This window comes from Haliotis rufescens, unplaced genomic scaffold (genome assembly GCF_023055435.1).
Source record: "Haliotis rufescens isolate VD_foot unplaced genomic scaffold, xgHalRufe1.0.p SCAF_5, whole genome shotgun sequence".
Taxonomy (NCBI): Eukaryota; Metazoa; Mollusca; class Gastropoda; order Lepetellida; family Haliotidae; genus Haliotis; species Haliotis rufescens.
Genome location: NW_025964223.1, coordinates 16,072,805 through 16,132,900, shown reverse-complemented (window position 1 = coordinate 16,132,900; position 60,096 = coordinate 16,072,805). Strand labels below are relative to the sequence as shown.

Here is a 60,096-nt window from a genome sequence, read left to right as displayed (position 1 = left end):
CAATGTATCTTACCAAATAAAATAATATGCACTGTATGTTGTTTAAAAAATATCTGACACGAATATCAATATTGGCCTTCATGCCTTATACTGTATTACACAAGACTAAGATTTGTAACTAATATTGACTGCATTGCCCTGAACACATATTGTTTGTTTGTTTGTTGTTCAACGCTGCACTCAGCAATATTCCAGCTATATGACGGCGGTCTGTAAATAATCGAGTCTGGGCCAGACAATCCAATGATTGACATCATGAGCATCGATCCACGCCATTGGGATCGATGACATACATCAACCAAGTCAGCGAGCCTGACCACCCGATCCCGTTAGTCGCCTTTTACGACAAGCATAGTCGCCATGGGTTGCTGAAGACCTAGTCTAGCCCGAAATCTACACGGGTCGAAAACACATATTAAATACATTCGTGACTTTGCAGTAAATTACAATGTCTGGCAAATGATCATGATTGTCATATAACAGTTCTCATGACTGAACAAACAATTATGGAATTATCCGTCTTTCCATGTACTGACGGAGGCACTTTATCAGATTATTAAATCTGTCCATGATTATTTTACCCAAACTAATCGATTTTGTGAAATATGTTATACAATGCCGATTACGCTGTGCAAAAGATATTATTTATTACCTTATTCGAGATTAATAAATTGTTTAAAATTGTTTATAGTTTGTTGTTCTCACTCAAATGTGTTATCGAGATATTTTTAAGTAGGTATTATGCATGTTGACCAATCCAGGTTTTCATTTATGGACAAAAAGTATTGTTGAAACTTGAATCTATGATGTACAGTATATCAGTTACAATAAACATGACTGGGTTGGGCTTATTCCCGCATGGCGTGTCATGTTTGACATGTCCCCCTGCATTGGAAAACAGGATTACGCTTAATCCTCTTATAAGGTGGTAGCAAATCGAAAATACGCTGCAAAGGAGTGTCCCCTCACTGCGCCAACTTTTTTTATACAGTCAGTGTTGAAACAAAAAGGGGATTAGGCTAGAGTACGGCATAGAGTTACGATGATATATACCCGTGAAGATCCGGGTTTGAACAGATATTCAACAACCCGTGCTTGCCGTAATAGGCGACTATGTTTGTCGTAAGAGGCGACTAACATGATCGGGTGGCCAGGCCCGCTGACTTGGTTGATACATGTCATCGTTTCCCAATTGTGTACATCGATGCTCATGGTGTCAATCACTGGATTGTCTGGTCTAGACTCGATTATTTACATATATAGCTGGAATTGTGCTGAGTACGGCGTTAACAACACACTAAGTTACAATGATACCGAAAATTCACAAAATTTGACTACAGATATTAATATTCAAACGTGTACCTGCTAATTCCTCCTGTTATATGGCCCAAACAGGTTTGGTCTCCTCGCTGAGTTTAGTTTTCAAGGATCTGAGAAACTTGTCAACAGCTATGTGGGTTAGCAGCTCGTGGATTCTGGTACACTTGGTGATAAGTCCACGGTTGGTGTTTTAGTTAAGTTGCTGGACAGTCTTTGATGATGCATATCAAGTAAACTCATTCTGCTTTTCTCGCCTTAACTCCAAACTTACAACGTCGTAAACCACATTTTCGCAGCTCTGAGGATTGGGTGTATACTGAACATTGACTTGAACGTTTGCCATTCTGGAATGTGGTAGCTTGACATAGTTGTACCCTTATAAGTATGCAGCGTTGGAAATTGTGAATGATATTTACCTATTATGCATTGACCAATTATACAGGATTAATTTCCGCTCACTGATCATAAGAAATCGCTGAGTATTTAAACATAGGCAATCCATATCTGATGTAGGTAAATGTTGACAGTTGGCAGATGAACAGTTCAAACGGGAAAACAGACTGTCGCTAAATATAATGCCCCTGTTGTTCTCCGCTTGACTGACCAGTGTTGTGTTTAAGAAAGTTGGCACTCTGGGGGTGAATCCCGCGAAGGTAGTCAAGTTGCCACCTGCTTCAATGCTTCTGTCTTTTTGTGTTGGGACATCCTGAAGGTGTACAGCTACATGTACTCGTAGCTACATGTACCCAAACTACGATTTGACGCATTCACATTCACGCATTGAACATTTCCGTTGGAGTTCAAACAACTGAGCCAAATTAGTTGAACGTTTATGATATCACCTTCATACACTTACTTTACATTTGATGTGTACTCATGTAACCCAGTATCATAAGCAGCATATATATGTCATATTATGATTATCTTAACAGACAACAAGCAGTTATAATAAGGTACGGTGATACGAAAGTCACATCTCCCCCGATCTGTCTTGTCCCTGTGAAGATCCTTTTGGAGATGTCAAACATTATACGAGGGACGTTCAATAAGTTTTGCAGACCCTTGAAGATCCGGGGTAGAATAGGTCTTCATCAACCCCTGCTTTCCGTAAAAGGCGACTATGCTTCTCGTAAAAGGCGACTAACGGGATCGGGTGGTCGGGCTCGCTGACTTGGTTGATACATGTCATCGGTCTCAATTGGATCGATGCTCATGATATTAATCACTGGATTGTCTGGACGAGACTCGATTATTTACAGACCGCCGTCACATATCTGGAATATTGCTGAGTGAGGTGTTAAACAACTAACAAACAAAACAAACAAACTCAATAAGTTTTGCAACTTTGGCATTTGTGTTTACACAAACAATGTAAACTTGTGGCAGGTGTGACACTAGTCATAACATCAGGTTGACACGTGTCATAAAAAGTTCCAGACACAACAATAAGTTAGATGTGAAGGCTTCATTCACTTTAGGGTGATCACAATCATGGATTCTCTCAAACATGAACAACGTGCTGTAATGAAGCTGCTTACATGCTCCGGTTCACATGTCGAGAATTGCACAGGCCGCCATATGTGAATGTGGATTCGAACAGTTAAATCACCCACCCTGCAGCCAAAACTTAGCCTCCAGCACTTGACTATTTCCTGTTCCGACAAATGAAATCTGCCCTACCCGGAAGACGCTTCCAGGATGACGAGGACATAAAGGCTGCCACAGAGGCGTGATAGAGGCCAAATTGTGGATTTCTATAAAAGTGGTATTAAAAGCTAGAAGGACAAATGGAATAAGTGTATCGAGGTGAATGGAGATTATATTGAAAAATAAAAGTGCAAAAGATATTCTGCGACTTGGTCTTATATTTATATGTATGTAGACATTTTCATAACTGATGCTAACTTTAATCAAGAGTTTTCAAATGATGACATTTTTTTAGGTATAAATGGCAAATCCCTTTTAAACGGAAGGAGTGTTTATATACATAAATAATAATAAGCTCGTAAATCCATTTCATTTGATTCCATTTTCCTAAATTATTTCTTTTTAAATTGAAAGATATAATGTATATTTTACCTAAGTAAAGTCAAAAGTAAATTATGTGAAACTGAGCATTATGTACTGGGGCGACTACAACAGAAGTCATGTTTGGCTTATTCATCGATCGAGCCCTTTCAATGAACAAACATATTTTAAACAAAATTATATATCATCTTTACTTGGTAATAGAAATGACATAAACTATGTACCTTTTACAGAAAAATGACATAAATTAACAATTAAAATTGTGTCATTGATCCATGTCTGACTCCATAGCAAGTAGTATTGGTATATAGGATTCTTTCATTACACAAATCGAATTTCATTCCACCATGGCTGTGAGGCTATGAACACGGAGCACATTTTTTTTCAAAACAGCGGTCATGGTTCGAGGCAACAGAGGCTGTAACCTATCCTATTCAGCGGATGGGTCTTGTCATAACACATTCTCATTCCAAGTAATGACCAATAACCCTTTGTAGACATTGGAAAAGAGACAATTAATCACCTTTACAATATTTACACAGTGGAGACTAATCATATTTGAATGGAGAAAAGGAGAAAACCATTTTCATTTGTTCTTAGTTAGTTAATAAATTGTAGGTGTGAATTGTACTGCGTGCGTCATGTCCTTTCTACGAATGCTATGCCTGTCTGTTTTGTATTAATATAAACGAAATCAAACTTTAGCTAAATAACTATATGTACAAGTCTACAATGTGATTGTGGTCGTGTATGTGAACTTGGGTCCACCAACATGTGCAAACTAACTTGATGGGGGTGTCGTAAAAAATACATGTATTTCTTGTGTTATGTATCCGTCTCCCTTATAATCACCAACGCACGTGCAGCATGTGTACATATATTAAATTTTCAATCTTATAGCGTTACAAGAAATGGTTTTGCTCTTAAACTCTTCAACGCCACACAAATCGGACGAAATTTGGCAACGTTGGTCGCAAACAACAGCCAGACGGGGGACCTGATGACTTAACTCCTAAGAAATTGTAGGGCTTCAGTCCTGACCCAATCTGACACGATGTCTGTGCACCATCTCTTTTATAGATTAGCAACACAAAGTCATTTGTCGAGCACAATAAAACAGATATTTGCCATGACCTTATAGTTTCAATATTAAATATATATACGTAACTAGTCTGCATTATACATCGTTCTAAGTAAATATCGTCTAGTTCAAAGTATTGATGGCAATGTATGTGCATTGTCAAAGAGAGATATTAGGTTGTGGTTTCCCAATACAAGATCACACTTTCTTTTCATATGAGCCAATTATATTAACATACATGTAAATATAGCATTATAATGACGGGAATCCACAACTAATACCCTGGTGAAATTTCCTGCAAAGGTTTTATAAGTTCTGAGATGTACTCACTTTGTTTGAAAGTGGATCCGTGTCGGTAGTCCGATGAGCACACGCGAGCACCTGTACTGCTGCCACAGTCTTCACCCGTCATTTTATTGGGGCAATTATCACCAGGTGCTGCGTCTACCGCCTTCTGTAAATACTGCAAAACAAAACAAACATTGTTTGACTTCAAAACTCTTTCAGACTTAAGATGCACTGTCGTTGTCAGATCTAACTACGTTTGATGATTAATACTTTACAACAAATCAAAAAGCACAAGTTGATTCTTGACATACCTCTATAAACACAATTCATTTCTGATTTTCGTAACAGTGCATACATGTATATTGCACTAAAAGCTAAGATCAATACTTGGTGTTATCGGACGCTTGAGCTGACAGGATCAGAATTTGGTGTATTGTTTATATTGGGCCTGTTCTTATTTGCTTGAATTTGTTTGTTTTGAATTGTGACGTCAACCGGACATTTTACTGACTGATATTTTGTTTTGAGGGGTGCGACAAACTTCGTTCCTTGATTGTTTGGGCATCTGCCACTAAACGTGGGAATACTAGATATACATATATATCTCTATTTGTCAAAAAAGTGAAACCAAATGTCAGTTTACTGAGAAAATACTATGTGAAATGCTGGACTCAATCACATCCATGTTAAATTTGGGGATAGGGCATTTCGTGACACAAACTATCCACACGACTGTATGACACGAGGAATGACTTCAACTTTCAAATGAACAACTTTCCCTTTTATTCAACATTATTCAAGCAGCTCTAGCATTTGAAGGTGTACGTTTCACAACTTTTGAAGATAAATCGAGCATGATCTTTCCACGAAGATTCCAAATAGCGTCATACGATGCTTGCACAAAAAATTATCGGTCAATATTACAACATTCAAGGCTATAGAAAAGTTATCAAAATGCTGAGTATATAGTCAATGTACGATATTGTACAATGGACTGGTTGTAGCAAAATTTCCTATGATTATGGAAAGTGTGTGTCACTTATTTACATATCCTGATAGGGAAATAAATGCTAGTCGTATTCAGATAGTATTAGCTTTGGCTTGTAAATGTATCGACAATCAAATTTTGATCATACTCAGTATAGCCAAGACAGGTTAAGCAGCCATGTTTGCTACACGAGCGGTTACCGAAATCCATAGCTTGTGTTATGTTCTCAGGGAGGAACGCGGGGGTAGGGAGACGAGCCTGCCACTTGACCAGCCGTTTATTCAAGTCTGTCACATGTTATATAACGGCACGTGATTGTGCTTACCTGCAACTTATCACATTACAAAAACGGACGTCTGTTGGCCTATCATAATAAATCCACACAAGCAAGTTTACAACTACTGTATTTCAATTACAGATGTAACAGCTTGCATGTACAGTTAAACGATCCTGTGAGGTAAATCAGAAACAAAAAGAAATTGCTTTGCCAGTTGCAGGAAGGTGGCAAGAGTTCAATTTACAGCGTACATTACATTACGTCTCATTTGTCAACATTAATAAGTGCAGCAGCAATAACTGAATTGCATAAGTATCTATGTGCCAACATAGGGATTGTTTAACACCTGCATGTTTTTGTAGTGACATATTGGACAGCTCACTCAGAAATCACATCTATGGTCGAAAACGATGCTGTACTCATTTTGATCTTTAACCTCAGAAACAAACTAACAATCGGGATTATGAAACAATCTTGTGCTTTGATTCTGTAAATGTGAATAAGATTAACCAGTGTAACAGCGGTACAAGTACGAAGCAATAATCGTTGATGTACGCATATGCCATTGGCTAAAAGACAAATATTGTTTGGCATCGCATAGTCGTCCCAATGAGTTTATACGGTGATATGAACCTTTAGGGGAGAGGGTGTTCTAAAATAGCTATTTTGTCTCAAATTGATAATACCAGACCTGGTCACAGTAAACTTTAATTGACATGTGTCATATTTTCTCTACATTTTATATTCCTTTTTGGCATAAAATTATTGTGTTAATTCTGATAAAAAGGTACTGATATATAAGAAAGTGTTTTTCATTCAATGACATACGGAGGGACCGCGGACGAAGGCCAATAGCACGAGCTTAATATTGCGATGTCAAGGTAAGCTAAAATGAGACAGCGTTCCGCTTTTACGTCGGACGATACGCGTTGAGATACATTAATTAATACAATCCGTTCAATACCATTCATGACGTTTTTATTTTCACATGACAGTTTTCTGTACGGTTAGACTTTGGTTAAGGTTAAGTTATCAAAATTGGCCTAGTGATTTTTGCAATTTGTTGTGCCAAATGAAGACAGCATGCTTGGAGGTGAATTACACGAGTCAGCCAGCACAGATAGGACATCAACAGAAATATTTCCAATTGTAAAAAAGTGAAATTCATTCCATCCTTTGAACGAAAAGTGGGATATTAGATAAATCATATAATACAATCTAATATCCTTAAATGAAGTCGACCTAATAGGATGTCCAGAGTTAATAGTTGGATTCTACTGTCGTGTACAGTAATGCGATATTGGTGTAATGACACCATGCCATATGTCGACAGTCTTTCTAACCAATGAACTTCCGACGTTATTGTTTTGAGGAAAGTACTGCATGGTGTTATATTTCGACGAGTAAGTGACAGTTTGCACGAGGTACGCACCTCTCAACACAAAATATCAGTCAGTAAAAGGTCCGGTTGACGTCACAATTCAAAACAATCAAACTAAAGAGCCAGTTCATCCTGATCGGCTAAAGCTGAGTGACCCTTTATCAAAACCAAGCTAATGTCCCGTTATAAATAATATACCGTAGACAATGTTTAGGATGAAACACGATGGGCAGGGGAAAACCTACGAATGTATTTCCCGATCCAGAGTGTTACATTCTCGGACAAAAAGGCGTGGAATTGGGTCGAATAGGTCTTCATGATCAGCAACCCATGCTTGCCGTAAAAGGTCACTACGCTTGTCGTAAAAGGCGACTAACGGGATCGGGTGGTCAGGCTCGCTGACTTGGTTGATGCATGTCATTGATCCAAATTGCGTGGATCGATGCTCATGATATTAAGCACTGGATTGTCTGGTCCAGACTCGATTATAGGTTTATCTCCTAAATGAGTGAGTGAGTGAGTTTGGTTTAACACCGCTTTTAACAGTATTCCAGTTATATCACGACGTGTCAACTTGATGTAGGAGGAAAGCCCGAAGTGATGCAGGTCTCTGACGTTTACCACTTCGGTGAAACCCACGACAACGGGTATGGTGCTGAAACCCTAGAAACATAATAGGGGCGAACAGGGATTCAAACCACAATCATAGGTTTCTGGCGTGCCAAAGGGAGGTAACTCTGTACAGCGAATCGCGGCGCCTTAGACAACTGGGCCACCCATGTCCCCCATATGTTGATGAGCATAGATACAATAAGGAAGTATAAATAAGACAAGGAAGTATGGATACGACACGTGGTGAGTGCATTATCACGTTAATTTTCGTCCCTAATGTGGGGGCACGGTTTGCCTGTCGTCTAAGGCGTTAAACAACAATCAAATGAACGTGTGAACAGTTCATGCCATTTGCTCCCCTGGAAGTGTTATCTTTTGACGGAACTTTGTTAAGGTCTGAAGCAGTTTCTTGAAACTTGAAATAATTTTTCAATTTGATACCATAAGTTTCATTCACGCCTATTACTGCTAATTGCCGTGTCAACATTTGTATAAAGTACTTTTCACAGATACACTCGTATTCAGATTTCGTGTCTCTCATAGTATTGTTTCTTGGTGAAGTTGACGCAATGTCAGTCAAGTATTGAATTTGCAAATTTACTACACAATACATGCTTACTTATATGTTAGATTTTTATTGCTAATGATCAAATCAATTCTCGTTTCTATGTTCGATTGCATAGTTATATACTTATAGTGTCGTGCCTTATAACTGCAAATATAAGCGACAAAACCCTTTCAATATTCATAAGAAATATCTGCCAAAAGTAGTCGATTGTACGATTCCGACTTTATCATGGCAATGTGTTTATGAATCAATATCAAATAGTGACGGTACCAGGTGTTCGCGAAAAGGTGAGCGTGTCCTTCCCCGCCGGTGCATTGTGTGTTGTTATCACCCGTGAAGATCCGGGGTAGAATAGATCTTCAGCAACCCGTGCTTATCGTAATAGGCGACTAACATGATCGGGTGGCCAGGCTCGCTGACTTGGTTGATGCATGTCATCGTATCTCAATTGCGTAGATCGATGCTCATGATGTCAATCACTGGATTGTCCAGATTCGATTATTTACAGACCGCCGTCATATAGCTGGAATATTGCTGGGTGCGGCGCTAAACAACAAACAAACAAACAAAACAAAAACTGGCTGGTCATTTTCCTCAGTCTGACTGAATACTAAATATTATATGTTTCGATAACATTGATTGTTGGCTTCCTCGTGTGTTTTCCGTCCATCATATTGTTACCGTATTATCTATTATCCATACTGAAACGTCGCCATTACAGTAAAATGAAGAAGTTGTTCCATATATTGTGTTTACTTTGAAAAATTGTTCTCTTTTTATACAGATATGGTGGTTAATGATTTGGACGGTAAGATTAGGGCGTTACCTGAATGTTTCAAATCCATACATGTATTAATGATCTATCGACTTAAAATTTCTACCACCAACACGTTTGTCGCGGTTTGATACCCTTTTCCAAGTGTTGTAGATTTATAGTCACACATGATTTATGTTCGGGAGTATCAAGTGCTTCTCTCGCTGTAGGCTGGCCCCACCAAATCGATCGCCTCGCCGATATCACGCTGTTGTTCACGTGCGCTGACATACGAGATCGGCGCTTAACATGGCCCACTTGGCCTATGGGTTATCTCGCATTCAACACACCGCAGAGCTATCACATGTACGTCTCCAGGCAATCCCCACGATGAACACGCTCAGGGAGTGCGGGACTTTTCAACTCCTACTCCACAGTACCATCCAAATGCATTTCTGTGTGATTCAGCATTGCAGACTAATCAGACGCTAACGTTTCACGTTTCTGCCCTTCACACAAGAGGCAGCGATGTGTGCAGACAGGCACAGGCAGTTCCACCACTATTCATGACATTTGAAATTTTGTGAATGGTGGTGCCATATATTAGCCCTGTGCAATAACACTTGACATTTAATTGCCAGTATTATTCATTATTGAATTATGTACTGTATATTTCAAATATATTATCAAGCGTATGCGTGTGGTGTCACAATAACAACAGTTAATAAAAGTGACTAAAGCACTTCTATAGTCATAATAATCATAAAAGCGACAAAACCCTTTACATACACGTGTGTGTGTGTGTGTGTGTGTGTGTGTGTGTGTGTGTGTGTCTGTGTGTCTGCTTGTACTAGTCCGGACTGATGCCGATTTATAGTGCCAGCTCACTGAGATACCATGCCGCACCGAGCCGACCAGTCCTTGTTTTATCCCCTTAATGTCGAGTGCCAGACAGGGTAACAACACGTACCATCTTTTAACGTCTTTTGGTATGACGCGGCCGGGGATCGAACCCCGGACCTTCCGCTTTCCGGGCGGATGCTCTACCACTAGACCACGGAGGCGGTCACGACACCAAAGGATGGAGCTGCTGGAATATTTCTCAACATTACTGGAAGGAAGACTTTTGGAAAGTTGAACTCATCTCTCTTGTCAAACAGTAACGTGGAGAGTTTTTGTCACGCTGAATGTTTATAAATGCATATATCTTAATATCAATAGTAACAGATAAAGTAGTTTCACGAGTCCCTTATATTTTAAGGTCAGGTACATGTATGTAAATCAGTGGAAGGGAATTGGCTTTTCACCATCATGGAATGGTATCAGATCAGATCATACCTGTGGCTGAAAATAGGTTAAACCTCCTAACCACATTCCCTTGTGTTAGATTTTGCCAAGTCCAAATCATTTGCAAAAAGAAAAAGATCGGCAAGAATGGGAGTACAATTGGTACCCATGGCTTAACGCTTGTCATATCATTTCTGTGCATTTATTCAGATCTAGCAATATCTAACAATTGCCCGGACTTCTGTACATAAATATTTTGACAATCGACACGTGGCATTTGACGTCCTCTGTTTACTGTATTACATGACAGTTTTCATCTGACATGCCTACAGATTGTACATGGTCATCCTAGTCCGGAAACATTTCATATTCTTATTCATTTTGTACTGACTGTCCTACTTGTCTGTTGAGGAGCTGCTCGATAAGAAGTGGTCCTCCATCAACCCATGTTTGTCGTAACAGGCGATTTACAGGATACGTTGGTGAGGCTGGATGACTTGGTTGATGGCAAGAACCGAACACCAATTTCTTGTTTCCAATTATGTATGATTATGTCAACATTAAGCACACGTTATCTGCGACCGATAATATATCCGATTGTAATCAAAGATTGCTACCGATGCAAAACCATTTCCGGTCTGTAGGAACAGCTTTTATCTCAAATTTGGCAGTTACATGTGCTTGTGTTTATGTAGTTTGGCTAGCAATGATACTGATAATAGTACCTGCTTGGATTCTTTTATAATTAATGTATTTTAATTTCAGATTTTGAAGATGTAATTTGTCCCACGCATATTGATTCATTGTGTTAATTTGGTGATATTTCGTATGGTTTTGCAGACATTCAAGACCATACAGACGATCTACCGAGGCTTGTGCCACTATTTATAAAACACATTCCTATTTACTCTCATCAAAGTCTGTGTTTCCGTACATTGATCACGTGTTCACTTTATAATGCTTTTCTTGTTTATTTGTCTCATTGTTGAACATACAGGGAAATACAGCTCAGGTTAATCCAGTTTCTACACGCAAAGCAACTGTCAATTCTTTCCGTTATTGACTATTCAAGTTAGCTGCGCGAGTTTACGCATAACAAATATTCAGTCCCTCAATCCCCAAAACCCTCTTCACATCCCGTTCCATCCCATCCCATCCGATCCCCCAACAAGTGAGAAACGTCTGTTCAACTTGGTATTAATGAAAAGAGTATTTTGTTTGTTAGTTTTGTTTTTTGTAACGCTGCACTCAGCAATATTCCAGCTATATGACGGCGATATGTGAATGATCGGATTTTGACCAGACAATCCAATGATTGACATCATGAGCATCAATCTATGCAGTTGGGATACGATGGCGTGCATCAACGAAGTCAGCCATCCTGACCACCCGATCCCGTTAGTCGCCTCTTACGACAAGGATGGGTTGCTGAAGACCTACTCGAACACGGGATCTTTACGAGTAGCATCATATTCAAAGCAATATCATAGTAATTTCCGCCACAATTACATTCCAGGCTTTGTTTTCAAAGGGTTTAGGGCACAATATAACAAGTGCAGATAAGTAAGACAGGTAACCCAGGACAGGTTATCAAAACAGATACATATTTAGGTACATCATGCAACGTTAGGTGCAACGTTCCTTTCACATCAGGAGGATGTAAATTAGAATAGATTAAACCCATTACAGGGAATGTAACCCCGGTTACTATTGTGAGGTAACGGCATTTTACAGCTTGCATTTAGCTACCCCACTGGCCCTTGTATGTCAGCGAAGTGACATGTATGATGTGATACTTGTCACCTGTTATGTTATTGTGTGGCAGTTTCTCCAGGGAGTGGATTTCGGGAGCTGGGTAGGGAGAGTTGGCAGTTGCCCTAATACATATATGTCATGAGCTTACGACATGATACATCTGGACGGATAAATCGTTAAAAGACACATTAAACTAAGTACTATCTATACAAAAAAATTAAAAAGCTGATTTAAAAGCTGATTTTTCACAAATTGATTCGGCATTTTTCATTTTTAGATTGTATAAAACCTATTTTTAAACAAACAGTTAAGATAACTTAGGATGTCGCATAAACCTTTTCTTATCAGTATATTCTTTTTCAATAATTTCAAGTGAACTGTATTTGGCTAACAACATGTATATAATACCTTGTTTGTTTGTCTATTTATAAGTAATTTAGTTCGTACAAGACAAACCAGTGATGGATATTATGATAATAAGTGTAAGTGACACATCCCTATCCATAATCATAAAAAAAGAATGTCCATTAAACGATTCCGAACACATCATAAGCATGTGTTTTTTCTTTACTCATGAGGAACATACTATCTATGCTTGTACACAACAGGCGTAATCAAACATGAACCAATCGATTGTTTACAAAACCAGTATATTCGATATCGTGTGACTCGATTTCTGGTCCATTTCTCGATTGCCTTGTTGCTTTACATGTCGCCATCGCATGGCAGGAGTACTGCTGTATGATGTCAGACAACAAATACATACATTTTCATGCAAATTGTGTGAGGGGCGTTTGCTACCGATAGGGCAGTACATGTTTAACTTTTTCGCGAACACGAGGTGTAATCATTGATTTTCATATAATTTTCACCGTTTTTTTTCCTTTTACGCCCAATCTAATGTGTTTCGGCGGATAATCGAGAGTGATTATTCTCTTGCCCTGACGTATAATAAAACCCGATTTATTACTGTCTTCTGCATGAATGTACTCACAACTGACCGATAATTCGGACTACAATCATAGGCCAGAACTTAAGTATAAGATAAAATTAAGAATATTTTTTTTTAGTCCGTAGACAAAATTATTCGATTGTGTACAAGTCACATTTATTAAAACATAAAATATAAATGTCAGGCGAAAATTAAGTGAAGATCACCAAAACCCAAGTCCGGATGACAATGTAGGGTCGAATGTTCACTTGTGTGGTACGTCCATTGCATTGATGATGCAGTTAGATTCAGTTTGATTAGTGTACTCTTCAAAAACAGAAACGGATATATTTGCCCATAAATGCCAAATTGGCAGACCAAGAGGTGCAAAATGAAGAGGTTTGATGTGTTATAGTGTCAGTGACAAATTTCCCGGATCTAAATGATCTCAACAAGGACATGCAAACCATGAGACACGTACGATTCGGAAAAAACACACCCAGTGCATAAACAAAAGGGGCATGGAGCTGCACGTACTGCACGTGCAGCAGCCAAATGAACGGTATTATTAAAGTGCAGGGTTTTTTATTGCCTGGCATCTGCGTCATTCGAACAGATTAACAGAGGTGCAAAGAAACAACGTCATAGGCCGCTTGAAGGCAGGGGAATCCCGATCGGCGGTAGCCAGAGTTTTCAATGTAGCGCCCAGCACAATCACAAGGCTATGGGGTCGGTTTCAACAGCATAGGTCAACACATGACCGGCCAAGGTCGGGACGACCAAGAGTAACCGCCCCCGCCCAAGATCACTACATCTGACAGCGCCACCTTTGTGTAAGGACGACCACAGCGACCTCACCCGCTTCCCAAATACCCGGACTGCGCAGAATCTCCGACAAGACCGTCCGAAACCGTTTAAGAGCAGCAGGTCTACGAGCAAGACGTCCTGTTCGACGCGTCATATTGATTCGATAACATCGTCAACAGCGACTGCATTGGTGTCGTCAACACAGTGTATGGCCTCAACTGCGATGGAGAGATGTCTGGTTCAGCGACGAATCAAGTTTCTCCTCCGTCGAGGAGATGGAAGAGCACGAGTCTACAGACGTCGGGGATAACGTTACGCCGGAAACTGCGTACAGGAAGTGGACAGGTGGGGGTAGGTTTCATGGCAGGACAGGTTTGGTCCATATCCAGGGCAATATTACGGCTCAACGATACACCAACGAATTCTCCTAACACACGTCCTCCCAATTGCTGCCAACGGTGTATTCCAGCAGTATAACGCTTTACCGCATACATCACGGATCACAAGAGTCTGTCTACGTAACAACAACGTTGATGTTTTCCCCTGGCCCCAAAGATCACCGGATTTGAACCCGATCCACATGTTAGAGGAATTGCATAGACGGCTACGCCGACGTCAACCACAACCCCAAACGTTGCAGCAGTTGGCTTTTGCGTTGCAGACCGAGTGGGCTACCATTCCACATGATGTGATTAGCATACTCGTCTCTTCCATGGGCAGGAGGTGTCAGGCCGCTTCCGATTCCAACGGGGGACATACGCGTTATCGATGTTAGCTGCCCTTCACCTTTGACTTTTCCTATATACCGATAACTGAGATAACTACAGTCACCAAGTGTTTTCTCCACAGTATTTTGGCTCAATACCTTGTACGGTTCCTCGTATAAATGTACCTTCCTACCTCACACAAATCTGGCTTTGCGTTTCTTTTTGTTTCTTTTTTTGAAGAGTATATTAGCACCAAGACCAACCAGAGAAAGTTATAATAAAAAATTGATTATTTTACACCATTTGAATAGCTCGCTACTGAATATATACCACATGCATTTCTTGCGACTGAAGTCAAAAGGTACGTGAGTTGCATCACTCTAGTTGCCTTCAGTCATCATATTTGAAAATCGAAATGAAATGGCTTTATTACTAACCCAATTAAGTGATTTTATAACCCTTTGAACTACTGATAAAAACAAAGGTGGTCTTACAATCAAATGTCCTACATGTCTATAAAACCATGGATACATGCTTTACAAAAGCACATTTTATCTCGTTTCTGAATAACAATCACATGATATCTCATTTCATATGACCTGACTCCCTCTAAGCATCAGTTTACACCACCCGTACTTCTGATTAAATAAGAGTGGTTCACCGGTTCCCTATGTTTCCGGATTGAATGTGTGCAGGGAGTACTTCAGAGGGCGTGGCTACACGTTATCATGTGAAGGCGCAGTACACAGCAATCTCAATACGACCAGGAAGAAGATTGGTATGCGACGCCACCCATACTATACCGACAGCTAGACCTCGCACAGGTGAAGCACGGCAAACTCCAGGAATATTGCTCTCTCAAACACTTCATAACGTTTTACTCGTTATCAAATGTTGCTAACTCGATGAAGTACCAAACTCAACAATGGCTGTTTATGGATTTTACCTACTGACGCTCCTGTTTGTACTTGGATATCGGGTATGTCACGTTATTCATATTGTGTTAACGTATATGATACACAAACACAAGTTAGTCTCCTAAGACAGCCTAAAGTATCTGAATTTGGACAACTTGGTCTGCCTGATTCACCTATGTGTTGACACAAATGCAGCAGGTATATTTCTATGCATAATTATTGACATCATTGACAATTCAGGTGGTATGTCGATGTTCAACTTAATATTATTTGCTCTTTACAAGCTATTGCATACATCAACCACTGAATGCTTTGCAGGAACAAAAGCTTGACACGACAGCTGCAAAATTATTTTTCGAAAATATAACGAAAAATACATTTCCATGATCGTTAAACTTAAAATATAGTTGCACGATTCCACATAAAACATCATTATATGATCATTATCAGTTATTGATAATACCAGCTGTTCGCAAAAAGTGATTTGTTTACCTGATCAAACACGAAAAACATCTATATCCTGGCGCTCGTCATTAAAAGGATAAAATTAGGACTGGTCTGAGTGGGTTATTCATGTTAAAATTGTGGCATGGTGTCTCAGTGGGCTAACAATAACATTTATGTTGAAACACACAGGATCAGGTGGGCAATCATAAAAGGCAATACAATGGACCAACAGGGTGTTGCTGCAGAAAGAAATAAAGATTCTGATATATATGGGTTCGTGCACTTACGAGTGTCCAGTATTTGTCTTGAATGAGGCAAGTGCTCCGATCTTGAATCAACAGTGTTTCAAGCAGGCACGGAAGTTTTCCCATACGTACCCCGCACTGGGCAAGTAGACAAGACGCAAGTCAGGTCGTAAAAGGAGGCTTTGAATCGCCCTCGTCTCGCTAAGGCCGTCCAGAAAATTATTGAACCACGTCGTCAGTACCGGACGTGAATCGACAGGTTTCGCGTATCGTGACTCTCTCTATGCGGGGTATAGACGAATGTGTCAATCGCCGGGACGGCGTCTGACCTAGGGGGTGTAACTTAAATTACCACCTGTCGATGTATGAACCAAAGCTTGATATTGTACGAGCGCCTCAATCAAATTGCTGCCACTTTAAATCTTTTGAAATATGTAGACAATATCATACAATACATACCGCCGCATAACACACACTTGCAGCTACGTCGCTATATAATTGCAATAATCTTGAACGACACGTTTACCCTCATGCTACGTCACCTCACCCCACCTCGCCTCATGGCATCAAGACCCGTGAAGATCCGTGGTAGAATAGGTCTTCAGCAACCCATGCTTGCCGTACAAGGCGACAATGCTTGTCGTAAAAGGCAACTAACGGGATCGGGTGGTCAGGCTCGCTGACTTGGTTGATGCATGTCATCGATCCCAATTGCGTGGATCGATGCTCATGATATCAATCACTGGATTGTCTGGTCCAGACTCGATTATTTACAGACCGCCGGAAATAATCGAGTCTGGACCAGACAATCTAGTGATTGACATCACGCAACACGATGACATGCATCACCCGCCTGCTTGACCACCCGATCCCGTTAGTCGCCTCTTACGCCAAGCATAAGCAAATAAGCTTAACCCTACTAGTAGTACATATGTCCTCAATCTGACTGAGAAGCATGATTATAGGTAAATTCATTTTAGTCCCTTCTGTCCCATGATGGTAAATAATACAAGATGTGTGTCATTTGATACGAAGCTGCCATCTACCAGGTAACATTACCACAGAGTCGGTCGATGTGATTCATAATGATTCCTGAATCGTTTTCGGCTCAACTTCAAACTTGTGTACTCCCTATAAAAAAGAGAATGCAAATTAAATGTACACTGATTTGTTCACGTGGGTCGTAATAGTACACGCCATGAAGGTGCGGTGTGTTGAACGTGTTACGGAAGTTCGGTGAAGTTCGGTCACTTAAGAAATGTACCTGACATTGTAATATTCATACTCTTTAATTTTCAAATGTGTTTCCTCTAAACTGAATTTATGTCTAAAATTTCCCAAATCCAGTTTTTTGTAACACAAATGTTAAATTGTAATTTGCCGCCATCTTGCTGTCAACCATCTTCTCGTGGCTTGAGTGTCCACTCGCCAATATCAAAGCCTAGTTTCTACTCTTGCTATTTCAAGTCTACATTTCTCTTCTCGATCGTGGCGCTACCCAGTGTTAAACACGAGTTGTGTCCCTTGTGGTAAAAACGCGATATCCAATCAGATCGTTGTTCTTATTTCGAACAGCTTCACAAAGATGCCTACCATAGCAGACGACCTGGTAGATCATCCCATGCAGACAAAACTAACTGACAGATTACAAAAGTAGAGATATTTATTACCATCTTGCACTTCCGCATCAATATAGGCATACAGACTACACGGTATGAAGTAATACTGCACATCGCGGTAACATAACGCTCAACCTCTGTAACCAACGCTGCCGACCAGTATAAATTGTTTTGATAATAATTAAACATTTATTGAGTGAGTGAATTTGTTTTTACGCCGCCTTTAGCAATATTCCAACAATATCACGGCGGGGGACACCAGAAAACGGCTTCACACATTGTACACATGTGGGGAATCGAACCCGGGTCTTCGGCGTGACGAGCGAACTCTTTAACCTCTAGGCTGCCCCTCCGCCCTAAATATTTAGTACATTTTGCTATATAAATAGGATTAGCAAAAGATCCGCATTCAGCATAAGATCATGTGAATAGGTTGAGGCGTCTCGTATCGTAACCCGCTCAAATACTCGACCATGACGCAGAGTCTTGCACATTAGAGTAAGGATGTGACAGGTGATACGGGATGAGTGAAGATGGAACTCCCTGAGCACATCCTAATCCACACGAATTCCTGGACTGGCTACCAATATCGCAAGATTGTGTCGGGATAAGAAAGAATTTAAATGATTTTAAACATTCATGATAATTGTATAGTTACTTATCCTGACATAAGTCTCTATGTTTTATGGTGTTTTATGAGATGCTTCAAGGTCACTTCACACTAAAATCTGCTTGCTACACTAAATGTCTGGGTTATCGACAGTCTACACAGGACTACTGCGTCTGAGTCACAGATATAGTTCACTCGTTCGAGTTATAGAAACAATGACATTTGCACTTAAATATATAGAAATACTTGGGAGAAATGATTGAAAACGTCAAACCATTTCGAAAATATTTGTCTTCGCTTCATTTAGAATAATTTCAGCGAAAATTCACTGAAAAATGACTGCAGCGATAGCAGCGACAACGTATTCGGAACGGCTTTTCCTCAAACAAGACCATATGTGGAGCCTCTGTATATAAAGGCTTCGTCTCCGCTATATTTTCATTTCAGCCTTTGAAATTGATAGACAGGACAAAAGTGAAAATAAACCATCGATGTTCTGAATATGATATTTGCATTAACGATGTCACGATCTATCCAAATCTTCAAAGTTGTATATACCCATGAGACTTGCACTTAAAGATGTGTCCACTTCGTGCGACATTGTGTGAAATACTGATGAAAGCATTGTTAAACCAATCTCACTCACTCATATGATGAATTCGTCGTGCAGAGTTGTGTCCCCTAGACGTGCCAGGAACCTGTAATGGTAGGAACGGTTCGAGTCACCGATTCATCCTGATTATGTTTCTATGTTTGTCAGCTCCATACCTAAGTTTGTGGGTTTAATCAACATGTTCAAGTCTAAGACATAACGTGATCTAACTGACACCCTTTTCAAAGTGGAGTTCAAAAATTGTCACTCATGATAATACTTTTAACGAGGAGATATTCAGAGATCTTTGTACACTAAGAATATGTTTCACAATACTGTATAAGCAATTATATCAATATCAATATATAATACTGTAACATCAACCTTCGGGTAACCGACAACCCAAGGACTTCTTCTTTACGGACGTATGTCGGATACCCATTGGTAATTGTTGTGACTGAGTTGGAACCCATAGTAGCATTCATTTGTATATGGTGGATCACGCTTTGGTAACGGTTTGGAAATATTCAGTAAGAACCATAAGCTGAAATGTCGCGTTGTCGTGCTTTGATAAACTATAGAAAATAAACAATAACCAATGTGCATGTATGTATGTCTGTTTATTGTTTAACGCCGCACTAAGCAATATTCCAGCTATATGACGGCGGTCTGTAAATAATCGAGTCTGGACCAGACAATCCAGTGATTGACATCATGATGACATGCATCAACCTAGTCTTAGTGATGCGAATTAGTGATGGTATGTCACACTGTCGTAATTTTCCCCTTAACCCACGTGTTTTTCTCTTCAGTATAACTGTGATCATTTGTGAAGAACCTCTTCGTGCGCTCTACGGCACACACATAGTTACCCGAAAGAGTGGCATGTACATGTCTCTTTTCCTGATATTCCTGAATTATATCGGAAAAATATCAATGCATGTATGAGTTCATATTGTATCACTTGCGTTCTTTTCTTTTTTAGTCATGCAGTGCATCATCAACGTCAATGACAACGTCATCTTCAGCACCATCGACATCACCTACGACACCGACATCACCTACAACCCAACAAAGTGAGTATCGATGTCTAAGCTTGGAATAATGTTGCAAAACTTTAATACTTATATTCATTGCTGAACCATCCAAAATTACACCAGCTGTCAACGAATGCATACTATTAGTTATATGCTCTCAGCATACATCACTATTGATATCTCATTTACCCATAATATATATTTAACACAACAAAAGATGTTCATCGGACCCGATCCTCTTGACACTGTTTTGTTTGATTGTTTGTTGTTTAACGACCAACTCAGCAATATTTCATCTATATGACGGCGGTCTGTAAATTATAGAATCTGGACTTGACAATCCAGTGATTGACATCGTGATTATCGATCTACGCAATTGGGATACAATGATATGCATCAACCAAGTCAGCGTGCCTGACCATGCGATCCCGTTCATCGACTATTACGACAAGTATATGCGTCTTTTCCAACAAGCATGGGTTGCTGAAGACCTCCGTTAACTCGGATCTACATGGGTTGCTCAGCAGAGTATTAATATTGATGTCACATATCTATGTACAGCACTTCTACATCGACGAAAGACATGTTCTATCATTCTACAAGTTCAAAATAATCTTTAGACATTTTTTCGCATAATTACCCGTATATAGCAATTTCAATTGATGCGATTGAAACTTTAAAGAATATTTTTATGACATTAGTCTATTCACTGTAAAATATATATCATGCCATGTATGTTTGTATATGCAGTTAAAAAGAATATATAATATTTGATTTGTTAGCTATTAATGGAGCTGTTCGTTGCTTCGGTATTTTATATACACAGATGGTTCGAGAATTAAAAGAATTGGTTGGTGGATCCGTAAACTAAAACAGTTAGAAAAATCCGGCCTTAGAATAAAAAAGCTCAACATCAGAATTATATATTCCTTAAGTATGCCATAGGCAACATGTACATGTACCCTGTTCATGGCTGACCCAAACCCGTCAGATAACAATGGAATCCTTGGTTGGACGCTGTTACAATGTTGCCTTTTAGTAACAAACATAAATATTATTAAAAGCGCGTCATTTGGTCAATGCAAAAATTTGGAGAAAAAAAACTCGCATTGTCGCCATGTGTACTTTGGTTAATTTGGTCAATGTTTGCTTTCTTTTGAGAGGGCGACAACGTGACAGAATACCCTTCTCGGATTAGATAGACACAACGGCTTTGCGGACATGTGATTTATTACTGAATGGATGACGTATCGAAATGTAGATTTTATGGTACTTCAACTTTATTTAGTCCTTCTTGTGGGTTTTTCGAAAGAGTACATGTCATTTATGACGACCTCTCCCTCCTCTCAAAGTAGTTATAAATGACTTGTAGCTTGGAACGTGTACCGTGATATATTAGTCAACCTGTTGTAACAATCTTGTACCGACTGCCTTTTCGTGTCATGAAATCTTCATTTCCTCTTGACTGGAACAAATTATAGGGTTGGTAATAAAATAGAGGATTGTCCCTTCAGTTTTCAATTTGAAAGGAGAACCATGCATGGGGATATCGGTAAGAATGACAACAGTGACGCACCCTTCCAGTCCTGTCTGGATTAATGCATGCCGGTACGTGGTTATATTACGAATTTGATAGCCTCAGTATCAATCACCTTGGAGAACAGAGTTCGGACTACCGGGGCCTAATGAAATACTGTTTAGCCCTAAGATATGCCTTTATGTTTACATATATTGATTTAACTGAGTGAGTGAGTATGGTTTTACGTCGCTTTTAGCAATATTCCAGCAATATCACGGCGGGGAACACCAGGAATGGGCTTCACACATTGTACCCATGTCGGGAATCGAAACATTATATGACACTATCTTTTCACATGGCTAGTTGATTTTAAGTTATGCGTTTTCAAAAAAACTGTATCAAGTCATGGTTGATGTATCACAACGGCTAAATCTTCAGTTCCAGGGGTTGGCTACAACCAAACATGCACAAACGATACGGCTGACCAATGTATCAATACAAATGCAAATGCCAGCTGTCATGACGGTACTTGTCGGTGTGATGTGGGTTTCTACAGGAAGGACAACAGCTGTGTCCTCAGTAAGTGGTCACAAACATTAAACATACGTTTTACTGTCAGTGCCTTCCATATTGTGAATACATTTGATATATACATATGTCGGAAACTCTACCATTTCAAATTGTATTTTAGTACATATATGTAACGCTTTCTTAAATACGTAATATTTTACAAAGCGAACTGAAGTAATCAGCTTCGGAAATGCACACATTATTGCATAGAAAAGTTTGCCTGATAAAGACAACATCTGCGGAACAAAAAATACATTCTTGTAATTATCGAAGATTGCCTGTAAGCATGATCACCATATGATACACCTATTTCTCTTCACAAAATTTCATTTTGCCCACAAAATACATTTGAAAGGTTCATGTTATCAAAAAAGGATCGATACGGTTTTCTATGATTTTATCTGGCATCATGATGAATATGTAGACTTTTCTTGAAATGCTGTTCAACATGAATGAATACTGCGTAAAATACTACCTTAATAAAATTTCTCTTCAGTGTCTGTGATGACAAGACGTATTTCTATTATTTCAGTCGACGGCCTCAAACCCACATCTGTGAGTGTCACCGTGGACAACACAACCACAATGACAGCAGACTGGTCATCGCCCTCTGACACCTTTGTTACCGGGTATGAAGTATCTGTGACAGGCGATGACACTCCGATCAATATCACTGTTGGGAGAGACAACAGGACCACGTCCATCACAGGCCTGACTCCGGGAAGACAGTACAACGTGTCTGTCAAGACAAAGATCACCTACCTGCAGGGACGAGATGAGGAGACAACCGCTGTTTCTGCGCAACCTAAAGTAACAAGTACGTAGAACAGGAAAGAATGTACAATTGTTGCCGGTCAACAAGAGCAAGTTCTTATTGATAGCCAACTTGTACTTGTTTCATAGAGGTGTTAGAATCTACACCAAATCGTAATTGTAATAAAGAGATATTCACACCGACTGCTAAATGAGACTTAGAAAATTCCACAAAAATATACTTCCTTAGCGTGCATAGCCTGAAATAATTTTCTATAGGTCTACAGTGTTTAAAGCCAACTGTCACGCGCCGCGGTAGTGGTGCATTGATACTAGGCACCGACACCAAATGATGTCCTCTTACAAATGTGTGTGTGTGTGTGTGTGTGTGGCTGCTTGTAACCCACTCAGACACGGTATACTGACTCCGAGCCGACCAGTCTTTGCCCTTTAGCCCTTTAATGCCGAGCGTAACATAGAATACCGAGGATCGAACCCCAAACCTTCCGCTCTCCGGTCGAACGCTCTACCACAAGATCAAGGAGGCGGTATATACTAGTATCTTAAAAGAATCCATCACTTGATCATGAAACAAAAGAGATGCACAATACTCGACTACAAAATAGACAGTGGAAATAGTGTATGGTTATATTTATTCTTAGGTTTCTGACCATAGTCTTTGTGTGTCAGATATTACGAAATAGCTGTATGTGGAATCGTAATGATTATTTTGGAGGATAAAAACATTGTGCATGGTAATTGTTTCTTATTCATAATTCATTTTCCCACTGCATGTATATGACGGCGGTCTGTAACTAATTGTGTCTGGACCAGACAATCCAGTGATTTATATCATAAGCATCGATCCACGCAATTGGGAGCGATGACATGCATCAACCAAGTCAACGAGTCTGACCACCCGATCCCGTTACGACAAGCAAGGGTTGCTGAAGACCTATTCTACCCGGATCTTCACGGGTCAGATGTCTATGTATTATATTATGCATTTGTTGATGACTTGTCTACAGCACCAACATCTTATAAAAAGGCAATTAAACATTTCATTTACGAAGATTAGCAATATCTTACACGAATGTTAAACAATACATATGAACTATTGCTCTCTTCGTTATCTGACCTATCTTCTCTTCAAGATATGTATATTTATAAATAAAAAAACATATTAACATGCATATACTGCAACGTAATAAGTCTGTCTGAAATCATGTACGTTAAATCTACTGTATCTGTGTGGGACATGCTGATAGACATTTTCATTCATCAGATACCTAAGTACAGCTCTTTATCGTTTCAATTGCGACATTTAAGTTTACATCTCGTCTACGATAGGACCGTACTGTTTGCTAGATATATCACAGTTGACGAAATAACGTATATGCATTTGTAAACAAAACATAATACAATATAGTTCTGTATGGGGATGTATGCCTTACAGTTAGCCTGTGTCGTCTGTGGTTTGGATTTGTCGCTGAGAGGAATGAAATACCAACATATGTCCTGACAGAAACAGATTGACATGAAACATGTCACAAATACCGTGTAGATAGACGGACATTTCCGCTTGTAAAATATTTTGGTTTATTTAACACATTAGTATCAAGCGGCATGTAATTGTAATATTTTGTAATCAACGTGTTTTTGTTGGTTCTGATCAGCACCTGATACCGTGGGTGGGCTCGGCGACAAGACCAACCTCACAGCCCCGGACATCACCATAGACTTCCTGAATGCTGACGGTGATGTCCAGTACTACCTGGTCCAACTACAGGGGATAACTGATGTGAGCTATCTGCAGACAAGAAACATCACCTCACTTGTGACGAGTACGACTTTCAATGAAGTTGTGTCTTACCACCAGTACACTTTGACGATAACAACGCACAGTAATCAACAATCAAGTATCCCTTACACCAGCCCGATTCGAGTAGGAGCATCACGTAAGTAGCTTTATTATAGTGTTACATGGTCCAACTACAGGGGTTAACTGATGGGAGCTACAATAAATCAAATGTCGTCACTGCACCTGCGACGAATACGATTTTCAATGGAGTTGTGTCTAACCACAAGTACACTTTGACGATAACAACGCACAGTAATCAACAACAAAGTACCCCTTACATTCAGACGATTCGAGTTAGGGCTTCACGTAAGTAGCTTATAGCCTTACTGCCTTCTGTTATTAATGTGGTCGTTATTTAATTGTTCTGCAAAGAGCACATGTCAAATTATAAAGACAGAACAAGCAGGACCAAGTACAAGAATTAAGCCGTTTAACGCACAAAATATTTACTTGTATGACATAGAGACAGACAATAATTTGTGATCCGGAGAAGATGAACAACTGGTAACTGACGTTTTGGCACATGGTTCATGAAACGGCACGAATTGGTAAAGACACATATGAGCTAAAGACATCTTCCTTTTCGGGGTGTCTCGGCCAATATACCTACAGCGCAGGCTATCGTTGCAGAGGTTAACGTTTCACGAACAAAACTGCCGATAAACCGCGGTAAGTATGGGTATAACTGACCTATATCACACTCCCGGGCGAGTAAACATTTTGTTTTCATTGTCTATTATGTGTGATGATTACCTGTCACAGCCGACAAATGTTATTGAAACGAACATAAAATATTAACACAAACATGTCCTTAAAACGTCAATTGTCTCCAAAATAATTATCTCTACTTCTACCCGGTGACAGAACTGTGATGACAGTGGCTTAACTATATAAGAGTTCGAAAGTTGAAATGTTTATCGTTTCTCTTAACTAAATGATTTTCATTCTCGAGACTGGAATGGTTAACACATTATCCAGAATGAGTTTAAGATATCCGAAATGAAAACAAATGTAAGTGTCTGGAACAGGTGTGTTGGCCAAAAAAACCTTCACTTAAAGCATATGAAACCATGGCAACGAAACCGGAAGCGGGGTAATAGCATTGCTGCGAACAGCAGGACACTCTTTTACTTGACGCCCCACACATTATGAATTCTGTATGAATGTACTGGAAGTGAAGAGTAAATTATTTTGAGACAATGAGACAGTAAGATACCATATCCTCAGGTTCCAGAAATAATGTTTGCACCAAGGTACCAACTGTAAGTACATGAAGTGGGAATGTTGCCATTTTTATGGTTTATCGAATTGTTTCATTATGTTCTTGAATCTTTGAAGTAGGAAAACAGTTATGGGATGAAGGATATTAATGCTATTCGGAAGATAGACATACCGACTGTATTTGGTTTACAATAAATTATTTTCAATAATATTTAGTAATAAGTGTCTATGAGACAGTTTCGATTCGTACGTTCACTTAAAATACCATTTATTTTCTTCTGTAGTGTAGTACAGGAGTCCGAGAGAGGAGAAACATCACCAGCACACACAAATCAAATAAAAGCGCCAATTAAAAAAGTAATATTGTTACATATTTTTATACTAGGAGCATTAATCACTGTTACACGAGCTATAAACCAGCAGCAACATAGGCTAGACCACCAGTGCCATATCGAAGGAAGGCCAACCCATCTATCATAAACACACCCTGCCATAAACGTGTGGTAATGTTAAGAAATGCTTAGAATTGTAGGTGTGGAATAAATAATTTAGGCATACGTTTATGCCTGTCTATATGAAAAGTATGTAGATATTCACAATAGTATGTGTTACGTGCATTGAAATGTAGGCATAATTGCTTTGGTAGACGTTATTCTTTCTGAATATCAAAGAGCTATTTTTAGCCAAAAATCTTGATATATTGCTTTGTAAGACTAATTACTACGCGAGGCTTTATGTTTTCATTTCCTTCCTACAATTCACTTTGCAAATATTTTAAAGGTCGAGTAGTGGGGAGAGGTCACCACATTTGGAAGCATCAATCCTTGTTTTATCCCTTTAATACCAAACTCCAGGCACCATCTTCTTACGCCCTTTGATACGACGCGGATAGTGAGAGAACCCCCAAACTTCTACTCTTCAGTCAGATGCCCTGTTAGACCAAGGGGGGAGTCTATACACAATTAAAAGGGGGAAGAAGCCTGATACAAGGGCATCATATGTTGGGATAAAACACATGAGAGTGTTATTATGAGACTATGAGATTTAAAACCCGAATCTAATGGGGCCTTTACACAGGATGGCGATCTTTGTGCCTCCCGTGTGCGACCATAGAATTTGCCAGGTCGTCGTTGGAGGCTCACAGGAGGCAGAATGGTTGCCTAGGTCGTTTCAAGGTGGTACACAGGAAGTTCAGACATCGTCATGGACGCCATGGTCGCCGTGAATTTTTGAACATGTTCAAAACAGTCGCACAAAGGTCGACAAGGAGGTTGGTTGCTCAAAGATGGCTCAAAGGAGGCAGAAGGGAGGCACAAGCCTTGCAGAATGAAGGCACAGTGGTCGCCCAATGGTCGCCAGGTAATAGATGCGTTCTGCTGAAATATTGTCCCGTACATCTGGGCGATGCTTCTGCCTCCCTTGTGCCTTCTTTGGGCGACCAACAGCGTGCATTGAACGATGAGTATGGCGATCGCCGGGCCTCCATTCGGCGATCACGGCAACACTTGAGACACCATGGCAATGCTTCTGCCTCTTTTCTGCCTCCTTTGAACTACCAGTAGTGCCTCCGCAGCCTGCCTATAAATAGAGGACTTGTACCTGCAGTGTTTCATTGTGGTTGCAGACGTTGAACAACTCGAGCACTTACTGCTGAACAACTGCTGGAGCAGTTACATAGAAACTTGATTTTCTGGGTTTAGGCGACCATTGAGCGTCCTGGCCAGTTTTTGATCGCTCGAAGGTGGCATAAAGGTCGCAGCCCTGTGTAATGGGGGCTTAGCCATAAAACCGACGGACGTCAGTCCCGAGGTTTTATCCCGATGTTGAACGTTATAAATCCTATAAAAACCCGAGTGTAAGTGTTTTATATAACTTATTAACCGAAAGATAATTTCCTTGAACCTTAGGACACGGGCGTTAAACATAAGTTTCTGGTGTGACAGGTACTTGAGAAAAAAATATTAAAAGTATTGTGATTTCTCAGCGCCTCTAGAAACCATTGAGTGTACCACGAGGCTACAGATGTTGCAAGTTCGCTCTACGGAAGCGAAGTGCTTCATGGTGAATTTACTCACGTGAGGCACTGTCTTTATCAGCTGATGAACGTCAACAAATACAAATTCAATCCTTATATTGACAGACACATAAGTTATAACAAAACCATCCATTAAAACTCCAAAATTAATTATTTAAAGCGAACTATATTAACGCGGAGAGTTGTTTTTTTCGTGACGTCATCCGTTCTAAAAAATATATTGGGAGAAATACGTCTCTAGGTCTATAAGTAATATAATGGCAGCTTCATTCGTTGAAATAGGTTCATTCAGAACAGTCGGAATTGGAATGAAATCCAGACCCGGTTGATTTGAAAATGGATTCATGTGAACGCTCTGTGAGTGTTCGAGTCATACTAAGGGCACTTAATTTAGGAGACCCGCCATACATACACGATCTGTATTAAGGTATTATCGTATGATGATGCCGTCCATATGTGACGTTATTTTAAGACTATTAGGGATTCCCCTAAGTAGTAATGTATCGCTCCGCTCGATTGACAACGTAAGCACGCGACATACTGGTGGTCATCGGGAAATGAAAGACACTTAGCTTAGTAGTGTTTATATTATCTAGGCGAGGTCACCCGCTACTCTCAATACTTGTCCATGAAAGTATGCATCTCCTGTTTTCAGATGTAAATAAATAAGACAGTCTTCTTTCATTCAATAGAAATATGTGTTTTCAGAGGCTGATTCTGTTGAGGATTTGATCCTAGCGGCGTTGACATCACGCAATGTTGAAGTGTCTTGGAAGCGGCCAAAGAAGACGAATGGAGACCTCTTCGAATACCGCCTGGAGGTGTCAAACATAACCTGTAAACAGCTGATTGTTTTCAACTGTACGGAATGCAAAAGAAATGTACGTTGTTAATGAATGTCTGCTGTTCCTTCCCGCGACTCAGGAACAAAATCAAAAGATCGAAATGAAAACAGTCGGAGAAAAACTTTACCTTTCAATGATTCACAAAACCTGATGGGCAATAGCCATTGAGATAATTGCAACAAGTTGTTAAACTGACATTGATAATATTTTCTTTTACATTCACTTTTCATTTTTTTAAGACTTCAGTGGAGGCGAGTGGAAACTGTGAAAACACAACTGTCGTCCATATATCTGAATCTGACATCAATAATGACACGCATGTAGTGAATTACACGATCACAGGACTCCTTCCAGACACTACGTATGTTGCTAAGGTAGCAGCTTATAACCAGGAGGGAAGAGGGGTGGAACGTAATCTATCGGAAACAACCGATGAAGAAGGTAAAGTATATTTTTTTCCCAATAACAATCTTATCTACTAATGTTATATTTGATATGATATGTCCGCGTGTGAAGATGCCATCATCTCCTAACTTATTATGCATGATAGAGCTATTTTCACAACAATGATTGATAACCTGGATGTTGATACATATGGTAAGAATAAAAAGGGGTTCGCGAAGATATGTTTGAAAATATTTTTTCTTGCCACTCATATGAACAGGCACAGTTTTATTGATGAGATAATGTTGCATTTCTTACTATATACTTCATCGTATATTTATGAAATAAGGCATAGTTACTTCATAATATCTCGAATAGAATACCAGCTTTGTAACATGTTAAACCTAAATGATTTTTGCGGTGATACTTTGGCAACTGATCACCCTAGACTACATCTATAAGTAACATTATCTATTTCCTTTGCGACCTATAATTACTGGTATGTCTTTATTCGATATTCCAGCTGCTAGTGAACCTACCGCTTTTACAGCGAAAATTAAAACCTCCGACAGCATAACGTTAACATGGGCACCACCTGTACCAAGACCCGGAGTTACTCACTACAACATCAGTGTCTACGAGAAGAATGAAACCACGAATGTCTACGACTATATCGATACCAAAGGAATAACTGGTAGGTCCTCCGATTTATCTGCAATATTCCGGATGTGTCAACATACGCCAAACACTGTACCACTGCTCCATAGTAAAAACAACACTTTTACTTTACGTTGCACCAAAAACGTATAAAATAAAAGTTATAACACGTGTTTCATTTGACCACTTTCTAAATGGCACTGCGTGTTCATAGCTTTCGGCCATGGGAAAGTTGTCGGACTTTCATTTTGTGGAAACCTTGGTGGCTGAGTTGGTTAGATTGCTGACTTTGTGTGCTGTCGGTGTGGGTTCGACGGACTCAACCCAAAAAAGTACGAGAATCTGTACTTTACTACGAAAGTGTTATCCCAAATATAACATTTGTTACATTTGACCACTTTCAAAATGGCATTGTGTGTTAAAAATTAAACGTTTCCGTGTATGCAAACTTGCAAAGCTAACGCTTAGTTATGTACAGATGATCATTAGCATTCACTATCTGTGTATGTATTTAAGGTGACAGTTCGACACACTAAACATTATTATGCTCCATGTGCTCTTGATTATAAAGTGTAGCAATCTTTTTCTTCAGGTTATGACCATAACATGTCAACAATGAACAATCTATCAAGTGCCTGGGAATACGAGTTTTTCATCCATGCCTTCACACAGAAAGGGGGATCTGGAAACGTCTCATCTGGTGTGGTGCTGACTGAAGAGTCGGGTGAGTTGTGGCATACAGACATGTGGTGTTTCAAAAGGTAGGTCACGATAATAATGATCATCATGTAATGGATAGAGGTATCGATGACTCGCATAATACACTTATCATTCCTTATAACGTACTGGCGATTCAGAAACACACTCGATGAATAATCTTTGACCAGTTTCATAACGGTGTAAGAATCTCCATCGCGACGTCGCTACATGCAATAAACCAAACGTTGTTAACCATAAAGTTGTACGTTTTCTTACTTTCGAACTTTTTTTATTCTTATTGCACCTGATTTGTATTTTACAAGGAGGTATCTATATGGCATTTGGTTCCGCTATCAACCGAAATTGACATGTTGAAAACAAAACGTAACGATCGGACGGACGGACGAAACTCCGGTAAAAAATCTTGTCATCGCTTTACGCCACACAACATACTGATGCAGCACTTATAGGGCATGCATTTGCTCTCTGGTTGGGAAACTACTTTTTCCACGATATTGTTCGCACTAAAAGTACACTTTGAGGTCAAGCTTACTGAATCACTGTAGAGATCATATTTAAGTTTTCAGAATTGACTTACACTTTGGGCTGGTTGTTTGGTTGGTTTGTTGTTTTACGCCGCACTCAGCAATATTCCAGCTATATGACGGCGGTCTGTAAATAATCGAGTCTGGACCAGACAATCCAGTGATTAATGTCATGAGCATCGATCCACGCCATTGGGATCGATGACATGCATCAACCAAGTCAGCGAGCCTGACCACCCGATCCCGTTAGTCGCCTTTTACGACAAGCATAGTCACCTTTTACGGCAAGCATGGGTTGCTGAAGACCTATTTTACCCCGGAATCTTCACGGGTCTACACTTTGGAAGTTCATTGGGCATGAACATTCAAAGAAAGAGACCAGATGTTTGAATATCGGTGCTCGTGACAAAGTGAAAGTTATTTTTTAAATGTTCGTCCAAAGTCAGAATAAGGTACAGATATATGATGTCATCAATTTGATTTCTCTTTCAGCGCCAACTGAAGCCGTCCACTACAATGTCACAAGTATCCTAAATGTTTACAACCGCATCAAACTGTCCTGGGAGTGTCCTGAAAAGAAAGATGGAAGGAACGGAATAATAAAAAGTTCAACTTTGATCTACTTCCCAAACGTAATTAATTTTTTAGTTAATTTTACGTCATCCATCTATGCAAACAAAACTCACTCATTTTATCTCACAGTATTCATCCAACTAAACGTTTCCTGTGAAGTTCAATCGCACGCGATTCCGCGAAGCACAGAATACACACGGTGAGATGTCAGATAGGCTGTGTGTAATTACAAGGGCTGAAGCGAGTAAATGGTCTTATTTACCGTAGTCAATATTTGTTTTATCGGTAAGAAATAATAGCAGAAATAATAAATAATAAACTCAGTAATATATTCTGTCAGATTTTGAATTTAACCTGATTACCCCAACTCATTTCTTATAAAAAAAACGACAAAACCGTTTCTATATTCATGAAAAATCTCTGCTCAAAGCAACGCCGAATGTGCGGTTTCTACTTTATCATGAGCAGGTGTTAATGGATCTCAAGGGGCGGGTAGCCTAGTGATTAAAGCGTTCACTCGTCACGCCGAAGACCCGGGTTCGATTCCCGACATGGGTACAGTGTGTTAAGCTCATTTCTGGTGTCCCCCGCCGTGATATTGCTGGAATATTGCTAAAAGCGGCGTAAAAACATACTCACTTACTATGGATCTCAATCAAATGGTGATGATTCCAGATGTTCGTGAAAAGGGTATCTATCCTGCCCAGCAGGGAGGACAATGACAACGAAGTATGGCTCAGTGTAATTTCAGCTTAGTCATTCTTGAAACATTTGTACTAACAACGGCAGCAGTTTTCTTGTGAAACTACAGCCTTTCAGCCAAACTCAGTGACCAGGGGACTTTTTTATGTTTTCGTACGTTCAGATACGTTTACAACATACGTCGTTTATGTAGAAAATGTTTCATTCTGAAATATTCAAAACAGCTGCCAAGTCTTTTGCCAGGAATTAGGGCTTGGTAATCAGTTGAATAATCAATGTTCCAACTATATGATCACTGAACGTATATAAACGCTTACGACATCATCTATATACGTGTAGGTAATCATTCTGGTATACGATTAGCTGCCCCAAAGATTGCAGTCACTACTGACGCAAAATAACTTTTATGATCGGAATAGATTGAGATCTTATTCAATTTGGGGGCGGTCGGGTAGCCTAGTGGATAAAGCGTTCGCTCGTCACGCTGAAGACCCGGGTTCGATTCCCGACATGGATACAATGTGTGAAGCCCATTTCTGGTGTCCCCCGCCGTGATATTGCTGGAATATTGCTAAAAGCGGCGTAAAACCATACTCACTCACTCCTATTTAATTTGATGTGAATCTGTACAACTTGTAATGGCTTTACTCCTCTACAACGTCCCTCATTTATTTACATGTCATTGAATCATTGTTTATCATTAAGTCACGATATTGCTGAAATACTGCCGATGTGACGGAAATTTTAACTCACTCATTTCATCTCACACTGTTAATCCAACTATGCGTTTCCTGTGAAGTTCCATCCCACGCGATTCCGCGAAGCAAATAATAACGTAAACTTAATGCATTCTAATATTATTGGTTTATAAACAGTAATGTAGTTTCTGAATTTGCTATAAACAAATAGAAATGGAAAGTATTATTTATTTTAAATAATGCAAGGAATTACAATTGGGGTTGTTGCATTTTATCTGTGTAAACTATGACTCCATGGGGCTAACAAAGCGATTTTTAGTGGCACTAAGTCCGAAAGTTTATATAGGTTTTACTCATAAACTGACAGTCGGTTCTACTTTCGTTACCTCACGAAACGTGTCCTCACCATTTTCTGAAAAGAAGCAGTGAAATGTCAAATATCTTCTTCTGAAGTTTACAATATTAATTGACCGTCGTTGATGAAGACTATTGTCATCATTCCTCTCATCGTTTCACACAAATCGATTCGAAGTATCTACACGTTATCATTTGTTATTATGGATATGATACCATCCTGATAAGGACGTTTGTTTTATCATATAGATCAAAGATCGACATTTGTTTATTCTTATCCATGATATATATTTTAGCTGCTGCTTTACTTAACATGCCCAAGTCACACAAACAACATATTCCGTATCTGTAGTTGGTATCTTCATACAGTAACAGGCAATTAAAGGCAAAAGGCGTGTCCTCGTAAGTACTAGTGGACACGAATGGTCCACTGGTCGCAGTTTGATGTGTACAGTTGCGCCCCAGACTCGTACCAGGATCCGCTTTACGCATGTTTGAATTCAACTCCCTCGTTAAGATCCCTGTACACCTGTTCTCGACCGTTTTACCAAAGTGGTAGATGTCAACTGTTTTGTTTTATCATGTTAAGTTTACATAATACAATATATCGACTATTTTAAAGGGAGATATAACTCCCGCAGTCTTAAGGGCTAAATTCATATTTTAATAGTAAAATTGTGCACATGTATTGTTTGCGTTCATGGTTCTCTTTATGTGATCAGCAAACATCTCTAAATACCCCAAAGAGCGGGAACGAGACGTATGATAATACCAACGACTGCAAATGGGAGAAAGAAGTTGACGTCACGCCGCAGTTCTCTTACAGTTTCACGGTAAGCAAACTCTGTGTGCGGTTATAGCAAGCTATTCACTATTTTGACAACAGGGTCATTTATATTCGAGGGCATGTGTGGCAAAGGCGACGAAATTGATTGTGCAGAGTTGCGTCCCTTAAACGTGGTCGTGAGTTTCACCAAAGTGTTAAACGCCCGAGACTTGCATCACTTAAGGTTTTCTCCCACATAAAGCTGTCACGCCGTGATTTAACTGGAACACTGTTCAAAATGGCGTTAAACTGTTATACCCAAAAGCCTTGTGTAATTCTTCGTATTCTAAAGTTGACTTCTGTGGGTTTAGGTTGCGTCCCCTGCAAAGACCAATATTTGTAAAAGGACATTAGCATATTCATGCCATCTAAAAAGGGGATACTACGCTACAATGGAAGCATTAGTGAATATTGGATAAAACAGTTATCTAAAATCAGTAAGAGCTCTGTTTGAACGACTGTTCTGTGTGAAATGGACCGAATTGAGGATTTTTTTATTTATTATTTAGGGGCAGGCCAGATCCCCACATAGGTTGCTTCATGTAGAATCCCGGATAAATATAAGTCTCCAGTACACCCTCTTTGTTCTTAGAACCGACTAATGCGGATTCCGTGATTGCAATGAGTGGCACCATACCCGGATGTCGTCGTCGTTGCTCAGACTTTCCATTGTCCGGCGTAAAATAACATTCAATCCCTCATCAACAGGAACTGGTCGCTTTGTAACCCATATGCACTTTATCCTATCAATACTTATTAAACATAAAACATACCTAAAATCCACACTAATGTGGTTTGTATGACTGCCCTTCCTTACACGGCATGTGTATGTTTAAATACAGGCTGAAGCGTTTGTTTTCAGGTTTTCCTTCAAAACTCTTTTCCTGGTGCACAGTCTACTATAAATTACTATATCCCCGCGGGACGTGAGTATGTTTTCAAATAAGGAATCAGTAAGCCGGGAGAGTGCTGGCTTGTAAACAAGAAATGCTCTCTCTTAAGTTTGCTGACACGTGTTGCGACCTTGTTTGTGAATTCTTCCACAAAGACAAGTATTTGCTCTAGTAATATTACGGGATGATTGTAGAGGTTATGTGTTGGTTGAATTAACGGGGTTGTGTGTTGTAGTTTAGTTTTCTGATTGTTTCTAAAGGCATGGTAAGCATGTCATGCTGTCAAAATTATATATTGCGAATCCACATGTGTACAAAAACAGAGCAACATTATTTCGCTGGATCACATGTACTGGGGATTTCATAATGTTGGCAGCATGTGTTGAGAGCAAAACACAAACTTTCTCAGTTTGTTACATCTAACTAATAGTGTCTTCATCTTATTTTTGTCGAGTTTATTCCATATTTAATCAAATTTATGGAAAGTTGGCCACGTAGGTCTTAATGGGTGCCTTTTGAGAAACAAAGACATTATCTTTGACATTGGGGCAGTAGTGCGAAGAATGTGTTGCCTTTGTCTGCCCCAAGTGAGTAACATGACGATGATATCAAGAAATTGTTATGATTCTTCTTCTAAAAACACACGGAATCTCGGAATGTGAAAGATGAATACAATGAGTAGCAACACAGAGGGATTTAGATTTGATTTCTGCTTAAATACTCACTAAAATCAGTCATCTGTAACTGTCGTTTGAAACAAAATTGAAGTTGTTTCCAGAATAGTGCCTTGTCATAGTGTTCTACCAACTTCTAAATGTAACAGTTAGTATTAGTGCCTTGGTGTTACTGTTTCACTAACTCTTTCACGCATGAACCCCCTGTCAGTAATACCCTGGATGCCTGCAAATGTAGACAATCTAGACAATATATTTGTCATGGAACATTACTGGTAAATACTGTTTGTAACACTGAAGTATTTTTTATATATTACACACAACAACTTAGTCCTGCACCATGACCGTGGTATATATTTATTTTATAAAAAAATAATAATCTAGAAATGCATACAAAAGCAAGTCTAGCCAGCTCAAGCTAGCTCTAATCAGCATAGGGAATTTTTTTTATTTTTAGAGTCAAGAAGGATATTGTGTAATATAAGATTTCAGAGACTAAATGTTAGTCTAACAACAACTGTTTGCGAGTTAAAAGGATTTCTTGTTTATTTTGGTCTTCTTCCATATAGCCTGTATGTGAAGTGTCCGAGTGAGTGAGTGAGTGAGTGAGTTGGGTTTAACGCCGCTTTTAACAGTATTCCAGTTATATCACGGCGTGTCAGCTTAATGTGGGAGGAAAGCCCGTAGTGATGCAGGTCTAAGACGTTTTCCACTTGGGTGAAACCCACGAGCACGGGTATGGTGCTGACAAACCTAGAAACATAATTGGGGCGAATCGGGATTCGAACCCACAATCATAGGTTTCTGGCGTGCCTAAGGGACGCAACTCTGCACAGCGAATCGCGGCGTCTTAGACGACTGGGCCACCCGTGCCCCTGTGAAGTGTCCGAAAACAAAGTAAGAGAAGTAAATGCTTTTTTAACCTTAACAATCATTGTATAAGTAGAGAACTAATGTTGTTATATTTCACAAAGTGATATTTATGGTACGTCCATCGTACACATAAATCCTATGTGAACGCATGGGAGCTTGGGGTGTCGAAGCACGACGATCACCCTGTTCCCTCTGGTTATGCTATTACATTAGTCAAATTATGAACTGAATGTGTGTGTTGTACAGCTCCAGACATCAGTGATGATTCAGTGAATGCACCAACAGCATCAGATTCACCGACCAGCGTCATGCTGAACATTTGTGGTAAATGTCTTCGTGATGACAAGAACGGAGAGGTCACCGAAACTGGACTTCTGGTGTGTGTGAATCCACCGTGTGACGCTGCAAGTGAGGACATTATTCAGATCATATGCACCGATTCTATGAAATTATTGTATATATTTAAAATGTTTTTGCTCATCTTGACATTCCATGTTATGAATCTTCAAGACACATTTGCTACAATGTACAAAAAACCCGGCTTGTTTAATGTTGATGAGTTCAAAGACAAGAATAGCTTATTATTACTTTTGATTATCTTATACCAAGACGATACAACACGGCGACAACATGGTTAAATCAGCTTTTAGGATAGCTTTATATCATACTACAGATAATAACAATAACGAGATTAATGGTTTCATGATCTTCTGAGGTTCAATCGTTCAACAATGGTCAAATAGCCAAATCCTTTTAACTGATTTACCCAACTGGACTGGAAGTAGAAGAGACGAATGAAAGTCTCATCTCTTTCATTCTTAGAATGTTCTGTATGTAAACTCTTCTGGTGACACATCAACATAGGTAGTAAAATACATGTATGTTGTTAATTTCGCACAATGATTGTCTAATTTGTATACCTTGTGAGCAGTATCGATCAATGTTAATCGTCGTGCCATGGATACTGAATATCAGTGTTTACGGTGATATATTTATTGAAAGAGTGTAATCCCATCAATGGTTTTATCAACAGTTCTACGAATATGACACGACATCACATTATGGTTGCAGGGAAACGAAGGTCATCATATGATGATTATACAAACTGGCACATATCAAAGAATGGAGGGTTCAAAGAACAGTACCGTACAACAAGTGACGACTGGGATCATCGACAGACTGGTAATAAAACGTTCCCGTGTATCAACCCTTCACACATTTACTTTCAAAAGATCGAGGTGACTGCAATTATATCATAAAATAAAACCGCCAACACGCTTTCCATATGGGACCTTTGAAGCAATTTCGGTAAATATTTGCATCCTCAAATACAAACACATACAGTATTACTATGATAGAATGCAAGTGCTCGATGGCAAGAACATGTGAATTTTCATATTTAAATCAGTTGTCATATCTTATGAAGTTTTTAAACAATACTATTTTAGTATTTTGTATTTTTGGGTGGTTGACAAAAATATCTAATCTCGATACAAATGTAATGCTGTGTGGACAAGTTGATCCCCAAAACATGTTTCTCACTTCCCTTTAATCGCTGGATTGTCTGGTCCAGACTCGATTATTTACACTGTTGGGGATGTCAAGTTACTGGTTAAATTGTCATAGTGTTTTGTTTTTTGTTTTTTATATATATATTCCAAGCCTCAATTGAACAACTGACTTTTTACGAGTAGAGATTTCTTACAGGTATGGAAATGGGTTTGTCGAATTTATTTCTTAACATGCATTACTCATCAAAATTGACAGACAAGGACAGCTTTGAATATGTTGTTGGTGAAGGAAAATGCCAACCCGATACATCCACACATTTTTGCAATGGCCTACTACCAGAAGGCAGCACTTTACAGTAAGTTTTACTCCTTACCTAATTTTTTTCTTTTATATGATACAAATGACTGATAATACAATATAACCTCGTTGTGTCGAACTTTGATACGTCACATTCCCGATTGTATCGGACTTATTTTGGAGTCATGATGGGAGCATCAACTTTTCCGGATGTCTAATACCCCGGATAACCAGGTCCCAACGTGTTCGACTCCAGAAGGTTCGACTGTGTTTAAAATCATGACAAAATTATACACTTTTAATCAATCCATATTCAGTGTCATTTGATTTTTTATAGTCAGCTTTATAAAAGTTTGTAATGGGATTTAAACATAGTTTTGTCGTGTTTTACAACACAGATGTTGATATTGATGGTTTCCTAAAATAAATTATTTCGTACATGGTATGAACCTTACAATAAATTGTTGGACTGTTGCAGAGTGACGCCTTTCGCGTGTACTGTAGCAGGGTGCGCTGAAGGATCAACAGTAGAAGTCAAAACAAAACGTACATTTCCTCCACTATTTTATGTTCAAAACAGAAACATAGAACCTTAGAAGACCCTTGTCTGAATGTCAAGTTGTATGTTTAGTGTGCACGTCATGTATTAACCTAAAACGTGGAGTCAACTCAGACCCTTTAAAGTACTTTCCGCACTCATTTGAAGGTGTCATTGGATGTAGTTCTTGGGCAATGGCCATGCATTAGTGCCATCAAAGTAAACAAAGATAATTGTCTTGAAACGATATAATCTGATATACGCAAGGCTATATTGAGTTTCTGATCACATATGGTGCTTGTAGTTATTAATCACCTCTTTTTATTTCCTTGATGATAATAGCTCTAGATCCTATTCCGACCAACGTTGGACTGATTGTTGGTGGAGCTGCCGCAGCCCTCGTGTGTGTCACTGTCATCGTTCTGCTTATATGGTTCATCAGGCGTCGAAGGCAAAGTCTTCGATCAAGGTTAATCATACTTGTACATATGAATTTAATCCTGAAAGAATATGGTGTGTGTTTGATGTTCTGTTCGTCTATTTAGGTACGACAAATGTTTCGAGTGTATCAAATGTGAATGGTCAATATGTTATCAGCATTAATTTGTTTAGAAATTGCGACTTTGTATTGTTTCCAGTTACAGCTTGTAATAGTTTAATTAAGAAATATAGTATGCCAAGACATCATCCGTGGTCATCACATACCTCGGAAGCCGTATTGTTGGGATAACTCTGCCGCTGTACTTACTCTTAAAGAAGGAGTGTGATCATGCGATAACGAACGGCAGTGTCTTGGCGGCACCTTTGATCTCGCCTCCAATACTGATAGAATGAAAGACAAGGCTGCTCTCAAACCACATTTCTTTTATGTTGCGCTTTCTCGTGGCTTTCAGTAAGGCAGACAAGAGTGAAAGACACATAACAACGGAAGAGAATGACATTGGGGATCTTATTGCAAAGAAAAGGTAAAATTAGTTTTCCTTGGTAGAATACATTCCAGCATACACGTATTACTAATTCGATTTAGATTTAATTACCACCAGGTAGGTCAAAAGAGTTTTGATTAATTTACTTTTCAAAATGACTAAACCATTAGTATTGGTAATATTACACTGGTGATTGTTCCATAATGTAAGGATAACTACATTAACAACACTCCTAGTCGAAACCTCACTGCTCTGGGGTGTTTATGAAAGCACTGAGTATCGCAGGACAAGCAAGGACGATGTGGGGAGCTTTACACTGCTATCAACATGACGACAACTTTATTTGTTTATTTATTGTGTATTTTTTTCATATTCAGGCCTATCAAGATTTCAGAGTTTGACGATGTGGGGAGCTTTACACTGCTATCAACATGACGACAACTTTATTTGTTTATTTATTGTGTATTTTTTTCATATTCAGGCCTATCAAGATTTCAGAGTTTGATAGTCGTGTAGATTGCATGCATAAAGACTCCAATTTGCTGTTCTCGGAAGAATTTGAGGCAAGTGTCTTCCGGCATACATCATAAGATTGAATAGTGACTTTGTACATAATAACACTGATTAGATGAAGTAATAGTTTGATTGATATCCCTCGATTTCACGTGAATGGAATATGTGCCCATCTATAGTTATTCACCGTTTGTATTATATGTTCAAAATGTGTTTTTTTTTCTTATTTTAGGATATTGGTACTTTAAGTCCAAAACATACTTGCGCAGCTTCAGGAACTGATGGCAACAGACTCAGAAACAGATATGTCAACATTCTTCCATGTACGTCTTCATATATTTTAATGTGCACATATTCAGTACACTACGAACCAAAATGCCTTGGTGTATGCGACTATTAATTAACTGTTACACTACGCAATATACGTGTTCACCTGTGATAACTCTTTATCATAATATTCTAATAGTTTTCGTCAAAAGTGATAGCATTTATATGTCATATTTGCTCCGATCATACATTATATCCACATTTATCTCCCATCCAGTTGATCACACTCGGGTGAAGCTGCGGTCCTTAGCAGATGACGATGAAGACGATACGGATTACATCAACGCTAATTATATTCCGGTAATTCGACGCCTCGTTCCGATATGGTCTGAATCTAAGTGATTTGTTTTGGTAGATATTTCTTATGATTGATATGGAAATGATTTTAAAAAGTGTATCAGGAGGTCAGATTGTTTTGATCAATCCTCAACTACTAGTTTGCCTGGCCGAGCATATTTTCAGGCTGAACTGTATAAGTGAAATGTTGCTGACAGTGACATGCAACAACAAACAAACAGTATGCTAATGTGACTCACACAATGACACGAATTCGCAATCAATTAGATACCACAACATTCATGAAGATGCTGACATTATATGCTTTCAGTTATAGCCCTTCACGTATCTTTGATTGTCAACAGGGTTACAACTCTCCACGCGAGTTCATCGCCACCCAGGGCCCTATGACCGGGACAGTGGCGGACTTCTGGAGGATGATATGGGAGCAGGACGTCAACATCATCATCATGTTGTCAGACCTGCTGGAGAAGGGCAAGGTGGTTATCAATAACCTTTACCAGATCATCAGGAATAATTGATAGCCTTCTAAACTGCCGGATAAAAGAAAATATACACCCTTGTTTGATGGTGGTTAAAATAGGACAAACAAGAAATGATGTACTTCCCACGGGTATCATAGCTGTGGTTTGGGCCTTAAGTTTGCATGGTTGGTTTCGGCGACTGTTTACAGTCTAGTAACGTTTTGATATGGTTTGTAATTTTTGGTAAAATCCAATTATTAAGTGTATGCTTTCTTTAGCCCGACAATTTATGTAATCTTGAAATGTCTTACATTGTCAGGTCCCGGGACCGATTGTGGTATATTGATAATATATTAATTAAATATAATATGATAACAGGAGACATTTTGTTATGATTGTGTTAAGGGTTTTGTCACATTTAAGTCATGTATTCTTGAAATCAATTAGATTGCAACACCCTACAAAAGATTGCGATAGGTTGTTGTTTGTTCAGTTATTATGATTTTCGTTGATGCGAGAGGAGCATTGTCATGTCCGTCGAACATATACACAGCGTCAGCAACTGCTTCAGGTCCACTCGGTTGGCGTTCTTTGCTATAATTGAGTCCTATACAATACGCTGAAGGAACCTGTCTTTTCATTTTACTATATTTATTGTATCCGCGTGGAACTTTTATTATGAAACAATATTTTTAATTATTTATTTAATACTTAAATGTAACTAACTTACACTTAGAGGTTACGTGCAGTGGAACTTTTCATGCAAACCCATTGGGTTTCATGTTAATCACAGAGTTGCTTAATCTAAGAAACCCTACATAGATAATCTTCGGCAGTATTCTAGCATTCAACACTAGTGAAATCTGTTCTTCTTGCAGCCCAAGGTCGACAGGTATTGGCCATTAATCATTAACGAACCAGTGCAACATGGAGAGATCATCGTGGAACTGATAAACAACTCACCACTCAACAAATACGACATCAAAATATTCCAGATAACGAAGGTATGTTTATGTATGTTCAGTATCAAAACCATTCGATGTCCAAACATATCTCACTGTGACATTACACAAAAGTAATGAATGTGTTGAATTTTATTCAAAGGAATCTGTTTATATATGTTTTTAATCTGTAATAAAACATTACGATACTGAAACCAATCGATTTAGCATGGCCAGGTAGTGTCAGTACTCAAGTTAGAACTCAAATGTGGGTCTTTCTACTTGGCTTCATTATCCAGGATGATCGAATCCAGTCCAACCACTAAGAATGTGATTTACTGTTATCCAGGGGGATGAAAGCCGGAAGGTCCGCCATTACTTCCTCCCAGGCTGGCAGGACTTCGGTGCTAATCTTACCTCCGATAACGTCATCAGCTTTGTCAGAGATGTTCGGATGACGGTTAAGCCCACGGACAAAGGTCCAATCTGTGTTCACTGCAGGTAACGTTCTCTTATCATGCTGTTAAACGTGTAATATATTGGTCTATGAACATATGTATGGTCTGATTAAGTACTTTATTATCCAAAACTGGCTTCCAGAGGGGATATCACTTGGGCAAGATCAAGCGATACCGCATTACCATACTATTTGGATCATTGTGACGCCTGTGGTTAGCATGATGTCACAATCAAATGACATCATTAATCCCTCCGCCACTGAAGCTGGTTACCTGTACTTTATACTCTCAAGAAAGCGCTTAACGCTGTTTACAAAATGAAAAAGTTGAAAGAATGAGAATGGATCATCAAGATTCTCAACATCGTGTCTTTCTATACCAAATATGTGAACACTCATCTAGTTTAAAACTCTCAAGTGACATTCGCTATGTGTAGTTCCACTACATTTCCAAATGTTAATGATTACATTATATTAAGATACACCTGTAAACATGTCCTGAGCAGCGCTGGCGTGGGGCGGACTGGGACGTACATCTCTCTGGACGTCTTCAAGCAGGCTATAGACGAGGAGAACTTTGACAAAGAGCTTGACGTGTTTGACTTCGTGATGAAGATGCGAGAAAACAGATCCTACATGGTCCAGACAGAGGTAATGAGACATTGCCGTTAATTCGCACCATGTGCAGGAAAATGACTTAATATTGCATTTGATTTTAAAGTATATGTAAGCGTAACAGCGCATGTGCTACTTAATACAATAAATGCTGAATTGACACATTGGTTTTTCGCAAAATTATTATATTCTTTCAAGAGTTGCTGTCGCAATACATACATACAAACCGCCGTATTATGGCAGTCAATAGAACCAGAAGTGCATGTTTGAAGCAAAGAATAAAAGCAACAAGACCATTTCTATAGTCACAAGAAATCTCTGCTCAAAGTCGAGTGTACGATTCCGAAAGTATCATGAGCAAGTGTTAATGATTCACTATCAAATAGTGATGTTCGCGAAAAGGTAAGCGTATCCTGGACCTCCGGTGCAGCCGTCACAAACACATGTAAAAGCAAGTCAATTGTTCACCTGAAAAGAAACACGGGAACATAATTATGGTACAAGTCAAAATAGGGAATTGCTCAGGATTGCATCACTTTTGTCACAGCTGCGTCACATTTGGAAATGACCTCCACATGTCTACCAAAAAGCCTTTGGAAAATTTTCCTCAGGCCTTGAATGTTATAACCTTGATAAAGCACTAGAAATATGTGATAAGGCGTTCCACTGATTTTGTGAATTCATACTTGTGTCAATAGTATATCCATGACCTACTGGCGATTTCGTCATTATCATTTCAGAAACAGTACATATTCATCCACGACACCATCAATGAAATGATCATCGGGAAGAAGAAGGAGATAGCGGAGAGAGAAAACATCTACCAGTACAGCGATAACTATCCAGAGGAGAATATCTATGCCAACCAAGGATATGGTGAGTGTACATGGTTGCCAAGCTTGGAATTGTTAAAAACGTGCTATCATTCACTGTTAATTTTTACAAATAATATGCAAAAACTCATATTTACATGTAAGAGTGTGTCGATCGCCACCAACCCCTTTTAATGGAAATATAGGATTTAGTCATGTCTAAGCTATAATGAAAAAAAGTATTAAACAATGTCATTTAGGAGATCAGTGTTTACGATATTATGAATAGTTACATAACTACATATAGACCGAGGGATTGTTTGCATGACTGTTACAGAACCTGACCCGGAGGACCTGTACATGAACGTCGAACCTGGTCAACCAATCACCGTGCTGTAGGAGACGACACAAGCCGGTAAACACGTGGAGAGAGGTCCACACCCATGTTTGTACAGGAAAGGTCGTCCAAGGTTGCTACTATTCCAGTGTTCTACAGTTCACTGATGGATGTAATACATGACATCTGAGTACCACATGCACATTCTGTTTAGTGCTACAACAGCACGATGATAGTCACAACCTTGATATTAGACAACGTTATGTCTTTGTTTCTTCCAACAATTATTGTAACACTATATAAGTGATAAAATGTTCACGCAGTCTTTCAAGACTATTTTACTAGGCTTGTCTTCAAGTGTTTATAATGTGATAAATCATTACATCTGTTTTGTAATACCACAACCAATGAACAACGAGACGAACATTTTATTAACTGTCCTGGTATATATAGCTTTTAAGATGACGGGATTTGCATTACGTATTCAGAATGAGTCAATTCCTTAATTGGGAAATTTTCAAGTTTTTTTTAATAAGTAAACAATAGAGTACAAGGTGTGATAAGGTGACATTGTGGCTCATGTGACATGATTAATTTAAGATATGTGAATACTTTTGACAAATCATTGTGAAACTTTTGAGATACATTCATATGAATTACACGACAAATGAATGTTTATCAACGCCACGTGCATGGAAAAGATTAAGATCATCAGACAGGCTGATTTGTGAGATATTTCAAATGTGCCTCTGCTATTTTTGGACATACGCAAGTCTTAAGGGATAGAGATAAAAACAATACAAAACATTTATCAAACTTTATTTTTGGCCAATGCCCCTTCAGTAAATTTGACCTTGATCACTCATTTTAGCCATAATCAGGTATTTTAAGTCCACAATTTGCAAGTATAGGAATATTTCTCGCGTTCTAATTTGACAGTGTGGCAAAAAGTGCCCTTAATGTAGCTTGTCCGTCATGTCAGTGTATGGGAGTCGGCCAGGCTTTACACTCACTACATCACTCATGCACATACACACGTATTACCGCGACGCTCACTCTAAATGGATTATATATTTCTCGTTGATTGATCTGAAAGACATGTGTACTGTATTGGTATCTACAGATGTCAGATGGTGTCAAGTCCTCATACCAGCACATGCACGAATGTTATTTTGTTATTTGTTGAAGTATTTCCACTGACATTCAATGCGTAGATGTACAATATTGTTTAAGACATGTATCAATATTTTCATCTTATTTTGAGCGAAATACTTAAAGGAAAGGACTAATATATTTTCAAAACCGCACCAAAAACTAATGATTGATTGATTAAGCCGTTCACTGAAGCGGTTGTGTTGTTGATGGGGTTTTTCAATTTGTTTGTTTGGATTCCCTATATCCTCCTTGGGTGCCACAATATAGTGCTAACTTAACATTAATGTTCAAAGATCAAATGATGAACTTGTTTCAGATTAGATGTTATTTGTTGAGATATGTATCAATGTGATAGTTTTAAAAGTGCCATAATATTGTTGTATCAAATATACTTGTAATAGAACTTTTGTTATTGTGAATAAAAATATATTTTGATAGAAATTACTTTCCTTGTTATATTTTTAGCTCTTGTCAAGATGTCATGTTTATAAGAATACACGTCCTAAGCTGCCAGGAACAGCTGTTCTTGAATGCGAAGATTTGTCCCGATCATGTTCCTTGGTCTGGTTGCACCATATGGTACTTGACGTTTTGAGCAAAGTGGTTAATGTCAACGACCTGTTTCGTGTTGGCATGTACTCCCACGATAAGCTGACATGCCGCCACAAACCTTATTAACCGTTGAAAGCAGAGTTAAAGCCCACAATCAGTTAAATGACGAATCTATCCTAACATAGTTGGTACTAACACCAGCTGCCTAATAAAATATCATAACTCCAGTTCAGTAACAATATCTCCAACAACACTATGTAACAATATACCCCCAAACCAGTAGGTCACAGTATATCCCAACACCAGTGAGCCATAGCATATATTCCGATATCAGAAAGTCACAGTATATCCAAGCACTCGTACATCTGAACTTCAGTGCGTCAAACACCAATGGGTCACGGTATATCCCAACACCTGTAAGCCACAGTTTATCCCGATATCACTGCTGTTGAAGCATATACTGATACCAATGAGTCACGAGATATCCCAACACCAGTGCTGTTACAGTGTACCCCGATATCAAGGAGACACAGTATATCCAAGGAAAGCGTTATCTTCTACATGATTACCTCGCAAATCTTGGCCCGAGTTACACTATTAAGAGTTTCTATGGTGAACTAGAGAGTCCTAGCCGGCAAATCATTGTTCCCTATGGTTGCCGTGTGAATTCTGGCCATCACCAACCTTTACCTCCATTGTAGGAACCAGGAAAAGTCTTACAAAATAAACATTTGTCATCTTCATTGATTTCAAACCTATGACTGTATAGACAGACATATTTTATGGAAAAATGACGACAAATATTCATGGAATATTTATATAAGGATGTTAAGTGTTGTGTTAGAAAAATCGGTCAGTGTGCGCCATCATGATGTTTTGTATCAAACAAGGATGCTTATTACTCCACTTTTATTTAGTCTTTACATTAATGATCGTATATGACTGTCAATCATATGTCTCTTTGAGTGGAAATCGACGAGGAAACTAGCATTTTCGTTTATGCAGACATCGATTTTATCGGGGAAATAGAAATAATGCAACAAAATCCAGATTATTCAACTTCAGAAATCAGTTGGCATTCAAAATCACAACCACATTTTATTCATGGAACAATGCCGAATGAAGTTATTATCCATTTCATCTATTTTGGGGGCACGGATGACCCAGTCTTCTCAAACAGATCACGAGGAAAGTTTTTTTATGCAAGCACCCAGACATGCGTTAAATAAGTAGGGAAACTGAAATCTTAGAATTCACTCCAAGTATTCCGGTTTAGTACTGTACAACTTCATTTCAAATGATATCGATTATCACTACCATCATATTTGCGAAGAAGTGAGAGACAAAGGATTTGAGTAGTACAAAGACTGGACTTCACAGTTTAAGGGGTTACAGAGGAAATATACTAAGTCTCCTCACCAAGAGCGAGTACCGTGTGGAATATTTCAAGCACATTGCCATGTGTAAAATCGAATGGTCAATCTTTAGCAGTGTTTACCATCTGGGTGGCTCTTATTCGTTTTGAATCTGGACGGTATTCAAATGTAGTTATCTGCCCGTGGAAGGCCTAGACATGCCTCACAAGTGATCTCGATTCCCCCGAGAGACAATTCAAGAAAAATCTCCGTTCACCGTCGCCATCATCTGATTATATTTACCGATATGTACTGACAAAACTGTTTGAAACGCTTAAACCTGATATTGTGAACATTAGACTAATTTGAGTGGTTTGCAAATGTGGTTGATGTCAGGAAAATGTCGCAGGCAACGAAGCAGGATCATATGTTAAAGCTATTGTGTCGCAGCCCAGCTCACCGTCAGCGGCGAAAAGAACCACGAATGTGTGATTACATGAGACATTTCAGAACGTGTTCCTTATCCACGACGCGTGGGTTAAAGTGACTGCTGATAGCAAGTGTAAAGAACAATCTACGGGTAATGCTGAGATTTTGGCAGCGATAGACAATATGAAACATTTTTCAGGAAACAACTTGGTGAAAATGAATCGAGTGTGACCATGACTCTGGCGGCAGTGCTCAAACAAGAGACAATTAAATAAAGAAGGCGCTAATAATTGTACTTACAGATAGACTTTAACAACTTGAGAATTCACAGAAAACTACTAATGAAGAAACAAGTAGGAAATGTGATTCGGTGGAGAGGTCAGTCTATGTGTTGAAGGGTTCACATAGTACAGTCATAATCATCGCCAGGTTGATTCTAAGGCTAAACGAGGGTCGGATAGCGTAGGTGCGTTTTTAAAAAAGTAACCACTATTAACCTACTTACATTCAGATAATGGTGATATTAATGGTTTGAAATTGCCTGTGAGGCTGATCCGGAGTATCCTTATTGTATTTGGGTATGTTATTTATCCCCGTCTTGTTCAACCAGAGTAAATGATGGTGAAAGGTTTTTCGAGACACTGTTAGAGCAAGTGTATATTTATCAAAATGAAGGGTTAATTTGTATATGTGGGGATTTTGATACTCGCATTGGAACAAAAACTGATTACATCGAGGAAATTGACATTGTTGGTTAACCAGAGAGGGAATTGACTTAAAGATAATTCGCATGGCAGTCATATTCTTGATGATCTTATTGAGAGCAAAGTGGGTGTGCTGAACGGACTTGTTGGCAAGCAGGACTATACCTACCTCAAGAAGGGCTGTTCAGTCGTTGATTATATTCCTGTTGCACATGAAGACTTATCTCGCTTTTCGAACGTTAACGTACTAAAGATGTCAAAATGTTTCAACGGTACAAGCGTTCCAGTTGTTGTCCCTGATCATTCAGGCCTGATGTGTGACATTCAGGTGTCTTGTACCTACCATGAATGTAATACGCTTGCTGAGGATAATACTTAACCAGTCCATAAGCGTTACTGGCTGAATAAGTTTCCAAAAGAGTATCAAATATTTTACAATGGTAAACAAAACTATGAGAAACATTGCATTCCACCTCTCTGTTCACACGATACTGCTGTAAATGGTGCATTTTTGTCATGTATATATGTATATGGAATAAGATGAGGTCTGTAGTTTGCCAGACAAACCTAGAATTGCCAGTGCTAAGTCATTGTATAAGCCTTACAGGAGTGATGCACTGCAGTCCCTTTGGGATGTGGTTACTGAGTGTTATTCTCAGGAACTATGAGTCTAAATAGAACTTTATTGTGTGATAGAATTGAGTGATGATCGTGTCACTGAAGAACGTTTCCTGTTATACTTGTCACGTGTTATAGTTAGTTTCTCTATGGGGTCAGTTTTCGGGGGATGGTTGGGGTTAATTGGCAATTGCCCTTACACAAAAATAGCATGAGCTTATGGCATGACACATCTGGACGGACAATGAAGAGCGGTTGGTAGTAAATAGCACTGTGAAGAAACAAGGTGTTCGCGAAAAGGTGACCAACGTCCCTCGTCGTCTTAGTACGTTTATCCGAATTAAACCAAACCCCGCAGCTTGACTTGGTTGGGACACATTCCAATAGGAAGTCCCCCTTTTCTTGTTCCCAACACATTTGACACCAAATTCAGATGGATAAGATATCAAATAGTGAGGGGGCGAGTGAGTTGGGTTGATCGCCGATTTGAACAGCATTCCAGTTATATCACGGGATGTTAGCTTAATGTGTGAGGAAAGCCCAAAGTGATGCAGGTCTCAGACGTTTACCACTTCAGTGAAACCCACGAGTACGGGTAAGGTGCTGTCAAACCTAATATAATCGAAAGATTTGACACTACGATCATAGGTTTCTGCACAGCCAACTGCGGCGCCATAGATAACTGGGCCAGCCGTGCCCCCTGGCAAAGAAGCGATTCGAACGCAAGCAACTACATGTATACACACATATGATATAGCATTTGAAGTTAAGTATATATTTGAAAGTGAATACTGCCACGGAGCTGTGCTCTTGAGACCAGGGTATCATTAAATGAGAATAACGTAATAACAGAAAACTTGGTAAAAGCTCACAATGTTATTATTATGAGCTACATGTAACTAAAGAGAGGCAGTCTTAAAGATCAAGATCCCAACTAACACTGACAATGATCACTGAATAATAAACCAAAGTTACTAAAGTTGCGAAAACACACTCAATACATGAATACGCTTGTATACATATATGAGATAACATATATCGAATCAATACATAATAAAAATATAAGATTAAACTGCTAGAGAATACCTTTTACGGGCAACAAATTCACTAACATTACCCGAAGGAACATAAAGGCACTGAGCTGTGCCGGACTGTGCCTACCTGTGCCGATCAGCGACAGCGATGAGTGGTGGAGGCGCTACGGTCATTAGATCGTGACGAGCTTGGTTTTACTTCTCGGTGACAATACTTAAAATGCATGAACGTTAGTAATGGGAGAATGGAACTGTGTGATGTTTTTGAAAAATATATAAATACATTAGAATATATGACAAGCTTAATACCCTCGCTTGCTTGCTTGTCAAATACCATCTGCAGCCTCATTTCGTGAATGAAAGTGTGTTGACGCTGACATTTTCGTTTTTGCTTGTACCACTCATATAAAAACTTCTGGTATAGTCGATGAATGTATGATGTCAACAAAAGCATTTGTCCTGTACCAATTCTATAGCTCTGAGAATTATTTAATATTATATCATCTCATTCGGATGACTGTCATTGCTTGATGTGATCACCCATTACGGCTATGGGCCGTGAACGTCACTTTTGTGTGAGTGAGTGAGTATGGCTTGACGCCGCTTTTAGCAATATTCCAGCATATTCACGGCGGCCCCACTTTTGAATATCAGACCACGGAAAGTCGAACTCTGCTGTTTGAACCGCGAGTGCCAAATGGATGGATTAGCCGTGAATGCGGTGAACCGTGAATGCATACCGTTTTATGATATAAACGAGGCATACAGAAAATACATTAAATTTAGTAGAAATACGCTTCATGATATAAACAAGTTATTAAGGAGTACAAATACATGAAATGCTTGAAATAAATCAAACGAGATTATCAACCTACAGCTAATTGGCAGTGAGTCGGATGTGTTTACAGATAAAGCGCTTACGAAAATATAAAAGAAATAGAGATGAAATAATTGACTGTATTTACAGTTGCAGGTGTGTTTAACGTTTAAATGCATGAAGATCAAATATACGATGTGACACTGAGTAATTTGCATGCTATATATGTCTTATCTTCAAAATAATAATAAAAGCTGTTGGAATTATATTAAAACGCAGGGGTAAATACGCTTTCTCCATAAAAGGCAAACCAATCAAAATTGAAAAATTCGTAAAATTGATAGGCGTGACACAAGATTAACACCTCACTTGAGCAAATACTAGTGTGTGGAATATGTGTGAAAATATGTTGAACATAGATGTCACATAAGACCTGAACGTATTGCGGACCATTTCAGGCTCATCTTGGGGTACTCAGCTGGACCTCTACAAATCATGAATCAGATCAAAAATAGACTATTGTAGTGAGGCCTTTTATTCAGCATCAGACTCATACTAAGATAACCGGAAGCAAAAACAGTCATGTTATTAGGTTCGCTAAGTGTACTACAAGCGATGAGCCGCAGAAGCTCAAACTCTAGACCAAACAGTCAATAATATTGGACAAACAACAATCTTGAAGGGTGGCACCACAAGAGAAACCAGCTAGCAAGGAAGAGCCAAACTAACATCTACGAGGTGGTACATCTATTCCAGAGATAGCAGTCCAAGACGCTCCCCGGCCAACACCTCCATCACAAGTAACTATGCACAGATTGCATAAAATGGCAATTACAATACATGTCCTCGTTTCAGTCAGGAAAAGACTCGGTCAGCCCCGTCCCAACCAATTTCCATTTCTATTGTTACCACGCGCAGATTACATAAAATGGTATTTGCGTTTCCTTTCCTCGTTTCAGTCAGGAAAAGATTTAGTCAGACCCGAACCTTCCAATTTCCATTTCTATTGTTACTAATCGCAGATTGCATAAAATGGTATTTGCATTTCCTTTCCTCGTTTCAGTCAGGAAAAGATTTAGTCAGACCCAAACCTAACAATTTCCATTTCTACTGTTCATTTTAACAAATACTTCCGCACTCACATCTGATACCATTATAAGCAGGAGGATATCTATTATCGTCGTGAATGCATGTGCGAGTAGTTTTGTAATGTTTGTTCCAGAGCGGTGAAAGCCCGTTGTACCCATGTGGGGAATGCCAGGACGAGAGAACACTTTCACCCCGAGAGACCACCTCCGTGGTCTAGTGGATAGAGCGTCTGCCCGGAGAGCGGAAGGTCGGAAGTTCGACCAAAAGACGTTAAAAGATTGTACTTGTTGTTACCTTGCCTGACGCATGGCATTAAGGGCTAAAACGTGGACGCGTCATTCCAAAAGACGTCAAAATATGGTACATGAAGTTACCCTGCCTGGCGTTCTGCACTTAGGGCCTAAACATAGACGGATGGCTTTGAGTCAAGGCTCGCTAAATACAATGTTTAATCCTAATACAGGATATTTACCATCCCCAAACACACTCTTATGCATGAATGTACTTTCAACTGTCTCATAAATCGGACTCAAAGCAAACGATGTACACATTGTGTAAGAAAAATTTAAATATCGCATGTCTGATGTTTAATCGTTTCGCACGTTGCTCCATTCTGTAAATAAGCATCATATGTGACACTTGAAATGAAATAGCTCATTACTAAATATATTAAATGATAACTTCTATATAACTCTTTGAATGACTGATAAAAACAAAGGTCGTCTTCCAATCAATTTCCCACATATCTGAAAAATAATGGATACATACTTTAGAATGACACCCGTTACTGAAGAAATACATGTAGTAAATATTGTGCATTTAAAACAATCACCTGATATCTCATGTTACATATCTTGACGTTACCATCGCTCCTTGCATCACTCTGTAAACAAATAGTAACCATATTTGGCATCGGAAATGAAATGCATTTCTTACGTACTTCATTAAGTGATTTCTCTAACACTCCGAGTTACTGATAAAAACAAAGGCCTAATAATATGTTTCAACTGTCTAGAAAATCATGGATACATACTTTATAACTCCGGTTATAAACGCGTTCCTGAAAAAATGGTACATTTTGTGCCTTTGAAACAATCATCTGATATTGAATTTTATATAACCTTTTCAGATCATTTACGTCATCTGTATTATTGATCTCACAAGAGTGGAGCACAGGTGCCCCAGGTGGTGTGAATGTGTGCATGCAGGCAGAACTGTGGAGGGCGTGGCTACACGTAATCGTGCACAAACACTGAACAGCGATTTCAATACGACCTGGAAGTAGATGACGGATATATGACGCCACCCTGACTGTACACTAGTCAAACACAGAGGCATCTGAACTTCACAGAGCTGCAGTACTACAAATACCTGGAATCCGCTTGACAAACACTTCATAACGTTGACACATTCTCAAATGTTGTTAGCTCGATGAAGTACCCAAAACAGCAATGACTGTTTATGGATTTTACCTACTGACGCTCCTGGCTGTACTTGGATATCGGGTATGTCACGTTATTTCTGTAATGTTAACTCACAATTCATCCATTCAATACAATAATACATGCAAGTACGTGTACCCCTGTAGTGTTGGATGCTGCACGTATACCAACCAGTCGTTTGTCTGGTCCTGACTATATTATTTACAGGCCGTTGTGATCTTGCTGAATGTGAATTCACTCAGTCACTAATAGAGAGGACAAATTATGAATTTATTCTTTGAACTGGATACCTCAATAATGTTCACGTAAAGTAGACATTTTTGAGAGTATATATATAGATATATATATATATAGATATAGATATATAGATATATATATAGATAGATAGATAGATAGATAGATAGATAGATAGATAGATAGATAGATAGATAGATAGATAGATATAGATATATATACTCGTCACTATATGGCTGAAATATTGCCGATGTGACGTAAAGCATTACCTCACCCACTATATATATATATATATATATATATATATATATAGACTCTCAGAAATGCATATAAATATGTATGTTTATGTATATATGTATGAATGACATACATACATACATACATACATACATACATACATACATACATACATACATACACAATTTGCTCCCTCAGATGTAGATTGGCAACGTAGAGAAATAGCGCTTATCACGCTTGTGTGTTTGGGGATGGTAAATATCCTGTATTAGAAATCAACATAATATTTAGTGAGCCTTGCGTATTTGCATCTCAATTCGCATATGACCCTAACGGACAACGTATTTATCCGGTGGCTTTATCCTGCCCATTATATGATAACTAAGACTTTAGTATATTTCACAGATATTTAAGTTGACTTTGACAAAACAGTTGTAACACTGCAGTGCGGCAGTACATGCATTAAGAGCAGAAGTTCAGGTGTTAAGTGGAGCAGTTCAAGTGTTTTGTGTGAAATATATAATGCCAGAGAGAGAGAGAGAGAGAGAGAGAGAGAGAATGTTTTGAGACTCGCACATACGCTCGCTACTTGATACCGTCGATTGTTAGACGACGTTAAATTTTCCTCCCTAAGATGTAGCTTGGCAACGCAATAGCCTGACGTTTGTTTGGTTGTTTGTTGTTTAACGCCGCACTCAGCAATACTCCAGCTATATGACGGCGGTCTGTAAATAATCGAGTCTGGACGCACCAGACAATCCAGTGATTGACATCATGAGCATCGATCCACGCAATTGGGATACGATGATATGCATCAACCAAGTAAGCGAACCTTACCACTCGATCCCGTTAGTTGCCTCTTAGGACGAACATAGTCAACTTATACGGCAAGCATGGGTTGCTGAAGACCTATTTTACCCCTGGTAGATGGCCTAACGAGTGAACAGTCAATATATTGAAAGTTTGAACTGACATTTATTAATTTGGTGGTGATGATATCCCACTGCAATAATTATCTTGGTTGTTTCCTTTTTAAACCATGTTTATGAATATGTTTAGATTATAAAGACAATTCTCAATATATTTGAAGTATATATATACATGTACTTGTCATCAGACAAGGAACACCTGTGTATTGCGTGCAGAGGACGATTGGTATGTTAATAAAAAAAAAACATATTATTGCACTTTTAAAATTATTATCGTTTAAAAAATATAGGCATTACTACAGGCATTACTAATAATTTCTCATAATTTCTAAAGCTGAATTTCAAAAACGTTTCCGTCTCAGCATAAGGCTCATCATCAGTGGCCAAAATTTTAGCGATGTACGGGTGCGAATCCCAAAATATGTTCAGAAAAATGTAAATGTTTGTAAAGACCAATTGCACCGACTTTCACGTTTTATATCATTGTGGCTCAGGGATATGACTGGACCGAGCGACATTCTGCAGAATTCAATTGAGAAATGGAATGCCACGGTACATCATTCCAGAAAATAATAACCTTGAGTGACCCTGGTTTAGCGCCACATAGAACACTATTTCTGTTACAAACGGGCGTGTCGGGGGACGGACGAAAGTGAATAGATCTTACACCTTTGGCACTTTTTCCCATGTGTACGGGTCTGCAGCTAACAACACAAGAAACATAATCAGGACGAATCTGCGATTCGAACCAAACAAAATGGATCCTGATTTCAGGTAACCAACGACCCTTTAATTCATGGACTTAGCGCCTTCTTTACGGGCGTATTTATATGTGCATTTGTAATTGTTGTGATTGAGTTTGAGGCCTGGGCGCATTCACTGATGTACATGTATTACGGAACATGGTTTGGTGACGTTTTAAAAATATACAGTACGAAACATAAGATAAATGTCACATTGTCGCCCTTTAATAAAATAGTGAAAATATGCAGTAAGAAATGTACATGTAAGTGCAAACAATACGACAATTTTGATGAAATGTTGCATTGTCATAATTTTCCTCTAAACCCACGTAATTTTCCTTTTAGTATAACTTCTTCTGTTGCGAAGACGTTATCAGTTGCGCCTGTGCGTCCTACGGCACACAAAGAACTCAACATTAAAATTTTACATACTTACCAAAGACAGTCGCATTTATAAGTCCCTTTTCCTGATATTCCCGAATTGACGTGAAGACGAAATTAACAATGCACCTTCTCAGCACACACGAGCTGGTATTGTATCGCTTATGTGACATATTACATGATTGGTTATGTTCCTTTTTTTCAGACATGCAGTGCATCAACAACAAGCCAACCTAGTGAGTATCAAAAGTCAAAACTTGGAACAAATATATTTATGGTTTAAACTCATCACCTGAAACCTTTTTCTGACCGCTCAATATTATAAATCACACGATATATAGAAAATAATCCATCTTTCCTTTCAAAGAATATATTCTGTATTAATCAAAAGATTCATTTATTACGTGGTTTAGAACGAACACTTGCCATTTGTATTCAAGATTTGAATATTGCATGATTGCGTAAATACTGCTATTTTTACTGCTATGTAACGGAATTGGAGTTAATTAAAGTTCATTAGTGAATCTTATATATTCGTGTGTGACATTCACAGTTAGATGTTATGGTCAATCACATTGTATCTCGCCCAAAACATCCATTCATTTACCGTTTTCATAGATTTGGAATACGATATAGAATAGCGCAGTGATGAAAGGCTGCACAACAAGACTAGAACTATATATATTGTTTCATTACACTCATGCTGCCTTTTACATATCACAGCACTCGCGAACAAATTCTTTCTTCAACGTTTGAAATGGTATACAGTCTGATGTTTGCACTGTAGCAATGCATGCCTCGTGGCGGTTCCCTCCTATAACGTAGACCTCCTAAATGCAGACCTCCCAAAAAACAGTTAAAACTAGCTCACTAATTAATTGGGCCATGCTGGTCACACCTAATTAATGAATGGACTGGCCCACGTGCACTCCCCTGCTATGAGGGATTATCAAAATGTTGAGACATTGAGCAGTAGTGGACAACAACAACATCTTAAAAAAACTCCTCCTTTCTTTAATCTGCTCCCGGTACATCACAAATCTTATTCAAACATTACCTTTAAACAAGTTGTGGGATTTGTGTAAGAATATACCGGGCCAAATGTTCTCAATCACTAATACTTCCTTCTCTTGTGTATGGTATAACATATAAATATATTTGAACATGAGCTTCAACCTCATCGGACCAATGTCCCCTAGAAAATGGTACTCCACAGGGCAGTATCCTCAGCCCCACCCTCTTCAATATAATGATAAACGATCTATTCGAGGGCCTATCCCCTAAAGTAAACACATCAAAATTCGCGGATGATGGAGCCATCTGGATCCGCACTAAAAGCATGAACATGGTCCAAAATTTACTCCAAAAATCTCTTAATAAAATACAACAATGGGCTGACAAATGGGGCTTCTCCCTTAACTCAGAAAAAACAACAGGAATAGTATTCAAACATAAAAACATGAAACCCGCCTCCCCAATCCTCCAGCTAAACAATCAAACAATCAAATTTCAAAAACAAACCAAATTCTTAGGACTTATTTTCGATGAACATCTCACCTGGGATGCTCACATCCAAAACCTAACAACTAAATGCAGTAAAGACCTAAACACCCTAAGATGCCTAACTGGCTCTAACTGGGGAGCATCCAAAGATACCCTCCTCTCTCTCTACATATCACTAATTAGATCTAAACTAGACTACGGCTGCGCCATATACAACACCCTAAACAACTCTCTATCTAAAAAACTTGACTCAATACAATATCAGGCTCTCAAACTAATTACACGCACCCAGCATGGCACCTCCTACACCTCACTTCAGGCCTTAACAGGAGAAATGCCACTAAGTCTACGCAGGGAACAGCTAAGCTTAAATTTCTGGGCCGCGTCCCAATCAAACCCTCTCATCCAAAACTTAATAAACCAAAACATCAGCCCCAAAAACCAAGCTCTAGCTCGTAAACACCCCTTACTTACCCCAATATCCCAAAGAATAACAAACTACCTAAATGAACACCAAATTAAAAATCTTAAACAAAACTGCAAACAATCAAATATCTTCACCCCTAAACTTAAAATACCCAAAATAGACACAACACTAGCTAGCCAAATAAATAAACAAACCGACCCAAACATAGCTAAAACTACCACACTAGCATACATACACGAAAATTGGCCAAATTGGTGTCACATTTACACAGACGGATCCTCAGATCCGACCTCCAAACACACAGGTTTCGGAGTCCATACCACACAACCAACTAAAACCACACAATCCTTCCGACTCCCAAACAACCAATCAATATTCACGGCAGAACTAATGGGCATGGCCTCAGCCCTCCATAATCAACAATCCAAAAACCACAAAAAAATCCTAATACTTACCGACTCCCTAAGTGGACTGCAAGCCCTCCAAAACAAAAATACCAAAACCCGACCTAAATTAATAAATCAAATACTTAAAAGCTCCAACGACCTAACTAAGGCAGGAAAACAAATAACCTTCTTGTGGATACCCGCCCACGTAGGAATATACGGTAATGAAAACGCCGATAAAGCAGCTAAACTATCCCTCAAAATCCCAGAAATAAGCTTAAACTTACCCATCTCAAAATCAGAAATTAAAAGTGTAAACAAGCAAAAAATCACCAAAAAATGGCATAACCTATATCTAAACTCAAATAGCCAAATCAAAAAAGTGCTCAGCAAACCACTAACCAAACCAAAAATTCTCCATCCATCCAAAAAAATCGACAGAGTAATCACTAAACCCCAAACAGGACACACCAACCTAAATAACCACCTAAAAAAATTTAAAAAACACACTACAGGTAACTGCCCACACTGCAAACAACCAGAAACCCCAGAACACGCACTCATCCACTGCACACACTACCTAACACATCGAACCGCATTACAAACCACCCTCAATCTAAACGAGGCTCTAACTCTAGAAGCAATACTAAACCCACAAAATAAACTAGAACACTTCAAGGCCTTAGGCGTATTCTTAATCAAAACGGAACTAATAAAACGCATCTAAAAACACAATAACTCACCAAATCAAAATCACATAAACAAACAAACATCCACCATACCCAGCTCCCTTAGTTCTCCTCCCCAATCCCATCGGCACCTATTCCAAATCTCAAAATTCCCAAATTCTATATAAGCAACCCCTAAAACCCCCCTCTTGGGTTGCACAGACCACCTTCGCCCCTTTCGGAAACACATTAAATGGCCTGGCCGGGCCCGTGTGCGAAATACGCATCAGTCGGAAAGCGCACGTTAAATCTCCAAAGTAAGTAAGTAAGTAAGCTTCAACCTCGTCGTCGTCGTCGATCGTGGTCGTGTCGTCGCTCGTCGTCGTTATCTCAGTCTTCCAGTGCGCTCGGATCTTTCACAGAT

At 39.0% G+C, this 60,096-nt stretch overlaps 2 protein-coding genes across 3 annotated transcripts in view; both read left to right on the top strand.

The window, feature by feature from the left end:
* Window positions 1–15,502: 15,502 nt before the first annotated feature.
* On the top strand, window positions 15,503–46,565 carry LOC124113285 (receptor-type tyrosine-protein phosphatase beta-like). 2 transcript variants are annotated; one of them, XM_048383650.1, is made up of 27 exons: window positions 15,503–15,763; window positions 20,200–20,290; window positions 22,209–22,349; window positions 22,873–23,157; window positions 24,770–25,051; window positions 28,919–29,091; window positions 29,295–29,496; window positions 29,963–30,133; window positions 30,689–30,820; window positions 31,833–31,972; window positions 34,390–34,500; window positions 35,356–35,419; window positions 37,180–37,341; window positions 38,005–38,115; window positions 38,701–38,800; window positions 39,221–39,288; window positions 39,623–39,749; window positions 40,174–40,245; window positions 40,688–40,769; window positions 40,952–41,042; window positions 41,264–41,346; window positions 41,688–41,822; window positions 42,686–42,811; window positions 43,098–43,249; window positions 43,712–43,856; window positions 44,561–44,696; window positions 44,970–46,565. In XM_048383650.1, the coding sequence occupies exons 1-27, from the start codon at window positions 15,710–15,712 to the stop codon at window positions 45,029–45,031; spliced, it is 3,498 nt and encodes a 1,165-aa protein (XP_048239607.1). In that variant the 5' UTR covers window positions 15,503–15,709; the 3' UTR covers window positions 45,032–46,565. The 2 variants fall into 2 exon arrangements, with proteins under 2 accessions (XP_048239607.1, XP_048239608.1); XM_048383651.1 differs by lacking the exons at window positions 15,503–15,763; window positions 20,200–20,290 and adding an exon at window positions 21,804–21,859.
* Window positions 46,566–54,089: 7,524 nt separating this feature from the next.
* LOC125373054 overlaps window positions 54,090–60,096 on the top strand; it is a 19,282-nt gene continuing 13,275 nt past the window's right edge. The window contains exons 1-2 of the mRNA XM_048383869.1: window positions 54,090–54,227; window positions 56,894–56,924. Coding sequence (XP_048239826.1) covers window positions 54,174–54,227; window positions 56,894–56,924 — 85 coding nt within the window. The 5' untranslated portion in view covers window positions 54,090–54,173. The remainder of the gene's footprint in view (window positions 54,228–56,893; window positions 56,925–60,096) is intronic.

Bases quoted from the DNA above. Each gene is read 5' to 3' on its own strand.
- LOC124113285 (XM_048383650.1), top strand. From the start codon at position 15,710: ATGGCTGTTTATGGATTTTACCTACTGACGCTCCTGTTTGTACTTGGA. The intron at 30,821-31,832 runs GTGAGTTGTGGC...TTTCTCTTTCAG, and splicing joins GGTGCTGACTGAAGAGTCGG to CGCCAACTGAAGCCGTCCAC. The intron at 39,750-40,173 runs GTTAATCATACT...CGTGGCTTTCAG, and splicing joins AGGCAAAGTCTTCGATCAAG to TAAGGCAGACAAGAGTGAAA.